This window comes from Callospermophilus lateralis, chromosome 3 (genome assembly GCF_048772815.1).
Source record: "Callospermophilus lateralis isolate mCalLat2 chromosome 3, mCalLat2.hap1, whole genome shotgun sequence".
NCBI classification, from domain to species: domain Eukaryota; kingdom Metazoa; phylum Chordata; class Mammalia; order Rodentia; family Sciuridae; genus Callospermophilus; species Callospermophilus lateralis.
The window spans coordinates 139,098,384-139,170,472 of record NC_135307.1 but is presented as its reverse complement, the minus strand read 5'-3'; the positions used below and the strand labels follow the sequence as shown (position 1 = coordinate 139,170,472).

At 43.8% G+C, this 72,089-nt stretch overlaps 1 protein-coding gene across 1 annotated transcript; it reads left to right on the top strand.

Annotated features, from left to right (window-relative positions):
• Positions 1-31,192: 31,192 nt before the first annotated feature.
• Positions 31,193-62,172, top strand: Fam174b (family with sequence similarity 174 member B). The gene is made up of 3 exons (XM_076848829.2): positions 31,193-31,532; positions 52,587-52,718; positions 61,985-62,172. Exons 1-3 carry the CDS (start codon positions 31,195-31,197, stop codon positions 61,986-61,988), a joined length of 474 nt encoding a protein of 157 aa, XP_076704944.1. The 5' UTR covers positions 31,193-31,194; the 3' UTR covers positions 61,989-62,172.
• Positions 62,173-72,089: the final 9,917 nt, after the last annotated feature.

Genomic DNA, 72,089 nt, shown 5'->3' with positions numbered 1-72,089 from the left:
TGCCCTTCTTTCTTCTCAATGACTGACACCACCCCTTTACAGTTGAATGGTACTTTAATATTTTCAAAGTGCTCTCACATCTTTCATCTCATTAGAATCCTCTAATAGACATGTGAGTTAGATAGAGCAGGCAGAACCTTGATTTAAGATGGAAAGTGAGTCACAGCAAGGTTAAGTGATTTGTCCTCCCCTGCTCAGCAAGGCAGGGACACGGTCCCAGATCTCCAGGACTTTTCCCACTTAACTGCCAACCTGTTACTGGGGACTTTAGCTTTGCTTCTTCAGCTAGGACTGGTAGAAGCAGTGTTTTACAAACTATGGGATGCAGCACAATAGTGAAATCAATTTAATGGGTGCAACCAGATTTTTACAAATGAACCACAATGGAATGGATAATACCAAAGCACATTGCACATAAGGACGCACGTTATTTAGTAAAACTTCTAATGTTTTAGATTGTGTCGTTATTTTGGTGTCCCCGGCTCTTGTTGTTGCTTGGTCCAGAACAGATTCACATTCCTTTAGATTGCTGTGGAAGCTGTGAATCCTTATCAGTTATTTCCACCTGAGCTTTAGGGAGATTAGATTCCAGTGACAGACGATTGGGAGGTGTTGCTTTTGCACGTCTGAAAATGTCTGAAAATTCAAGGCAGGGATATGTCATTTATATAAGATAGAACCTCCAATGTGCTTATAGTATTAGATTTTAAACATCCCCAAGGGAAACAAACAAACAAAGAAACAACAGCACCTAGGACTATGTATCCCTGTGGAAAGGCTGGGATCATAAGCCACTATTAGCCCGAGGCTAACACGATTTTTAAGAAAGAGTATCATTTAAGTTCTCTGGGCCCTCAACCCAACAAACACAGAGCAGAGGATTGCTCCTGAGGGTGAAGGCCAGCATGGGGAAGAGCCTGTGCTGGGCAGACGCTCCTCAAGGACTGACTGTGTCTCCTAGGGCTGAGAAAGGCACAGTTCGTGAGAAGCTGTCTCATGACCAGGGCAGTCACTAAGGGGCAGAGTTCTACAGGACAAGTCAGAACCCATCAGCACATTCCAGCTCATTCCGGGTGCAGGGAGGGTGTTAAGGATCTGCACCTAGCAGCAGGCACTGCCCAGCGGGCTCACAGGCAGCATCATGGAATATGCTGTCAAATGGTTACACATGTGAATGATGAAGTAGTCAGTTTACATGGGTCATTGAAAAGAACCAATAAAAGGGAAGCCAATCAATCAAGAAAGGTGGTTAATAAATAATAAATAAATGTTTGTGGAGCACTCTTTCTAATTCATTGCCTGTTTGAATAAATTCTCTTGCAGTTGTCCAGTGGGAGAAAATAATATATTCATAAATCATACTAAGTTGAAGGGAGAATATTCTTTTAAGGATATATATAATATATGTGTATATATAGGTGTGTATATATATGTATAATATATATTCTATCAATGATTTTTACTACTACACATGTCAGATTTTTTTTCCTTATTGGACCATACCAATGAAATGGCAATGGAAATCAATGAAAAAAAATGTGATGATTTATATTTGTTTTATATAAACGTTTCAATTGACAACTTAAAAAAAAAAAACAGTGACAATAAAGTTGACAATAGTGTTGAAATTTTATTGTTTATCTAAATCTATGAGAATATATAATTTAAGTGTATAAAAATATAGAATATGTTTACATGAAAATAAATATGTATATATGAAAAATACAGGAAGCATAAGTGTGTATATATATGTGTGTATATATATATATATATATATATGTGTGTGTGTGTGTGTGTGTGTGTGTGTATGTGTGTATGTGTGTGTGTGTGTGTGTATGTGCTCATGTGTGTGTGTTTGCACACACTGTTCAGACCCCAAACCAGCCCTGGGCTCTTACTAAAAGGTCAGCCATGATGTTGTTGGTCACATTAGCTCACATGGCCCATGGCACCAACCTCTCTGCCCTAGGTTGTATTTTCCTCACTCTGTTGGCCTCTGGCTGGTTGCCCTTCCTTGTCCTGGCTTTATTCAGGACAAGACTATGGTCATGACTAGAGAGAGTTAGGGAATGTTGAGGATAGAAATGTGAGCTCGAAAGCAATGGCAAATAAAAAGGGAGGTTTGCTGTGTAATGTACAGCTTTAGAGGGAGGAGAGACAGCAGCCTGCCGCAGCCCGGCTGGCTGGGCAAAATAACCGGGGTGGGGGGGTGACGAATAACTTGTGTACGTCGATGCAGCAGGAATGAGAGCCGTTTATTGTAGAATAAGAGCGGTATTTATACATTTTACACAGCTTATCTAATTAGCATAAAATAGATACAGCAGTCAACCAATAAGAAATCTCCACACTTAATGGCTTGCTTTTGTTACTTTACAAACCACTCCCTCTGGCATTTGGCCAGGCGCCATCTAGACTTGTTTACAGACTCTAACATTTCTCTGGCAAAATAACAGGTGCCAATCTGACTTGTTTACAGACCTTAACAGCAGCCCACATGTACATTTGCCACTAACAATGTACAAAGGTACATTTGCCACTAACCGCACACTCACATCCCCTCATTCTTTCTTAGATCTTGGGCTTACCGTAGATGGGCACCAAGTGGTGGGAACCTTCTAAAGACAGTCCAGTGGACAGCTGATGTTCACTTCTTGGGGAACAAGCCAAGAAGAGAAGAGCTTCCATGTTTTCCCAATGACCAAAAAGTTACAATGCATCTTTACTGTTAAGCTATGAAAGGTGATAAAAGATAAAAATTATTACACCATCAAAGTTATTCAGTAAAAGATTCCTTCTCCCACCTCCAACCTCTAGTCAGACGCTCAGAAAAGAGGGAGTGTGTCCTAAGAGACAAAGTCCCACATGAGTCCGTTCCATCAATGCTATAAAACCAACCCTCAGAATTGAATTGGATTATTGGCCAGTAGCACTCTAGGGACATACTGAGACATATGACAATGAAATTGAGGATCTAGTAAACTGGACTCTACAATAATCACTGCACACATTTTAGTGGTGCATGTCTGAATTTCAGAGGGTCAACCTCTGGGATACAAATTGCAGAGTTGTGTGGTGGAAGTCTAGGTAACTTCCAAATCTCTGTGTGGAGTGGAGAACTAATGGGGTTGGAAGGATTTTGTCTTCAATCTGTATTCATGTAGATCTTACTGAGAAAATCTGTTTCCCTCATTAGAGAAAGGTGGTGGTGGTAATGGGTTGGGTGAAGATCAGGGTGTGTGTTGCCACTTTAATTTTGGGGAGTCCCTTAATATCCAGATTAGGTATGGGCACATTCCATGGTCAAATTGGATAGAGGATTATGGCCACCACATGTTTCATTAAAAAAAGAGCTGGTTGCAGAGGCACATGCCTATAATCCCAGCTATTTGGGAGGCTGAGGCAGGAGAATTGCAAGTTCCAGGCCAACTTGGAGAGACCTTGTTTCAAAAATAAAAAAATAAAGAGAACTGAGGGTGAAACTCAGTGATGTTGTTGGTCACATTAGCTCACATGGCCCATGGCACCAACCTCTCTGTCCTGGGTTGTATTTTCCTCACTCTGTTGGCCTCTGGCTGGTTGCCCTTCCTTATCTGGCTTTATTCAGGACAAGACTATGGTCAAGACTAGAGAGAGTTAGGGAATGTTGAGGACAGAAATGTGGGGTCAAAAGTGCCCTTGAGTTCAATCCCCAGTACCAAAAAAAAAAAAAGCTTTGCCTCAAAGTTTTCTGTTTTTGCTCTCCTTTTCCCTACTACATTATTTGAGCTTTGTGTCTTTCTGTCACTAGCATTGTTCATCCTCCCAAACTGCATCATTACCTGGTCAATGGCATTTTTCTTACTCATTCTCTTCACATAAGGACACTATTGATGGACATAGCATGACCTTCAACCAACTTTTGTCACCATTCTTGGGTACTTAGCCACTGCACAGATGCTGATGTTGACCTCCAAAATCCTTTGTAATCAAGCCCTTTGACAAGTTATGTTGGCATTTCTAGTTTCTGAAAATTTTAAAGGATTTTTAAATTTGTTCTTTTTAGATATACATGACAGTAGAGCATATTTTGATATTATACATGCATGGAGTATAACTTTGCATTCTTGTGGTTGAACATGATGTGGAGTTACACTGGTTATGTATTCATATGTGAATGTAGGAAAGTTATGTCTGAATCATTCTACTGTTTTTCCAATTCCCATCCCTCTCCCTTCCCTTCATTCCCTTTTGTCTAATCCAATGAACCTTTATTCTTCCTTCTCCTGCCCCTTATTGTATGTTAGCATCTGCATATCAGAGAGAACATTCGGCCTTTGTTTTTTTGGGACTGGCTTACTTCACTTAGCATGATAGTCTCCAGTTCCTATAAATTCTTATCAGGTTCAACTTTCTCATTTATAACTGAGGAAACGATTCTCAGGGAGGTTAAATGACCATCTGGGGGAACATCTCTTATGTTAATACATGATATGTTATGCAGATGTCCTCTGGGACCTCTCTATGTTCTGTTGTGTGGCATCCGTGAGAGGTGGTAAAGTGCATGTGTAAATTTGTTTGCCCAACTTCCTTTCCTCTTCTTGTGGTAATGGTGACCAAAGGAAATTTTTCCCCAGAGTGCGCTGGCTTTTCAGGGGTGTCACTCAAAATGCCCCACCCAATTCTGGTAGGCACATGACTTAGGCTGGTCAGTTAGACCTTGAGTTCTCAGTAATATAGAAAGTATGGGTTCCATATTTATCTCAAAAGTGGAGCCTTTATGAGCTGTCAATCAATCCCAGTTCCCCAGGTGCCTGAAAGAGGGTCTGGTCTCACTCTTTCTTTGGCTGATGGTTCAGCTCTACACTCCATCTTCCTAGCCACTCTGTATCTTTCCTCCAGCACAATTCCCATTTTTTAAAAAATATTTTTTTAGATGTTGATAGACCTTTATTTTATTCATTTATTTATATGCGAATCGAACCCAGTGCCTCACACATGATAGGCAAGTGCTCTACACTGAGGCACAACTCCAGCCCAGCACAATTCCCATTTTGCTTAGGAGAGGCAGGTTTTGTAGCTTGCATCAAATGCAATACAATTTGTAGTGCTATCTTTTTAAAATGAAATTGTCCTTCATCATGGTGTTCAAAGATAAGATGGCAGAGTGTGGAGATAGCCCAGGTTCAGGGTGTGTGCCATGCAACCATGTTAGGTAGTTTCTGAATTCTGCCAGCATTAAGCGTCTCTAAAGTCAATGCCCCATCTGGTATTCTAAGCCTCTTTGAGTTAACATGGGATACCTGATGCATGAAAAATGCTTAATTTTCTTAACATCTGCCCTCAGCTTTCTCAGATTGACCGACCATTCTCTGCTGTACAATTCCTTTCGCTAAATTCAAATTTCTAGCTGTTATTCTGTTTGCTGCCAACCTCTTCTGGTCAGTTTGGTTAGGTAACTCAATCATTTATGGCTGAAAGCTTTCATTTGCTTGCTCAGAAGGCTTGGAATGAGGGGAGAGAAGAATGAGTTCAGAAACGGTTTGTGACAGATATTAGACCTCTGAGTTGCACGATTCTGACATTGTTCCCAACAATACAAATGTGGCCAAGTGGTCCAGATGCAGCGGAATCTAATCCCAACCTGCCAGAGGGAGGATTAATGACTCAGAATGTAGTGTGTGTCTGGTGGTACAGGAAAATCTTCTCTCCTGAGTTCCTGGATGGTTATGTCAGTTACTTTCTCTTGTCAGTGGACCTAAAGTCGATTGGATTATGTACACAGTAGCATCTGGTCAAAATAACTACAGAATCAAGAAATAAGGGTTTGGAGAAAGGACTTCATCTAGCTCCCACCTCAAAGTGGAGACCCTCAGAAGCCACTCTGACTTCTTTCTCATCTTTCTAATTGTGTTACTTAGCTTTTCCTTGCTGGGACAAAATACCTGAGAAAATGTGCATATAAGGGGAAACATTTGTTTTTACTAAGGGTTTTAGAGATTTTAGTCCATGGCTGGCTGGTTTCATTCTTTGGGGCCTGAGGTGAGGCAGAACATGATGGTGGAATGTGTGGTGAAGGAAAGCTATTAGCTCATGGCACCAGGAAGCAGAGAGAAGAAGGGGCTGGGGACAAGAATTAGTCCCAAAGGTCAAGTAGCAACTCTCTCCAACTAGGTCTTACCTACTCCAGTTTCCACCATCTCCCAATAATCCGTTCAGTTATGAATCCTTCAGTGGACTAATCCATTAGTGAAGTCAGAGACCTTGGGATCCAATCACTTCCGCAAATCGTCACCTCTGAAAGTTACTGCACAGGGGACCAATCCCTCAGTACATGTGCCTTTGGGGGACATTCCGGATCCAAACCATAACACTAACCCATGAGGGATGGGCTGAGGGTAGTTCTGGCTCTTGTCTGAGTTCAGAGGGTAAAGTCCCTGGGGAGTCTTGGGGGTCCCACAGAACTATATTGGAGGGATCAGACAAAAAAGCAAGTGCCAAGATAAGTCACCAAGAATCTGTATCGGTAGTGGCTTTTAGGTAGGAGTAGGATTCAGGTCTACCAATAATGGTGGGAAAAGTGATTCCAGACAGAAATGGATGCCAGGAAGTTATAGTGTCAGATATACTATATTAAATTGTTTTGTATGATTTTCTACATCCTTCACAAAGTTATTAAAATTTTGAAATCAGGGATCTTAGAGTAATTTGTTCTGCGCCTTCTAGCAGACTGGTGGACATGCTGAATCTACTAGATGAAGACGTGTATGGTTGGCTGGGTTTAATTCAGATAGTGAAATGTCCTTCCCTCTTCTGACCTTAATTTTGACCAAATTGCAGCCAGGAACACTGTTAATGGATTGCTTTTCACTCCAACAAATCCTATAGGATGGAGTAGGGGAACTTTTACACACTAGTGTGGACTCCAGCTTTTCTTCTTCAGTCACTGAGCAGCTGTCAGGCACTGCAGCTTGAAGTCAATTGCTGGGCCTCAGGTTTATTGGGGGAGACATAGGCAACTTCTGACTCCCAGTGAGCTGGTCACCTGGAACATGATTTTAGAATTAGAAGTTCATATATTACTTGGAAGGGACATGACAGTCATAGCTGAAAAGGCTGAGAGGAAGAAACAGTGAAAGTTTGCTTATGGGGCAGGGGAACTTGAAATGTAAATGTTTCCAGTTAGGTGGAAGAGCAAAGCTCAGCACATAAATATTTCACTTTGATGCTCATCTAAGATGCAGCTGCAACCCAGAGTTCTCTGATTCCTGGGATGAGATAGCAGGTGGTATACTTTTTAGTACTGATGTGTTCGATTTAGAAGATGGGAGATGGAAACAAGCCCAGAATGATATCCTGAAGAGTTGTGGGCTGGTGGGCAGACCCCAGCCCTCCTGAAATTGCTTTTGTGATGGACATTGTTGGTTCTCTTGTTTTAGGGCTAGGAGTTAAGGAAATGAAACTTTTTTTGCTGGAATGCAAGAATTGCTCTTATTCGAGGTCCATTTCTTCAGTATTGTCCTCTCTGGTAAGTCTCTATTGTTATCAGTGCTTAGTACTTTTAGGCAAATTAACTTATCAGAACACTTTTTATTTCTCAGTAGGGCAGGGGATTGGTAGAAAGTGGAGGGAATGGAGGGAAATGAACAGTAATTAAGAACTTCTGCTGTGCCAGGCCTTGTACCAAGAATAGTACCAACGCATCTCATTGAATCATTACAACAGATGCAATGGTTATATCAATGATACCTCATTATGGGTCAACAAAATGTCCCTCTCTTATTTCATTATTTTTATATTCTTTTATCATATTCTCCATGTCTGTTCTCCATGGCAACCATTCTGATATGTTTGGTGTATATCTTTTCTATGTGTTGCTTTGTGTGTTTATATTTTAATTTTTACGTAAATAGTGTGGTAGATCTCATCCTGTTTCATTCTTCTTTACATTTACCACTATTTAAATTTTTTTTTTAAATTAAGCAAAAAGTCAAATGTTTTCAAAAGTAGAATGGTGTCATAAACTCCAAAGTACTGTCACTCAAAGTTGAGCATAAATTTGTGGCCAATTATATTAACCTATACCCTGCCCATTTCCATTGTGTGCAGATTATTTTGAAGTGATTGCTGGAATCATGCTATTTTATCAATAAATATCTTAGTATGTACCTCTAAAATATAAGTACTCTTTATTTAAAATACATAATCATATCATATTATCATACCTAAAACTTAGAAATGATCACTTAATATCATGAACTCTTCCATTGGTGTTCAAATTTTTCTGATTTTCTCATTGTACTTTTAGATATTTGAATTAAAGTAACTAAAATTTATATATGTAATTAAATTATTATTTAATTATTTAAATTATAAATTTAATTGAATTAAAGTAACTAAGATTTATATATTGTGATTGGCTGATAAATATTTTTTATCTTGTGGATTTGCCCTCCATTCCTTTTTATCTTGCAATTTATTTGCTGAAGATCAAATAATTGATCTTTCTGGAGTTTTCCATAGGTTGGATTTTGCTGACTGTATCCCTGTAGTGATGCTTACACTCTGGCCTTCTGTATTTCCTATAAATTGGTAGTTAGATCTAGAGGCTTGATCAGATTCAAGTTAATTTTTTTTTTTTTTTTTGGGCAAGAAATACTTACTAGGTAAGGTTTTGGACTTCTGTCTAGAGGTATGTATCTGGTTGTCTCTCTCTGTGATGTTATTAACACCGATCAATCTTCCGTGAATTCACTGGGGGTTATAAAATGATGATAACCACTCCAGTCATTTCTTCTTCACTTACTAGCTGAAATACTTCTATAAGGAGGAACTTTCCCTCACCAACTCTTTAGTTTTCCTGAAGTACAGTTGGTATAGGAAAGGCAAGATAAATGCTAATTCTATACTTCACAGATTTTTCAAATTAATGAGTTAAATTCCTTCAAAGATAAATAGTTGTTTTAGTCAGCTTTTTCACCACTGTGACTTAAAGAACAGACCAGAACAATTTCAGGGGAAGAAAAGTTTATCAGAGGGCTCAGAGTTTCAGAGGTCTCAATCAGTCGGCCGGCTCCATTTCTCAGGACTCAAGGTGAGGCCATTATGGTGGAAGGGTGTGGCAGAGGGAGGCAGCTCACATGATGACTGGAAAGCAGAGGGAGAGGTCTCCACTTGCCAGATACAAATATATACCCCAAAGCCATGCCTCCAATTGCCACCTCCTCCAGCCACACCCCTCCTGCCTTCAGTTAATCTCATCAGGGATTAATTCACTGATTATGTTAAGGATATATATAACCCAGTCATTTCTCTTCCAAACCTTGCATTGTCTTACACATGAGCTTTTGGTGGACACCTCACATCCAAACCAGAACACTAGTAAAATTTAAAAATATTATAAACTCATGGGTTTAAAAAACTGATTACTTCAACCATCTTCAGTTATTATCCACATTGATTTCTAAGTTGTTCCATCTTTGGTAGATGGAAGTAACTCTAAGCTGTTTTTTTCTTCTAGTTGTTATTGAAACCACCTCATTAGTCTTTGATAGCTTCCTTGCTGCTTGTTATATCAAGATGTTCCTGGTTGATCTTGTACATTTCCTGTCCCAGACCTGGAGTGGGCCATTTCTTCAAGGGGTCCTGGTTCTGATTAGTGGGAAGTTGTGTTTGGAGACCACAGCCTGGGTGCTAGGAGCACTGTGTTTTTACACTTTATCCACAGCGTGGTGTGCATATCTAGTCTGCTTTTCCTAACTGCTGCGCCATATTGCAGAGTGTGCATTCTCTATACGTTTCAAATATGTTCCTCCAGTGATGAAGATGAAGGCAGCCTCCAACAGCCTGCCACCATAAACAACTGCAACAAGCATCCTTGGACACATCCCTTTTAGGAAGCTGTGTGAGAATGTCTTTGAAATATACATTCCAGAGTATATCCCAGAGGCTTTTCTTTTAAGGTCACTGTTATTACCCCTGTTTTATTGGGGAGGTCACCAATCAGCTGGTGTTAAGAGAAGAAAGAGGGAAGGCTCTAGAAAGTCAGATGGTACACGGGGCACAGTGGGAGTCTTAGAGACCGTACTGCCTTTGTGTCTCTTTTGAGTGGAGGCTGCGGATTCTCCTGGAGAAAGGACAGGGCAGGGGATGGATTAGCATTTTCCTTGTTCTGCCTGGCTGCTTCCACACATTTCTTCATGAGCCCTGAACTCCCAGTGCTTTAAGGCTCATGCCAGTGGGATATCTTCCACCTCTGTCGTTGTGTTTGTTGTCTGCTCTTTGAGGTTTCTTCTGCACATTGACCCAGGGCTTGACAAGTGACTCTGAGTCTTCTCCTACTTCTTGTCAGCTTTCTGGTCAACTTCATTATACATATGGATGACCTGTTCTGCACCATAGCCTCCCAGCAACTTGATCTCCTCTACGTTCACACTCTTTACTCTGTTCTACTTCAGGGGTCTGTTCCCATTGCCTCACCATAGACAGAAAGTATGGCAAGGTGAAGGCTTGGTGGCTTGGAAGAAAGCCATTACAGCTAGAATATAGACTATGGAACCCACAGGGCCCCAAATTAGGCAGAGCTCCATCCTTCCGAACTTTGTGGGTCATGTTAAAGATTTTGGCTTATGTTCTAAAAGAAATGAGAAAGAACTAGAAAGACTTAAGTGGTGCAGAGAGGGTAACATGTGTTGCTGCTGCTGACGACATGATAGAATTTGTGCACTGGAAAGAGCTCCATGGTTACTATGTAGAGAATATACTGGAACAAGAATAGACATGAGCTGGCCATCTGGGAGGCTATTTCCACAATCTAATGAGTGACAATAGTGGCTTGGAGCAGGACAGAGACAAACAGACTTGGGGAATCTTTAGGAGTAAAAATAGCCAGAACCTGTTCCTGTTCTGGGGCTGGAAGGAGAGGGAGAGGGAGCGATCAAGGACAACTCCCAGGTTTTCAACTTGCTCCACTGGCCAACCGACAGGGCCATTTCCTGGGTAGGGGATCATGGGGAGGGGCCCAGGCTTGAAGTTTGGTGGGAATTTGAACACTTTCTTGGATATATCGATTAGGAGAAGCTTTGAAACAACCCAGTGAGGACTTGCGTGGGTTAGGGGATGCTCAGGTGTGCAGCTCAGAGGGGAGGACTGGGTTGAGAGGGGGAGTTGGCCTTGATCTTTGTGCAGGTGGAAAGATGCTGTGAGTGTGGCTGAAATGACCTATGGAGAGCCATGGAGGGAGCAGGGAAGGGGTTGGGGCCCAGCTTAGAAGACACCTGCAGGCTAGTGGTCATTCTGAGGAGAATGGAAATGCAAAGGGGAGAGCCGGGCTGCCAGACAGAAAGGAGCAGAGAGAGAGGTGCCTCGGAGGCCCCAGGAGGACGTATTTCTAGAAGGGAATCTTGCTCTGTGGAGGGAAGGAGGTCAAGAAAGACCAGGAGTGAGAGTGTCTATTAAATACGGCAACAGGTCAGTCCTCAACCTAGAGTACCTCAGTGTGCTGTCACCAGGAGCCGGGTGGGTTAGAGGAGGAAGGAGGAAGTGGGGCAAGGAAGCCGTGTTGAGGGGCTTCTGGAAGGTCCTGGAAAGGGACAGGATGACTCAGTTGTATGGCATGTCCTTTTGTTCTTCCTTGTTAGCCTCCTCCTACTTCCTGCTGGGCATCTGAATGTGAGGGGTGGGGGGTTTAATAGCAGTGGCTATCTTGGGGCCAGGATGAGAAGCCCTAGAGACTTTTGTGTTAATACCCTTGAGCTGCTGAGCCAGTGTCAGCTGCTCCCCAGCTCCAGAGTTTGCTTTACTTGAGAAAAACAAAACCCCAGGTGCTGTTTGCAGTTGAAGATAGTTTGCAGCTGATACAGCATGTCACCTACACTGTTTCACTTAATCCCCTAAATTGCCTTTTGAGGTAGTATTGTAGTTTTCTATTTCACAGACAAGGAGATCAAAGCACAGAGAGGTTAAGAAAGTAGGATCTTAAGTGGCAGAACTCAGTACCCCATCCACAGTACTGGGGATTGAACTTGGTGAGACACTCTAATACTGAGCCGTATCCCTAGCCCTTTTTCTTTTTATTTTGAGACAGGATCTCACTAAGTTGCTGAGGCTGGTCTGGATCTTGGATCCTCCTGCCTCAGCCTCCAGAATAGCTGGGATCACAGACATGCACCATGTTCCTGGCTCAGAGCTGACTTTTAAAAAAAATAGTTTCCTACTCAAGGCCATATGCATAACTCCTGGGATTTACTTTATCGATAGCTATTATTGCAACTTTGTTTTTAAGGCCTTCAGCCATCTCAAAAGATCATTGGGTGGATCTTTTTTTTCAGTGAGGGAGGCATGTAGTAGGCATTTAATACATGCTTTGAAACACCTTACCTACAGATTCTTTCTGTACTTCTTCTGTTATATATTTTATGGAGATGGTAGTATGGCTTTGATAGTGAAAATAATTTCTAACACTGTAATCCCACAATTCCACATTACATGGAGGTTTAGTGATTCATAAGTAAAACATTCTTCCAGCTCAGGATCACAGGGGAAAAGTGCTGAAATCAGATAATCAGCGCTGCTGGAACAGGGAACCCAGCTCCATTTGCACAGCTGTAAACATCTTTCAGGCCGAGTGATGGACATATGCACCCAGCCATCATCTTCATTGCTGTTCTGTTAAGCGTGATGTCACTGAGGGAGATCAAGAAATCACCCAGTTCCAAGCAGAAGAGAAAGTCTGTCCAAGTCATGCAAATCTTATTTAAAATCCTCCCTGTCAGCCGTGAGGAAAGTCTCTGCAGTCACATCAAAGAACCAGAGTGGTTTGCAAAGATTTTTTTTTTTTTTATATATTACTAAGCTGTTACTATAAACATGCTTTTACCCAAATAGAGCAAAAATATGCAATTTCCTGAAAATGGGAGCTGGAAATCACACCCCCAGAAAATCCATAAGTACTGTTGATGATCCATTTGTTAGCATTTCAATGTGCATTTAAAAGGGAAAGGACCAGAGCACCAGTATGGACCCACAGTTAGCAGAGCTACTACCTGTTCTCAATCTATTTAATAAAGAAAATTGCCTATGGCAGCGGTGGCTTCTTCTTCTTCTTCTTCTGAAAAGCTTAGAATTCATTAATGCGGTTGTTTTACTTATACTTTAAGTACTGGTTTCTTTATATATCCTGAAGACTTTATAAGAAGAGGGAGAGAGGACAGAGGAGAAACACACACATACACATTCATGCTCCCTGTCTCTTGCCATGTGAAGACTTGTGCTACCTCAGAATTTTGCCAGCAAGAAAACCATTACTGAATATGGCCCCTTCACCTTGGACCTCCAGAACCATGAGCCCAAACAACACTTTTTCTTTATAAGTTCATCTAGCCTCAGGTATTTCATTATGGTACCAAAAATGGAATTTTTGTTAGGGTCTAACTGCTTCTTTGAGTTTTCATTTTCCTTGTGAGAGCTCCCATGTACATGTAAAAATTACCAAATAAAATTTGTATATGTTTCTCCTGTTAATTGAGCTTTTATCAGTTTTCTTGATATCAGAGAAATTTTTGGGTCTAGTCAGAGACTTTAAGAGGATAGAGGAGGAATTTTATCTTCCCTACAAAATTAAAAAAGTTATTATGAGAAGATGTTCCAAATCATTAGTAACATGAGAAATGCAAATTAGAACAAGATAGAACTGATAATTTAAGGCTATTAGAATGGTAAAATTAGCTGGACTTGCCACCTGTTTGTGGGGATATGTGGGGTGTAGAAAGTCATGCTCTGCTGGTAGGGGTTAGTCTGTGCAGCTGCTCTTGAGAGCAACCCGGTGGTCTTTACCAAGTTAAAGATGTGCATATCCTGTGATCCACCCATGTTGATCGTGTGTGTTGGTCTCTTTGAGAGCCATGTACAGTTGCTCCTCATCTTACCATTGGGCTATGTCCTGATAAGCCCATTGTAAGTTGAAAATGCACTGAATACACCTAGCCTCCTAAGCATCTAGGACGATGCCTGTTTTACAAGAAAGTGTTGAATGTGTCACGTGATTTACTGAATATCTGTATCCACAAACCATTGGCCACATAGTACCTTGTAGAGCATCCGTCATTTCTCCTCCAGATCCTACGATTGGCTAGCAGCTGCAGCGCTCTACCGCTGCCCAGCATAGCAAGAGCATCATACTGCGCATCATCAGCCCAGGGAAAGCTCAAAATTCAAAGTACACAGTACAGTTTCTACTGAAGGCATATTGCTTTCACATCATTTTAAAGTAAAAAAATTTTGAGTTGAACCATCATAAGTTCAAGACAGTCTGTACATGTGTATATGCGATTGTTTTTATTTACCTGGAGAATGCTGATTAATACAGATGAGAGAGGGAGAGAGGGACTTATCTTAAGGAATTGTCTCAGACGATTGTGGAAGCTGATGGTCTGTATTCTGCAGGGTGGGAAGGTAGCTGGAAATTCTGGCCAGAGTTGATGTGGCATTCTTAAGTCTGAGGTCTTTTACTCAGGCAGAATTTCTTTCTCTATGGGAGACCTCAATCTTTGCTGGTAAGGCTTTCAGCTGATTAGATGAAATTCATTCACAATAAGAGTAATCTGCTTTTTTTTATTTAAAAAAATCTTTACTGATGTATGCGTTAATCTCATCCAAAAAATTATTTGTGGTGGTATCTCTACTGGTGTTTCACCAAATCACTGAGCACCACAGCCTAGCCAAGTTGACACATAAAATGAATCATCACAATATCTGTTATAGGCTGAATTTCACCCCTCTGAAATGTACCCATTGAAGTCCAAACTGCCTGTATATCTTTATTCAGTGTGTAAGTGTATTTGGAGATAAGGTCTTTTTTTTTTTTTTTTTTTTTTGGGGTACCAGGGATTGCACCCAGGGGCACTTAACCACTGGGCCACATTCCCAGCCCTTTATTATTTGTTTATTTATTGGTTCTTTTCAGTTACACATGACAATAGGATTCATTTTGATATAATTATAAAAGCATGGAATATAATTTGTTCTAATTCAGTCTCCAGTTCCTTCCTCTTCCTCCTGTTCTCTTTCCTCTATTCTACTATCTTTCTGCTATTATAGTTTTTTTTTTTAATTAGTGTCTTATGGCTGTACGTGATTGTGAGATTCACTGTGGTATATTCATATATGTACACAGGAAAGTGAGGTCAGATTCATTCCACTGTGTTTCCTATCCTTTCCCTCTTCCCTTCCCTTCATTTTCCTTTTTCTACTCTACTGATCTTTCCTCTATTCTTTTTTAACCCACTCCCCCATATTAAATTAGCTTCTTCATATCAGAGAAAACATTTCACCTTTGACTTTTGTGAACTGGCTTATTTCATTTAGCATAATAGTCTCCAGTTCTATCCATTTACCAACAAATGCCATAAAGTCATTCTTCTTTATGGTTGAGTAATACTCCATGTGGTGTGTGTGTGTGTGTGTGTGTGTGTGTGTGTGTGTGTATCTCACATTTCCTTTATCCATTTATCTGTTTAAGGGCACCTAGGTTGGTTCCATAGCTTGGCTATTGTGAATTGTGCTGCTATAAACATTGAGGTAGCTATGTCACTGTAGTATGCTGATTTAAAGTCCTTTGGATATATATTGAGGAGTGGATAGCTGGGTCAAATGATGGTTTCATTCCTAGTGTTTGGAGGAATCTCCATACTGCAGTCCTTTTTATTTTTTATATTTGAGATAGGGTCTCACCAAGTTGCTAAGGGACTTGCTAAGTTGTTGAGGTTGTTCTCAAATCTGCAATCCTCCTGTCTCAGCCTCCCAAATCACTGGGATTACAGGTGTGCACCTCTATGACTGGCAATAAGGTCTTTAAAGAGGTAAGTTAAAGCCAAAGACTTTAGGTTGAGCCCTAGTCCAATTTGACCAATAGGACCTTATTAGAAGAGGAGACTTGGACAGACACAAAAGGAAAACTGTGTGAAGACACAGGGAGAAGGTAGTCATCAGCATGCATCAGAGAAGTGCTCAGAGAAACCAACCCTGCCAACGCCTTGACCTTGGACTCTTTGCCACCAGAATTATGGAAAACATATTTCTGTAGTTTAACCAACCCTGTCTGATATTTTGCAAGCAAATTCAATATTCTATAGAACTGAACAGGGCTGATCTTTTGTGTAGCAGTTGGAAGGAGGTGGAGAGAAAAAAGGGAAATGGGACCAGTGTTTCAGATCTCCTGGGTTCCTTGTGTCCTCAGGCATCCAGGTGGCAGGAACTCTCCAGGTGGCAGGAGGACTTTGTGTCTTGGAGTCACGTGAACCTTGGCTATATGGGAAGCCCCCTCCTGCCTACCCACCAGACTTTGGCAACTGGGGCTCAGAGGATTCTGGGGCTCCTGGGGTTCAAGGACAGTGAAAATGTTCTTTACAGAGTACAAGGTGACTTCCTTCATTGAGAGAATCAGAGCAAATGGCTTCCTCCCCATCTGGAGACTGAGCCCATGTGGGGAGGGATCAGATAAATATTTCTCACCTCTGCCCTTCCCAGCCATGATTCTGGCATCAGCCTGGACATTCTCTGACTAGCTCCATCTGCATAAACAAGCCTGCCAGATGTGCGTGTTTGAAGCCTTCAGTCATTCACACCTTATTAGAGTTAAAAATAAATAAAAATCTAGTTTACTTAATCACTGCTAGTTGAAACGTCCCCAGGAAATACATAGCTCATTTCAAAAGGCCCTGCAATGCAGTAAGTGGAATTACTTCTTTCCTGACCCCTGAAAGGCACCTGTCTCTGCTCTCTGCACAGCAACAACAAGGGCAGCCCCTGGGCTCATTGTCTCCCCAGCTTCAGCCTGTGCCCCACTGGAAAAAGTTCCCATATCCCTTTGTGTCCCCTGTGGCGAAATATTTGGAATCTGGCAAAGTTTCAGGAAGACCTTGTTTGATTGTGTTAAAACTGAAGGGTCTTCCCAGCTATTGCCCTTCTCGGACTATTCCCTGAAGTCCTTAAAAGAGCGTACTTTAGGGATACTGCTACATCGATGTTCATAGCAGCACAATTCACAATAGCTAGACTGTGGAACCAACCTAGATGCCCTTCAATAGATGAATAGATGAATGGATAAAAAAAAATGTGGCATTTATACACAATGGAGTATTACTCAGCATTAAAAAATGACAAAACCATGGAATTTGCAGGGAAATGGATGGCATTAGAGCAGATTATGCTAAGTGAAGCTAGCCAATCCCTAAAAAACAAATACCAAATGTCTTCTTTGATATAAGGAGAGCAACTAAAAACGGAGCAGGGAGGAAGAGCATGAGAAAAAGATTAACATTAAACAGGGACAAGAGGTGGGAGGGAAAGGGAGAGAGAAGGGAAATTGCATGGAAGTGGAAGGAGACCCTCATTGTTATATAAAATTACATACAAGAGGAAGTGAGGGGAAAGGGAAAAAAATTAAGGGAGAGAAATGAATTACAGTAGATGGGGTAGAGATAGAAGATGGGAGGGGAGGGGAGGGGGGATAGTAGAGGATAGGAAAGGCAGCAGAGTACAACAGACAATAGTATGGCAATATGTAAAAACGTGGATGTGTAACCGATGTGATTCTGCAATCTGTATACGGGGTAAAAATGGGAGTTCATAACCCACTTGAATCAAATGTATGAAATATGATATGTCAAGAGCTTTGTAATGTTTTGCACAACCAATTAAAACAAACAAACAAACAAACAAACAAAAATACCTGAAGGGTCTTGGAAATGAAAGCGTTTATAAACCTGTTACAAATACTAGCCAGAAAAAGGAGCAGGTCCTGGGACAAGTTCCTGCAATGATCAGCAGGGCTGGTAGTAGTTGGAGACACAGCCACTGCACAGGTGCTAAGAAGATTGTTTTTCTACTGGAAAATTGGGGAAGAAAAGCATGACCTCTCTGGATAAAAGGGGTGGGATTACTGAAAGGAGGGAGAGCTTCGGGGTAGGAAGGCAGTCCCCAAGGAGTCCCTCGTGGGCGGCCGACTGAGGGTAAGTGTCCAAGGTGGGACAAGGCCCGGATTGGAAGTGTCATCCAGGTCTGACCCCAAGTTCTGCAGGTGTTTCAACCTCTTCCTGATTTTGTATCACATGCAGTGAGAGAATTGGAAGGGACCAGAGACCTCAGGGAGATGAGGAAAGGGGCCCTGCAGAGGCAGGTGGGAGGGGAGGGGAGATGGTGGTGAGGTCACTTGGTCAAGGGTCCAATGCCATCAAGGGACAAATGAGCCTCTTCCTCTACTGACATGGAGCCCAGAAGTGTCCTCTACTCTGTACACTGTCTCTAGCCTCTGACCAAGCTGTACAGGACCCTGGAGTCTGTGTGTGTCTAATAATCCCCAGCTGATCCTGGTGGAAAGCCAGCATGGGTTTTCCAGACTAGCAGGGAATGGATGATCCAGGTCTGACAGCAGTAAGGAAGAGTATTTTTTATTATCTCTTAATTAGATATAAAATAAAACTAGGTATAAACCATTTATGCTTAGAGCTCTTAGGTACCTATAAAACCAAAGGCAAATTTCAATTAAAAGCTAAAGAAAGTACGTGGGCACACATTTTAATAAACATTATTTTGACGGGATTTATGATGAAGATGTGCCAAGAATAAATCACTATTGCAGACTTCATAATGGAAAGATGCAGCCTCAGGTCTAGTTCTGTGTCTATTCTCTATTTTGTTTTTAATAACACACATGCAAAGATCATCTCTTCTCATAAGGATGAGGCAAAATGGTATTGATAATGCCAAGGCTGTATCTGTTAAGACAGGACAATCAGATACTATATGACCCAAATTTGGCTAGTGAACAATTCCTAATTGTTGATTTCAATGAGGTGACACTTGGGAAATCTGTAGATTGCTCACGCTCACTTAAAGATATGGTTAGTATTGTAGCCTTATTAAAATCTACTTTAAATGGGATTTTTTAAAATGGGATTTTATTTTTCCATTGCCTTTGAAATGGGAAAAGCAAATACCTTAAATGTATATTCATCACTCACTGTTAATGAACTGCTGAAAACTTACAGGTTGATAGGATGCACAAGTGGCATCTGCTTCTGTAGCTAGCTTGACACTAAGCATTACATACTGGTCATTTTGAGTCAGTTTCTATTTCCTCGTGCTGTGGGAGTTTCCATTTTGGTCTTTCTATTTGCACTACTTTGAAATCGGAGTGTGTGCACTGTTTTACTTTGCAAAATACAAATATGGGTACTCCAATCTTGTAGAAGATCTCTCACCAAGGGGCAGCCAGATAAAATACAATAACATATTATAGATTATCAGCAAATCCTTGTGCAGAACTGAGAGCCCCTGAGAACATGTCTACAGACCAGAGATTGAGAAACACTGGCTAGAAAATGTAACCATCTGTTTCCTTGAAGAAGACCCAGATGAAGAGACTTCTTTTTTTTTTACTTCTCCAAAATTCCCAAAGTATCAAGCTGTGAAGACTCTGAAGGCCTGGAACCACTTAGGGTCAGGCATTAAAGTTGTTATGATCTTGCTAAGTGGTTAAGAGAAGCAACCCCACTGCTCTCAGGTGTGCTGAGAATTCTCTAATTCTTGTCCTGACGATAAACTGAAGGGGACAAAGGAAATTTTAAGCACTTATGTTGACAACAGCTAGATTAGCGATAACCATTTGGAAAGACTACAATTAAGAGGTAAAGAGTAACCAACTCAGAGCCAGAGGCAGCAGTTCTCAACCTGGTTGCCTATTAGAATCACCAGGGGAGCTATTTAAATATGGCCTGCATGGATCCATCAAGGAAGATTTGAGTTAATTGGTTTGGGGTTGGGCATCAGTGTTCGTAAAAGGACCCCAGGGGTTTCTAATGTGTAACCAAGGTGGCCCACCACTGTCCTAGGAAAAGCCTTTTGGTATAATTACATTTAAGGCCACCTGAATTAATCTGTTTGGGGCGGGAAGGGAACCAACATTTATTGAATGCATTGTGCTAACCCTTTAATGAATAGAAATAGCAGTTAACATTTATGGAAAGCTGGCTATACGCCAGGTATTGTTAACCATTTCACCTGAATTCAATCTTCACCACATCCTACTTAATGGAAATGACTTCCATTTTACAAGTGAGGAAATAGGCTTAGTGACAACCAGAAATTTGCTTTAAATCATTTCAACATAAATAAATATAAAATTGAAAATTTCCCAGGGTTGTATAAGAAGGGGACAGGATCTGAACTATGATCTTTAGCCTTTTTTTTTTTTTCACTGTGTGCTAGCTCAATTAATGCATTCAACAAATATTTACTGAGCATAGGCCTTCGGTGTGCCCGAGACTCAGTATTGTCGTGGTGAAGGTGATCAAGGCAGAATTTCTGCCCTCCAGTCTGATCAGAAAGACAGCCAATTCCAAAACAAGGTGATCAATACTATTAGGGTTGCCCCCTTTGTCCAGGACTCTCCTGCCTTTAGCATTGCAAGTCTTACACTCCTGGAAACTTCATCCTGAATGATTTGGAACAGCTGGCCACCTTAGCTGTCCCAGAGGAATGCATGTGGGCTGGGCTGAGTTTGCCCCGGGGTGGTGCCTATAGTGGAGGAGAGATCACGGAAAGCTTCATAAATTAGCTCACCTCTTCTTTGTAGAATGATTAAGAGTTCTTTAGGCAAACAATGGAGGCGGAGCATTCCTCATAGAAGAACCAGGGAACAGCTGAGGCAAAGACTTGGAAGGGAGGTACAGAAAGTAATTTAGTGAAGTTAGATTTGGGGGTAGATGGGGACTGGAGGTAGATGAAACTGGGATCATACTAAGACATTTGGACTCTGGAGGCAAAGAGTTTAAACCCTTTAGGAGTTTTCTAAGTAAGAGAGTCCGATGCTTATTTTTTCATTGAAAAATATAACTCTTGTTAGACAGTAAGAGAATGATTATCTTAGCAATTTTTGTGTAGCTGTAATAATACCTCAGACTGGATAATAAACAGAAAGGCTCTGGCCTCCGGAGAGATCAGCTCTCTGTTTCCAAAATGGCACACGTCGCTGGGCCTCACATGGCAGAAGATGGAAGGGCAAGAGGGAAGAACTCCCTCCCCCAAGGCCTTTAGAATGGCACTAATCCATTCACAAGGGCTCCCCACTTACAACCTGAACATGTCCCCAAAGGCCCCACCTCCCAACATTATCCTATTGGAGATTAAGTTTTCAACATGTGAAAATTTTTTATTTTGAAGCACCTATTCATACCCATAGGGGATTCACATAAGGGGAGCAGGCTGGGAGAATAGTTAGGATATTATAACACAGGTGAGACCCAAGGACAGGAGAGAATGACAGCAATAATAATAACAGAATCTAATGTTTATGGAGTAAATGGACAGTCATGTTGCTAAGCTCTCGGGTGTGTCATCTCATTGTAGCCTCATAACAAACTCTTGAGTTAGATGCTATTTTACGCCTCTGATACAGAGGAGGAAACTGAGGCTCAGTAAGTTAATTTAAAGTGGCACTGAATGTAAATGACAAGGTCAAAGTCCCCAGCTCTTGCTCTGTGACTTTAAACATGCATGGTCAACTTCCACATAGGTGATATAAACTAAAGCAGAAGGTACTTATTCATTCAATCCAGCAACATTTATTGAACATTTCCTATGTGCCAAGCACATTTTTGGTTGATGAAGATACATCAAAAAATAAAACACCAACTTTCTGATTCAGTGGATGTTGCATTGCTGTGCACGTTGGAAGATGGATAAACAAATAAGCAGCATGCCTTACTTGTGGATGAAGTTGGACTCTATTGGTTAGTGATAGGGAATGAGGAGGAGGAGAAGGGCAGCAAGATCTCAGATTTCTGGCTCCAACAATGGGAGTGGAGTGACCAACAGAGACAGGAAGCTCTGGACACAGAACAGGCTTCTTCAAGGAGAGACAAGGAGCCCAGTTTTAGACATGTTGAGTTTGAGGTTCTTGTGGTCAGGAGTGCTTGCAGATGGTCATGGGGCAAATAGAAAATCACTTAAAGCTGGGATCATGGCTGAGGATCAAGGAGCTGGGGCAGAGGGAGAGAGGACTCTGTAGGAGGGGGATGGAGGGGCAGAGGGGAGGATGGAACACACAGGGCAAGTGGTCTTAGCCATCAAGGGAGCAGCGAGTACCAAGGCAGGAAGCCCCAGCATCCTCAAGTGCCCAGAGAGGATGCTCAGGAAGGGAGCAGACAGTGACTGCTAATAATAATAACAGAATCTAATGTTTAAGGAGTAAATGTACAGTCACGCTGCTAAGCTCTTAGTGTGAGGAAGGAGACACATAAAGTTGGGGCACGTTTTCTTTCAAAGCAATGAGAGGTTAGAATGAAAAGTTTTTTTAGCAGAGGTTTGGAGACATAGGAGGAGATAGGTAATCCTTGGAGCAAAGCCCTGGAGATGGGGAGGGTAGAATCCAGAGCAAAGGAGCTGAGGGGTCAGGATGGTGTAACCCTGAGATTGGAAGGGAACAAGAAAAGATGTAAGTCAAGATGTTCAGGAATGCAGAGCAGTGCTTTTTTGGGAAGTGGGTGACACTTGTGGGATAGAAGGGCCAGAGGGGGTGCTGGGGTGAGTTGATAGAGGGATGCAGCTTTGGAATCCACCCTGTGGGCAACAGGAGAAAGACCCACCCACCTGGGGTCAGCTGGAAACTTTCCTGCGTCCCCATCCTTCAAAGGCCCAAGTTCTGCCTGGGAACGAAAACACGAGTTTGTGTGAATATGAAATCTAATTTGGGCCTTCGCTGCAAGGGCTGTTGATGCTGGTTGGGGAGTCGCAGCGGGGACAGGTACGGAGGGGATGTTTCTGGACATGGGGGTGAATCCACTTGGAACTGCATGCAGAGACAACAGCTGCTGTTTTTTCAAGCAGGTTGGGGGTCTGCTGCGCAATCAGTGTTAATTTTACCAATGGCCATCTGGAAGATGAACTGCCCCCTCTTCATCCTCTGCTTTTCTGGGGATAGAAGACTTAAACCTGTTTACTTCTGCCCAGCTGGTCTTCGCCTCTCAATCGGATGCAACTTTGATGTGAAAAGAAAAAATGCTGAACTGCAAAAGGAGCCGTGGACAGATGGTGCGCCCCTAGCTCAGAGGTTGGGGCCCCCTCTCGGCGTTATGCACCTCGGGACTTTGTGTCCTGTTGAAATCCAGGGAAGAGTTTCTCTGTGGGTGGCACTGGTTGCTGCGGCTCCCTTGGCTGGGACAGCTCTGTCAGCCAATATTATGTCATCACGGGCTTTCTGCAGCATTCCTCAGGGACACTTGAGAAACTGATAGAAACATTTCTCTTTGGCAGCAGCCTGCTATTTCCATGGCTTGACAATGCTAACCAGATGTGAAGTAGGCCAGCAGAAAAGAGGACCGCCCTGGGGGACAGAGGTCCTGACGCATGCTTTGGTCTGACTCTGGGCAAGTCAGATAACCTCATTGAGGCTGTTTCCTAACCTTCAAAACGGAACCTTGATGTGTGAGGTTCGATGATGGTTCAGGGTTGTGAGCATGAGTGTTAAAGAACTGTGCCTATCTTTGAGTTCTTTTGATAATGTCCTTTGGAGGACATATTTTAAAAACAAATGAAGCTGGGTGTGGGGCACGTGCCTCTAATGCCAGTGGCTCGGGAGGCTCAAGCAGGAGGATCTAAAGTTCAAAGCCAGTCTCAGCAATTTAACAAGGCCCTGAGCAACTTAGTAAGAATCTGTCTCAAAATAAAAAATAAAAAGGTCTGGGGCTGTGGATTAGTGGTTAGGTGCCTCTAGGTTCGATCTCTGGTAAAAAGCAAAACAAACAAACAAAAAACCCCCAACAAAACAAAACAAAACAACAAAACAACAACAACAACAAAACAACAACAAAAAACACAAAACCCAAATGAAACAGATCTTAAATATAATGCTATTAATTTTGCATAGGTCTAATCATATATTGTTTGCACTCTGAGAGATCTACTAACTTGATAGTGACAAACCATTGAAATAGTATTAAACTTACAAGGCTCAATACTCCAATCACATGAAAGGACACAATTACCATTCTCTTTCCTATCCCTTTCCCAGGGATCCCTCTGCTTTGGTAGGGTGACCAACTACTCCTGCATGGGACTTTCTGCTCCATCATGAAAAGGCCCTAGTCCTGAGAAACTCCTTAATCCCCAGGAAACTGGATGGTCACCCTCTGCCAACCAATATTATGAGTTTGTTTTTTGTCTGTTTGAAAATATTTTGACAAGAGCAATCTTAGTATTTGAAAAATCACCACAGAGAACAAAATAAAGATCTCTCATATATAAAAGTCCATGATGTTGGGTGGGAATGGGAGCTCCTACCATGGAGTCCCAGATCTTAACACCTATCATCATTGTTTTCTCCATAATTCTTTTCATCATAGTAATTTCCAGCTTCCAGAATTGCTCTCTTTCCACTCTACAAAGGGAAGCTCCCTGTCAGGCTTGGGAAATAGACTTGCATGGATGCCGACAATCTGTGACCTCATTTCCCAGATTGAGCCGTGGTGGACCATAGACTCCATTATCCTTTTGTTTATAATTTATTTTGGGGGAGTTAAAAAAAGCATCTGTGTACTTGAGACATGGATTTTGTAAATATGCCTGTTTGCCAAATTATCTTTTAGTTTTCCTTGAGTGAATTTACAGCTTTAGGAAAGCCCGGTTTCAGAGAAAGCTTATCATGTGCCAACTGACAAGGAGATTGGAAGGCCTTTCCAGGCCGAAAATAGACCAGGAATGAGGTGTATTTTAGCTTCAGGACTTTCACAAACTGTCTGGCAAATGAACACATTATTATTTTATGAATAAGGCACTGACGTTTCTTTTAAACATTCTAGCTTCAGGCTATCTTACGTTCATGCAAAAAAACGATAAATTATTTATAAAAAGAGGCATGAATATCATATGATAATACTCCCATTTCTAGCAGGGAGTAAAATGAGCTGCAGCTGGTGCTGCCAGCACCATAGGCGAGGTGACTGCCTCTGGTCATCTCTGTCAACCTTTTCCCCAAACTTATATTAAGAAGAAGATGATTCTTATAGTTATTAATTCTCAGCAATAAAATGGTTAAGATTAAAATATTTACTCCATGTAAAAACTTTGCAAAAGTAGGACCATATATTATAGAGGTGAGAAAATTCTGATAAGGAAAAGAAGAGAATTCAAATGTCCCTTGATCACAGGGATAATTGCTATTAATATTGTTGGTACATTTCCTGCCAATTTTTTCCTCTTGTGTCCTCTGACTTTAAGTCAACTGTTAATCCCAGAGAATGGAGAATGTCCGTCTTCCAGAGGATTATGTTGTTTGCTTAAAATTCATTTCCTCTAGTCTAAACTGGCCAATATGACCAAAAATAAGCAAGAAATGTCTTATAGTGGTTTCTGCTCTGAATTTGAAGGCAGAAGTGCACGAACCTTGAAGGTTGCAGAAACAATTTACAGTTCAGTGTCTTCTGTCGTGTCACAGATCTTTCTTTATTGCTCTGATATCTTATTAATAATTAACATTTGCTGAGCACTTACTATTTCTTAGGTATTGTGCTAAGTATGTTACAAGTATTAGTCCTGGACCTACTCCCATGAGATCCGTCTCCTTAGCATCTCCAACTTATAAGTGAGGAAAATGAGGCATAAGGAGTTCAATCAAGGTCACATAAATAGTAAATGCTGTATCAGAATTAAATCACTCCTCTTGTATCTATTGTGTCTGTATAAATATATACGTTCATATATTATATGTATGAATGCACATCTCCCCCGTTGTTTGGTCTGAATTATTTCTGAAGACTTTTCCTCTATGTTTGAAATGGTCAGTTACCATTTTTTTGGCTACCCTATAATACACATTTTTTATTTTTTGGTACTGGGATTGAACTCAGGGATGCTTAACCACTGAGCCACATTCCTGGTCCTTTTTTATTTTGATACAGGGTCTTGCTGAGTTGCTTGAGGCCTCGCTAAGTTGATATGGTTGGCTTCGAATCCTTCTTCTTCAGCCTCCCAAGTCACTGGGATTACAGGTGTGTGCCACCACACCCAGCCAGGTGTCCTTATTTTTGGGACTCCTCCATTGGTATGAGCCATGGTGCAGGAGGATCCTGCCTCCCATATGAAAGATGAAGGGGGTGGATATGCCTTCTCCCCCTCCTGGAACAGATAGGGCAATAATATGTCACTTAGGCTAGCCAGTCAGATGCTGCAGCCCTGGGCTTGGAATTTAAACCAGTGATGCAGTCTTCATGTTGGTGAACTGCAGTCTGGAAATCACTCTTCTAGTGGCAGTGGCATCTACTGTGCAGTGACATTAAAAGGCAGCTGTGATGGTGATGCCTTCAGGACATCTGCTGGACAGTGCTGCTCCCTAACAAGACTTTTCTTGCATTTGCATTTTGGCTTTGGCTTCACACTCCAGCCAGACATGGTTCTATTTTCTGAGAGTCATAGCTGAGGTGGCATCCATGTCTCCCCCTTCCCCAACAGAATCTTCTCTCTCTCCATAATTTTTTCTTAGATGTCCACTTTAACCTCAATCCCAAAGTAGGTCTCGTTCAGTCAGTGCCTGATATCCCCCAGGTGGCTAGAATTCAAGAGGGACCAGTCAGAGTATGAAGGGGCTTTCTATTCCACATTGGAAAAAGTAATTTTCTCTTCCATTTGCTCAAGGTCTGGAGCTTCCCTATCTGGATGTACTTCCTTTATGAAAGAAAAGAGATGTCCTTTTGTATTTATGTCAGTTAAAGTGGAGTCTTTTTAATTTATAAGGCAATTTAAAACCATCAAATATTTAACAGTTCATTAAAAATAATAGTTTATTAATAAATGTAATAAACACCAATATATTATAAAATAACAAAAATTAGTAATTAATTAAAATGATGTTTATTAACATCAACAACATATTTTTTTTATGAAAGATAACTAGTTTTCTAAAAAAAAAAGAAAAATCAGAAGGGTGTCTGACTTTTTTATTTTTCCTGTGAAGTGCCTTTAACATCTGGCTTAATAGAAAATAACTTGATCCTCATATTTGCTTTTGCATTCAATCTGTTGTGATTTGTGATTTTGAAACCAGAGTAAAAAGAAAATTCAGTCTCCCCCAGATACATAGTCAAAAAAGGAAGGAAATTTTTTTTTCTTTTTTTCTTTTTGTCCTGGGGATCAAACCCAGGGACACTTATCACTGAGATTCATTCCCAGTCTTTTTATTTTATTTTATTTTTAAAATTTGAGTCATGATCTTGCTAAGTTGCTAAGGCTGGCTTCAAGCTTGTGATTCTCCTAGCTCAGCTTTTCAAGCCTCTAGGACTACAGAAGTGTGCCACTGTGCCCAGCTAAGGGAGGAAAAGTTTAATAGCCTTTTACCTAGGTGTGGACCTTCTTCTTTGTGACTATACCAAAACTCCAAATTGGTAGTTTCTTAAAGATGAGTTCCCATGTGAAAATTTAACCATAGCAATAAGTGTTTTATACCTCGTTTCATCAACATTCTTTGTCTGTCTTGCACTTGGTTGGATTTTCATTTGTGAATAATTGTATAACTTTGTGCATTGGCCATTTGGAAAAATATGTTTGCTGATTTATGCAGATCTTCCAAATTTTGACATATTTCGTTATAAAATATAAAAACTCCATACTTTTAAAATAGCACCGCCAAACTCATCAGAAAAGTTTTGAACTATTGGGAAACTGTCAAGCTTATGATAGAAAGCATCCTAATTGACAAGTTTCCTGCAAATTCTAATTTTTGCTTGAAGGTTTGAATTTGATCATTGGCTGCAATACTGTCAATTGGTATCCTTGAAGTGACAGGCTCATTTTGTTCATTTTTTGAGAAAATGCCTGCCAAAATTGGGTCTGAAGTTGGTCAGCTATTCTTTTGATTAAAAAAGCTGTTCTATGAAAAATGTGGCCAGTTAAGTTTGCAGCTCTACGAATTGCTTACTTGCTTTTTCTTGAGCCAAACACTAGAATTCAGTGTGCAACAGAAGTTGCACTTTTCATCACAAATGATATCAAAACGTTCTGTTCTCAAGGGTCAAGATCTAATAATTGTACAGGCACCTCAAGGGAATTATAAAGCAAAAATGGCTTTTTTCCCCCCAATAGAGCATGACTGTAAAGAATACAATTGGTAGGAATAAGTGTGGCTTGCTTTGATTCATGCTGTCACTATCAGTTTTCCTCACCATTGCTTTTGCAGCATCAATGCCAAGATCAACACAGGGAAAAAAGGCAAAGTACATCTTAGCATCATTATGGGATTAGTTTTAGCTTTGAAGTTTCCAAAGACTACACTTTGAGAGCTTCTGCTTTAGTTTATAGTACTTCTAGAAACAAACTAACATGCATCCAACCTATTCTCTTTTCTTGAAATCAAATCAATTTTCCATTGTCAGTTACCAACATTCTAAGTTTAAAAGGTCATAATTCATGATTCTTTGAATCAAAATGTTTAAGCAACTCTCATATAGGGCAATTCATAAATAAGCAATGATTAGGAAGAATTAAAGATTCTAAAGTTTGACTTTACTAAAAAGTCTAACATTTATGCTTTCTATATTCTTGGTGTGGTCAATGTTAAATAATCAAACAAGTATTCATCAGCCAAAGAATTATGGCAAGAAGGAAAAGAACACTGATTATTTTCTTCCTTCTTCTGGATGCTCTCAGTGACCTTATTGTCGTAGGTTTTATTATATTTATTTTATTTTGCAGTACTTGGAATTAAACCAAGGAGTGCTTTATCATGAAGCTACACCACATACCTTTTTATTTTTTGAGATAGGATCTTGATAAGTTGCTGAGGTTGGCCTTGAATTTGGGATCTCCTGCCTTACTCTTCCTGAGTTCCTGCGATTACAGACATGCACCACCACGCCCACTATTTCAGATTTTAAAAATTGGCATTCATTTGAGGCCAGCCTTGGCAATTTAATGAGACCCTCAGCAACTTAGTGAGACCCTATCTCTAAATTAAAAAGAGAGAGGAAAAAAAAGATGGTAATCAGTCTAGTGGAAGAATACCCTGGGTTCAATCCCCATTCCATCTCTCCCACCCCCAAAACTGGTATTTAGTGGTTAAGTTCTTGGCAGAGGCCACTCAGTGGTCAAACGTCTCATCCTGGTTGACAGGTTCCAAAACTGAGAACTATTTGCTCTACCACACAGGATTTTTTTTTTTCTAGCACTGGGCATCATACCCAGGGCATTATGCATGGTAGGCAAGTGCTCTACGACTGAGACACATCCCCAGCCCCAGGAATTTCTGATAAGTACAAAAATACAAGGCTGCGGCATCTGAGGAATGTCACAGAGAGTGGGGCTGCAAAGTCATGGACACCAAAGGCAGTTCTTTAAGGAATTTCCTTTATATATTCTATCATGAAATGATAATGTTGACTCTTGAGTAATGCAAAAATTTTAAACTACCACAAAGTGTATTTGAGAGTTGGAAGAGACCTTAATCATGTGGTCTACCCATATGCCTCACTACTGGAGTGTGCTTGCATATTCAATAAGCATTTCCAATAGTAGTTCCTGGATGATGACTTCTGAAAAACTGATTGTTGTTCATCCCTTCCCCCAAATCAAAATGTATTGCATTGTATGTGGCAGGCAGTTTTTCAGATGGCTCCAATGATCCCTACATCCTTATATTCACACCATTGGGTAACCCTCTTGAGTGGATAAACCTGTGACCAGCATCTGATCAAGAGAAGAGGGCAAAGGTGTGGGAACGTTGCTTCTCTTGACTGACTAGATTTCATAAAATCGTGACTTTTGATTTGTTAGTAGACTCTCTCCATTTCCAGCTTGGCTTGAACACTTGAATGATACAAGTTGTTGTGTTGGAAAAGCCCACGTATTAAGGGGCTAAGGGCAGCCTGTGGCCAACAGCCTGTGGGATCGTAGGTTCCAGTAAACAGTCTGGGAGGAACTGAATCTGGCCAGCAAAAGCTGATGGAGCTTGGAAGCAGATCCTTCCCCAGTTGAGCCTTCAGAGGAGACCTTGTCTGGGCTGACACCTTGATTGTAGCTTTGTGAAATCTCTGCAAGAAATCTGTGCTCAGCTTCCTGTTCCACAGACTGAGATAATAAATGTGTGTTGTTTTAAGCACCTAAGTGTTGGGGTAATTTATTTTGATAATTTGTTATGGAGCAATAGACAATGCATACACTATTATACTCATAACTCACTTTCTTTAGCCAGACCAGAAATTATCTTTTTAAGGTCAATGGATCCTTGCTATGTGTGTTTAGCTGTTAACCACTGGAAAGCTTCCTCTAGGATTCAGATAACAGAATACCTTAGAACGAAAGGGGCACCACTGTTCCAGGTAACCACTCTGAGCCTTCCCTCAATCCTCACCCTCAGGCCTTCTTCTAGAGCCTCCAAAATTAGCTTTCTCCACCTGAGTATCATTTAGTTTACATACCAGAGGCAGCAGGCCATTGATTTCTTGAAGTCCCCAATTTACATCAGTCTGGTAAGGAGGTGTTAATTCTCCCAAATGCTGTTCCATAGCAAAGGGGCAAAAGCAAAAATTCACATCCCAATCCAGTTCATAAGCAGATGTACAAAAATGCCTGACAAAAAAATGTAGGGAAGAAACACTTTTTGAGAAAATAAAGGAAATTGGGGGAGATGTTGAAATACACTGCATAGAGCATCAGACAGACAGCCCATTTCACTATGGGGGCTTCAGAGTGATGCGTAAAAAGAGGGTTTACCTCCAGGTCTCACAGTCTTTGGTTCTTAGTCTGAAATAATCTGGGTTGCCATGAACTGGCTCTCAAGTGCTGAAATGGACTATCAAATGAAGCTAACAGAATACCTGTTTCTAAAGGGAGTTGCGGGAATTAAATGAAATAAAACCCGTGAAATGTGCAGCATAAGGCTTACACGACAGTGAGCCCATTACTTCTCCACGGGGTCCCTAGTCCAGGGGGACCCGGGCCATCAACAGATGGAGCGCAGCCCCGACCCGGCCGATGGCCTGCCCCGCCCACGCGGGGCCGCAGCCCGTCGAATGACTCCGTGCAACGTGTTGGTGGCGGCGGCGCGGGCTCTTCCGGGCTCCGCAGCTTCCTGCCCAGCACCGCGCAGTCGCCTCCGCCGCGGGAGCCCGGGCACAGGCCTTGCGTTGGTGCGGACCCGGGGTAGCTGCGCGCCCCGAGCCGCCCGTCCACACTATGCGCGCCGCTCCGCCGCCCGCTCGGTTGCTGCTGCCGCTGCTGTTGCTTGCGCTTCTGGCCGCGCCCGCCGCCCGCGCCCGCAGAGCCGAGTCCGCCCCCGCGCCGCAGCCAGACCCCGAGCGCCAGGAGCGGCCGCCGCCCGGACCCGGGCCCGGGAACTCCACCCGGCCTGGGGTTGGGGCAGCGGGTGGAGGCAGCTCCAACAGCAGCGGCGATGCCTTGGTGACCCGCATCTCCACCCTTCTCCGCGACCTGCCCACCCTGAAGGCTGCTGTGATCGTGGCGTGCGCCTTCAGCGCCCTCCTCATCGCCTGCCTGCTGCTGCGCGTCTTCAGGTGGGTCCAGCCGCTCTCTTCATTTTCCATGGGCCGAGCGGGTGGCATCCCCCAACCTGCTGCCACCGCGCCTGCCCGAGCCGCGCGCACAGGTGCTCGATGCCGCCCCATCTCGTCATCTTGGTGTGCTCCCGCCAGCCAGGGACCTCTCTTCCCTGCCTGGGCAGGGTGGGTTCGGTTTGTTGGGTGCCCTCATCTGTTTTTTCGTGGCGAACATTTTAGAAATTTTCTCTCCTTTCTTTTAGAATAGTGGATTCCATTTGTTAATTCTGCTAATGCTTAGTACTAACAACAGTGCTCTGAATTCTGACAGCAGCCTGAAGAGTTTATTTTTATACCTGTTTCATAAATGAGGAAAACATTTTCAGAGGAAAGGAGGCTTACCCGAGTAACTCAGTGGTGGAGGTAGAATTTGAACTTGTGTCCTTTTAACTTCAATCTTGCTGCCCCTTCTGTAAATTTCATCTGTAGATTCTTCATGCCCAATGCACTTTCTTCTTTTTCTGCTGAAGAAAGAAACAGTTTGTTGCACGGGGCATCTTCAGAATGCCTGTTGGAGGCCTGCTTTACACGTAGGGTTGGTGCTGGATTTCAGGATGCTTGGTGCCCCTTGGTGGTCTTATTGTCTGTCCATTACTGGAGGATTCGGAAGCTCTTTACGCCCCTGACTAAGCTTTTCCAGTCAACATTCTCAGGGGGATGATGGATCTTGAGAGGCTTTTGTAGGTTGCTCAAGGTCAAGAAGGAAGAATCTGGGAGATTAAGAAGTGCATGGGATAGTGAGGTGGACATTTCCCCCTAATCCCTAAGAAATCCTGTTTTTGTAGGAAATGAACTAAATACGTCCTGTTGCTCAGGTTGCTCCCCACACCCGGAAATCTGTGTGTGTCATTTATTCCCTGCCCGTTGCCTCAAACACTGGGCCTTTGGTATTTGATAGCCATGGAGGGTTTGGGGCCAGGGGTCTGCTCTTCTAATTAGCATTTTCAGTGTAGAAGCAGAAAGCAAACCTGGGAAAGGCAGAGCTGGGAGCTAGGATTTTTCTTCTGAGTCTGATTAAAAGTCAGTGGTCTGAGAAAATGGAGAGTGGGGAACAGGGATACACATTGATGCGCTGCCTTGGGTCAGGCCATGTTGTCCTTGCTATGCTGGTCTCCTTGCTGTTTTCTGGATTCACTCCACCCTTCTCATTGCCCTCCCACCACTGCTTGCAAACTGCAGTGGCTCATTTTGGCCACCATCTAGGCATGGAACTACCTAAGCATGGCATTTGGAGTGCTTACATATTGGCCCCAGCTTACCCTTTAGCCAGCCCTTCTGAGCCTGTCTCTCATCCCTTGCTCCTTTCCTGTTGCTCCATGGTGCTGGCTTGTGCTTTCCTATTTCTGGCCTGAAGCCTACACGTGGTCACTGATACCAAGCTTCCGTTCTCCTTCCTCTGTATAGTTTTCCTGAACAATCAAAAGAGGCTGTTGCTTTCCTTCCCGCCCCCCCCCCCACTGGGGATTGAACCCAGGGGTGCTTAACCACTGAGCTACATCCTTAGCCCTTTTTATTTTATTTTATTTATTTTGAGACAGTGTCTTGCTAAGTTGCTGAGGCTGGCTTTGAACTTGTGAACCTCTTGCCTCGGCCTCCCAAATTGGTGAAATTAAAGGCATGCACCACCAAGCCAAGCTTGTCTTTTACTATTCTGTCCTCCCCAACCCTATTCTTGGGCATTCTTCAATACAGCCTTTATCCTGCCATGCTGGGTTGCTGTGTTTAGGGCCCAGCTCCCAAACTCAGCAGAAAGCACTGAGGGGTGGGGATGCCCAGTTCATGTTAGTGTCTCCGTGTTTGATTTGGGCATGCCACTGAGGCACATTATCATTTAGTGACTTCCTAATTGATCAGTTGGAGTAAGCTAATGCCCAAGCGGTTTTGAGTCTGGAGGTTTGAAACATTTAGTTTAAAACAGGCTGAGCCCACAAGACTGTGTATTTTTTAGAAGGTATTTGAACTATTTTTCCCGTCTGCTCTTTATTATCCAGGAGTCGGGGAGAAAAGGAGGCAGCATGAGGCCAGATGTGAGGGGATGGAGCCTCCTGTTTGAGCAGCTTAGAAACTGTTAAAATTAGAAGTGTGGAAGAGCTGTGATCACAAGAGACGCTGACTATGGTCATGATCTGCCTCTGCCTGGTAAAGCGTTGTTGTTTGGGTGGATAGCTGCCACCCACCCTGGATTCCAATTTAGACCAGAGCTTGTAACATTTTAATAGCTGGGAAGAACTTTGATGTACCCAAGTGCTCCTTTGCAGATGAGGAAGTTGCAGTCCAAAGGATAGAACAAGTCATCACCAGAATCTAGAACCATCTACAAGTCTGTCTGGCCAAGCTAGGGTCAACTCTTGGTGGTGTGTTCTGTGGCTGCTCCCCCTTCCCTGTTCCTCTGTAGGCTTGGTTCATCAGGCTTGCCAGATGCCTGCTCTGCTGGCCCGTGTCCTTACCTGTTTGTTCTCCAACTTCTTAGCATGCAGGCACTGAGTTCTGACCATCCCACCACCCATGTCTCCCTGAGACCATCTCACTTCTGCCCATATCACCTTCCCCAAATGAAGCGTCCCTACATGCTGTGCCTTCTGCCTGGGTTACATCCTTCCCTTTTGTCTCCTTAGTCAAGAGATATCCCGTAGGCTGGGGTTCCTGACTCCATCCTCCACTCTCGCTAGCCCATCCTCCCTCTTTTGCTGGCATGTTGGTATCAGATACGATGTTAGGGTCTAAGAATTAAGAGCATGGTAAGTAGGAGGGCACACTAATATCTACTAAAGGAATTCCCATGCATGCACCAGAAACCCCATTCCCAGGTATACACCAGCCACCCCCGTTTCCCCCATATACAAACACATAGATGCTGGGGCAATGCTGGCTCTTTGTGACAAAGGTGCTGTCTCCTTTTCAAGCCCCCATTTTGGCTCTGCCCAGTTCCCCTCTGCTTACTGCTTCTGCCCTGATGGACTCCCAGGGGTTCTCCAAGGGGACCATGTGGCCTGAGTGTCTTGTCCTATTCAGAATCTTGCCTGGAATCCTCTCTACCACCAGTATGCTAGCATGCTGTTTTCCTTCCTGTGTTTCCTTGTCTGAGCCTCCTCAGGGCCCTCTGAGCTCCTAATGCACACCTCATTTTTAAATTTTCTCCTGGGAGCCCAGAGGGTTGCTAAAGTTTCCCTCTGATTTACCAGGCTGAGGGCTCCTGAGAGCAGGGCTGGCCTTAATCTTCTGTGTCTCTCTAACACCTGGTGTGGTTCCAGCCACAGGCTGGCATTTAATAAAGATATTTTTAGCGAAAGAATGTTGAACTCCCAACTATTTTCCATTGATGATGTAGAATAGGATGTCTACCATGAATAGATGAATGGCTGATATGGGACACCTGTGAGATGGGACTTTGGGTGATGCCCATTCATTATCCTCACGGCATAGATGGAGGGGGAAGAGTGTAGCATTATTTCTTATAAAGTGGCAGTCCTAGCCTATTTGTCTGTTTTCCCTGAAGGAGTCACTTTGTCAGACTACAGAAAAAACATGGATCCAAGAAAACTATTAAAATTAGGAGCAAAGAATATATATTGTAGTGAAAAATATATAAATCTTTAATCAGACAATTCCATTGCTAAAGTGGACACTGCAACACATATTCTTTGCTTCTAATGCTACTGATTAGAAGAGGAAACCAAGATGAATGTGCATCTTGGCATTTTCAGAGCAGTTCTGTTTGATAGTGAAAAGGTTTAAATAATCTTCGTATCTACCATTTAGCATTGATTCAGTAAATGATGATACTCTTGTTTTAACAGCTGTTAAAAATAGTGTCACTGATATAATATTGGCTGTATATTTTTGAGTAAAACAGGTTACAAAACATCCTGGGCAATATGAGCTCATTTCGTAAATAAATTATAAATATGTACATATACAGATATGCAAAGAAATCTGTTAGTATATGTGCATGTATGGAAATGTGGGTGATTCTTCCTTTATAATGTATTTATCATTCATGACACATTTCTGCATTGTCTGCAACATGTAGCTTGATTTCCTTCCCTGTGTACACACTTAACTTGCCTGCATCCTTGGACATGTCCTGTTGAGGATTTGGGGTATATGAGAGCATCTAGTGTATATACCTGGGAATGGAGTTTCTGGTGCATGTCTGGGAATTCCTTTAATAGATACTAGTGTGCCCTCCTACTTAACATACTCTTAGTTCTTAGACCCTCATATCATATCTGATATTAGTATTACCTCACTTTCTGATGCTCTTCCATCAGATGAGTATAATTTGGATCTCATTACTCTGTCTTAGCTGGGCACCTCTGGTGCACCCTTGTGCTCCCAAGGCTCTGGGAGGCTGAGGCAGGAGCAAGTTTGAGGCCAGCCTAGGCAACTTAGCAAGACCCTGTCTCCAAATAAAATATATAGAAAAAAGGGCTGGGGCTGTAGTTCAGTGGTAGAATGCCCTAGTTCTGCAAAACAAACAAACAAACAAACAAACATTCCTCTGTTTTCTATTTCTTTATTTCTATTCATGGTAGAATCCTATTCTACCATTAATCTTAATCTTATTTCCCTGTCTGCAGAATCATTTCTACCTTTTAAGATGGGGGATCAAACTGGAAGGAGGGAAAGGTGGTCTGGAGGTAGTTTACCCTCTGACGGAATCCCCTGTGTTTACTGCTTGGTACCCTAGGGAGAGCTGATGGGATGTCAACAAAGATGCTGTGTATTGGAGCAGAAAATTGGGATTTCTCCTAATTTTTTTAAATACTGGAAAACATTTGGTGGGGTTGCACAGATGCGGGGCTGTCGCCTGTAGGCCAGTGACTGCTGTTATCAGGCCTTTCTCCCCAGGAGTTTCCTTAGAACACTTTACTCTTTGAGTTCTGGGATGGGATGTGGGTGTGTGTGTGTGTGTGTGGGGGTCAAATCCCACTTCACCCTCTGGTGTCTTCTAAATGGGGTTGGGGGAAGCCGGGGAAAGTTTGCCATGTTGAACCACAGCTTTCCTTTTCCAGTTTTGGTGGTCACTCATGTTCGCTGTGCAGGCCCCATTTCTTCCACATCTCCCTGGGTTGCACACCCAGCCACTTCTTATTTCCAAATATCTCTAAAATCATCTTATCTGAAAGGAAGATTCATTTTGGTGCTTCTCCAGGGATCAGGAGGATGAATTCTGGTAATCTGACATTGCCCGGCTGCTGGTGGCAAAGGCGCCTGAAGACATTGATACCACAGAGGCTTGATCTGCTGAGCCGGTTCTTAGAGAAGTTTCTTACTTACCTTGGGTTCCCCAGGTTTTCTGTGATATGTTTTCATTTGTGATAATAAGAAAAGTCATTTAATATAAAAGTTTAGTACCTCTAGCATTTAGGGGAAGTGGTCATTTTGGATTTTTGGGATGATTCTAGTTATTGGTCATTAGTATGTCAATGTAATTTGAATGGATTAGAGCTTTGGATGGAGCTAGAAGATTCAGCCTCTCCTTCTGAGTTTGAGAGAGAATGTGGGACTTGTTGATCATCAGTAGGTCATTTCTGAGTGTTGACCAAGGCTTTGAGTTGAAGGAGAAAACTGTAGAAATGGTACATACTCATCTTCTTTCACTTTCAATTTTATATAAACACAGTGAAGAAATGTTAATCTGATTCAGGAAAAATCCAGATTTTTTTTTTTTTTTTTTTTTTTTTTAAAGAATAGAAAGTGTGCCTTTGATTTACTTCTCTAAATGATCATGGCACATGGAAGGAAAAAGTTTCCCTAACTGGGGAGGATTTTTGCCCCAAGTGTCATTTGGCTATGCCCAGAGAACTTTCTGATTGGCAGGACTGGGGGTGGTGGGGTAGGGGGAAGATTACTATTGGTATCTACTGAGTAGAGGCCAGGATGCTGTTCAGCATCCTACAGTGTACAGGACAATCCCCAAAGAATTACAGCCACAAACATCAAGGGTTTGGGGGTTGAGAAACTCTTGGATCCTGGCTTTAAGACCTTCTAGTTGTCGGATGTGAGCAGTTTTTTGAACCTTACTGGACATCCGTTTCCTATCATTAATTACAGTATAAGCTTCCAAGGACTGTTGGGACATTTAGAATAAGATTGTGTTGGGGCTGAGGTTGTGGCTCAGTGGTAGAGTGCTTACCTAGCAAGCACCCTGGGTTCGATCCTCAGTATCACATAAAAAAAAAAAAAAAAAATAAAGGTATTGTGTCCAACTACAACTAAAAAAATAAATTAAAAAATAAAAAGATGGTGTCAATCAAGTCCCTGGCTCTCCTTTAAGCAGCCAAGTGTCCTATTGTATTTAAAAATATGATTCTGAAAACAGATGTGATTCTTACCAAACCTTTTAATCTTCTGCTCATAAGTAAGGATCAGCCATATGACCAAAAGAATCAGACAGGTGCCTCTGCCTCTTAGGCTTTTTCAAATGAGATCCATGAACTTCAGCCTTGTGAGCCTCTTGACTCTTCAGCTCCCTGATGAAGAACGTGTCTCATGACGGCCCTTATTAGCAGGCTGGTGAGGACCTGGCACCTGCCACTGAATCCTTCTATCAAATTGAAAAGGGAGAAAAACCCCTCTTTAATTTATCCCTGAGCCCTCTGGCTTACAGGGCTTGGCCATAGTCTCATGCTCATGTATTCTTTTCATTCGAGGGTCTTTGCGAACACAGGCCCTTTCTTGTAACACCAGGCACATCTAGGAGTAAGTGGGGGTGGGAGGGCCTGTGGAGGGGCCTCAGTGTCAGTGTCCACAGAGCATCCTGCAGGATCTATCAGGGGCGATTGTCTGCTTCAGGATTTGAGCAGAGAAGGCTTCCTGGGTTATACTGGGTACTTCAGTATTGTGACTGATGTTTGGCTCTAACCATTTTCAAGGGAAGTTCTGGAAGCATGCATTTAGAATTATTTTGTTATGGTTCCACTTAAAAAAAGATCTCTACTTAATCTAAGGGCAGTCTTCCAGGAAACTAGCCTTGATATTTATTTTCCTGGAGGTGCAGGGAAGAGGAAACCCATTCTTGCTGGCAGGTATGGCTTAAGAGAATGGTTGTTCCAGCCATGGGGCTCTGGGGTCCTATAACCTCTTAGGTGTGGGCTTTCTTCATATTCAGAGCTCCTCAAACTCACCCCCACCCCCACATTGTACAGATGAGGAAACTGAGGCCCAGAAGTGGGGATGGTTTGTTAAGGTCACCCAGGGGTTTGCAAGAAGAGTGTCAGCACCTAGGAGAAATCATGGTTGAGTGGGCAGGGTTCTTCCTAATGAACACAGGGAGCTGTGCTGGATGGGGAGCCCATCAGAGGCCCAGAAGTGTCCAGTTCAGTCTGGGAGGGAGGATGATGCCCTTGAATGGCTCTTCTTGGCACAAGAGAAGCCATTCCCATTCAGAAGGGGAGGCATGCATCAAAAACAACACTTGATAAACAGAAAGCATGCCACAGACTTGGGCCAGGGACAGATGGTGTGGGAAGGCACTGTCGGGGTAGAGGATGTTCTAGGCCTGGATGGGGGAAGTGGGTTTTGCTAGGAGTAGACTTTGCAGAAGTGATCACTTGGAGATCATCATGATGACATTAATAATAATAGCAACCAATATTCACTAAGCCCTCACAGTACGAGACTCTGTGCTGAGCATTTTTTTTCCTGGCTCCTGTGAAGGGTGGTCTCTTAGGGTCCCCATTTTTCAGTTGAGTGACCCAAGGCACAGAGTGATGAAGTGTCTTGGTCATGGCCACACGGTTGGGGAAGGGGAGGGGACTGACTCTCCCTTCCTCTGTTGCAGCAGATTCTGGAGGATGCCAGTTCCAGCCAGAGTATTTGGTGCTTTGGAGGGAGCTAGTGGGGGATTTGAATACAAGAGTGAAATAACCAAAGGGCTGCATTAGAAATGCTGTTCCAGTTTAGGTCTTCATAAATATTTGCTGAGCAAGTGGATAGACAGTGACATGGCTCTGATGGGGGTGAAGTATGGTTGGGGACTGGGGACACCCGGGAAAGGTGTCGGAGGAACCAGTCAGGAGGGCTGGAGGCCGGGAGGCCCAAATGGATGAAGAGGAGGAGAAGAAAGAGGAAAGTGTCCTGTGAGTTGAAAGGCCTGGAGAAGGGGGCTTTGTGAAGGGGGTGGCAGGCAGAAGGAAGACTTGATGAAGAAGAAGATGAAGTGCAGGGAAGATCTGTGTGGATGCAGCTGGACGTCCGGGCTTGGCAGCATCTGCTGAGAAGTGGTGGTGCTTGCAGGAGTGAGTGGTGAGGACTGATAGTGCCATGCCTCCCTTGCCATGGGCAGGGATGTGGACCCTAAAGGGCCATTTATGATGTGTATTTCAAAGCACAGTGACCTCAGAGCTTCCGGTTGCCCTGGATCCAACAAAAGGTCCCTCTTGGTCATTGGACTGCAGTCCTTAAACCAACGAAGCTGTCCTCAGAGGCTGCCTTCTTTGCTTTAAATTTTGCTTCTCTCACCTGGCACTTCATGTAAAAACCAGATGGACCCAGCCCTGTGCAAACACACCCGACAACTGGAGGAACAGGACTTGGGGCACTGGTTGTGGCTGTCCTTCATATGGCTCTTCAAACAGGTCAAACCCAGGGCGTGCTGGCTTTGTCTGGGAGGATGAGAGTTGATCCATCCCTCAGGGATTGAGAGCGGGAAGGAGCAACAGGATGGGGAGCAGATGGAAGTGAAACACGGGAGTGTAATGAAAAAGAGCCCCAGGGCTTGAAGTTGAGCTCCGTGGGGTCAGCTGGCTCAGGATGTACAATCCTCTAGGAAGCAGAAACTCCTGGCAACACAGTGTTGTGTGCTGCATGCCACGTTGGGGTCTGTCACAGGGGCACCACTTTGTTATTCCTGAGGCCAGGGGGAGGGGAAGCATCTGGGTTATGTAAATAATGGCCAGTGTCTGCTGATCACGGTTACTGCTGGGGAAGAGAGATAAGGGAGACCTGGGTTGAATGCGTATCACTACATCTGTCTGGGCTCATGAGATTTCAGCTGAATTATTAAATATCGCTCATACTTATGACCAAATAAACATTGGCCCGGAAACTGAGTCAGAATTTGTAAACGGATGGCCCATGAGTTGGAAAATATGACCCACAGACATGTTCTTGTGTTTTGTTTTGATCAGCACAGTGATCACAAAAACTGAGATAGTTGAGAATACTTAAAAATTGGGAATCTTCCCATAAAAATCTGGAGCTCCTGCTTCTTTTGAAAGATGGGGTACTTGGAAGTACCGGGCCTCTGGTTCATGGGGCAGCAAGGGACAGGGGCTGCATAGTTGCTGCCCCCTCTAGGCTGGGCATGGTGTCACTCTTCAGGCTTCCTTGACTTGAAGGCAGAGCGTTGGTCACCAGTTGTCATTGTGTTTGTACCTGTGTTTATTTCACACCAGTTCTGCTTCATGGGTTTTCTGCATCTACAGGGCACTGGTGCATTTCAGTCGTGGACCTAGTACTCTGAGTCATTGTGCTTGAGTGTGTACTGGGTGCTGGGACAGAGGGGTCACAGAGGGGAGGGAAAGAGCAGCTCCAGGACAGGAGTAAGGAGTGGTTACATCTGGAAGGTTCTCTAGCTTCATGTTCCAGAGGGCTCAGTGGGGTCAGGGCAGAGCTGGGCTGTGGGAGTCTTGAAGTAACTCACTGTGCTGGAGGGAAATGCTTTGTGTCACGTGATGCTGCATTTGTCTGAAGATGCCCATCCCAGTGGAGCAGGCGAGATTTCTCTCACACTGGTGTTTGCCTGTCTCAGTGGCCTGTTGAATCTGCATTCAAGGGAAAGTGTTGGGTGGAGCTCAGGCGACTATACGCCCAGGGCAGGGAGGGAGGGAAAGCGAGCGTGTCTTGGCGGTAGGTGGTGGCAGGTTTGCCACTGAGACCCTGGCTAACCCATGGACGCTCTGGGGGCCTCTGGCACCTTCTTTTGGAAGCCAGGGCTGGAAAGCAGGTTTTGGGGTCCTCTTCTTCCTTTCGTCAAGTAGTTGGTTTTCTTGGGGGTGGCACAGTTATTTCTTATGTTCTGAGGAGGTGGTGCAGAGTAGAACTCAGGGGTCAAAGACGAAACAGGCCTGTGCTCAGAATGCTGGGTGCCACCACTTGGCGTTGAAGCTCACCTGTTATGTCACCCTGTCCCCAGTGTGCACTCACAGCAGCTGCTTGCTTCAGTCTCCCTCCCCCATGTTCATTTTCATTGTCTTTTACTACGTTTTTTAAATGTTAGAGGTCAAATGTGCTGCTGTGTCGAGTAGGGTGGTTTCAACAGAACTCGGGGCTGGGAACTATAGAGCCATTTGAGGGGGCTTCAACGTGGAACAGTTAGGTGAATGAACAGCCTTCGTTTCTGGGTTTGGGTTCTGAAGTGATCAGGTAAGTGGAGCGCAGCCACACTGAGGAAGCCACAGGCAGCCCCTGGGTGAGCCCTGGGAGCAGGTTCCCTGCCAGGAGGGCCGGTCACAACTTGGTCCACTTTGAAATTAATTTTAATTACTTTCTTTGAATTTTAATTTATTTATTTATAATTTTAATTTATTTATTTCCTGTTTTAAAAACAGATAATATATTCATGTGGTTCAGAATGCACAGAGAACAAAAGAGCACAGAGGGAGAAATCTCCTTCATTTCTTTTCTTTTTGATACTGGAAATTGAACCCAGGGGTGTTTTACCACTGAGTCATTTTTATTTTTAAATTTTGAGACAGGGGTTTCATTAAGTTGCTTAGGTCTTGCTAAGTTGCTGAAGCTGGCCTTGAACCTAGATCCTCCTGCCTCAGCCTTCCAAGTTGCTGGGAATATAGGCATATGCCGTCACTCTGCTCTTGAAAAATCTCCTTTTTGCCCTTGTCCCTCATCTTCCTAATTTTCTTCACTGGATGCTATCAATGTCCTGTGAATCTTTCCAGAGATATTTTTATAAATATAGAAACAAAGAATGTAATGTACACACACATACAGTGTACACACTCACACGGTTTTCCCTATTTTGTAACAACTTTATTGAGATGTAATTTACAAACCATATAGTTCACCATTTAAAGTGTCCAGCTCAATGGTTTTAGTATGTTCACAGAGTTCTGTTTTCAGTCACTCAAATCAATTTTAGAATATGTTCATCACTCCAAGCTGAAACCCTGACCTCATTGATGGTCGCTCTCCATGTACCTCCTCCCAGCTCTAGGCATCCACTTACCTATGGATAGACTGTCTATGGATAGCTCTGGTGGACTTTTCATGGGAACAGAATCATGCAATATGTGGTCTCTTCTGATGGCTTATTTTATTTAGCATATAGTAGTGTTCCTTTGAGTGGATATATCACCCTTTGTCCGTTCATCAGTTGGGAGATATTTTGAGTTATTTCTACTTTTTGACTATTATGAATAATTCTGCTCTCACCATTTTGTGTACAAGATTTTGTGTGGATTGTTTTTCTTGCTCTTGGATATATATATGTAGGAGTGCTGGGTCATATGGTAACTATGTTTAACTTTTTAAAAGAGCTGCCAAACCGTTTTTTTTTTTTTTAAATGATCACACTATTTTGCATCTTATGAAGGTTACAGTTTAGTTGGTTGTTGTCTTTTTGATTATAGCCACCCTGGTGGGTGTGAAGTGATATCTCATTGTGGTTTTGATTTGCATTACACGGATGACTAATGCTATTGACCTTCTTTGCATGTGTTTATTGGCCATTTATATATACTCTTGAGAAGACTGTTAAGATTCTTTGTGTATTTTTAAACTAAAGTTGTCTTTTTTATTGAGGTCTAAAAGTTCTTTATATATTCTAAATGCAAGTACATTTATTAGATATAAGATTTTCAAATATTTTCTCCCATTCTCTAGGTTATCTTTTCACTTGCTCGATTGTGTTCTTTGAAGCACAAAAGTTTTTAATTTTGATGAGGTCTGGTTTATCTACTTTTCTTTTTCTGCTTTAGCTTCTGGTATTCTATTTAAGAAGCCATTGCCTAATCCAAGGTCACAAAAGTTTGTGCTTTGTTTGCTTCTATGAGTTTTATAGTTTTAGCTCTTATATAGGTCTTTCATATTTACATACCTACATAGAAATTCCATTTTTAGGTAATTTTTATATATGATGTGATTTTAATTCTTTAATATTGTGTATAGAGCAGTCCAACTTCACTTTTTTGCATGTAGAAATCTTCCCTATCTTTAAAAAAATCTTTTGTCTTTTACACGTACACTGTACTATACTACTTATCTTGCTTTATAGAAATATATATCTTGTGTATCTGAGAGATTGGGTATAAAGCTACTTCATTTGTTCATATGGCTCTTTGTGATCATTATATGGATGTATCATAATTTATTTAACACATCTCCTATTAATGGGTCATTTCCCAAAGGTGGAAACCTAGATTTAGAAAGGTGCTAAAACTCTTCATAACTGATGGATATTGCTAAACTGGTCTCTGAACATAACACTTTACTTTTCCATAAGCAATTAACTAGAGAAATTGTTTCCTCACTTGCTTACTAACAGTGTTTTCAGACATTTTGATTTTTACTAAATTTGTGGGTGAAGAGTGGAATCTCTGTGAAGGCTGGATTTGCAGTCCTCATATTGAGTGTGTTTTCATAGTAAAGTATGTTTTCATAGTAAAGAATGCAGAGCCATTTGCATTTATTTCTCTGTGTGAACTACCTGGTTTATATCCCTTGCCAATTTTTCAGTAAGATTATTGATTTTTTTTAATTTGTAGAGATATACATATTAAGTAGGTTAGTCTTTTTATCTATAATGTGAGCTGGAAATATTTCCCCCAGTTTATCATTTGTCTTAAAATTTTTTTAATATTTATTTTTTAGTTATAGGTGGACACAATATCTTTATTTTTATGTGGTGCTGAGGATCGAACCCAGTGCATCATGCATACTAGGCGAGTTTGAGTGCTCTACCTCTGAGCCGAGCCACAGCCCTGTCTTAACTTTATAATTTTTATGTGTTTGAGTTAGTCATTGTTTTCTTTTTAAGGTTTTTGGGTTTCTCCCAGGTTTTCTTCTAGTACTTTTATGGTTTTATTTTCTACCCTTAATTCTGATCCATTTAAGGTGTGAAACATGGGTGGTAATTGAATGGTAACCTTTTACCCACCCATTTGGATGGAGTGCCCCGTTTATTCTATCCTAGATTCCAGGATGTCTTCGTGTCAATTTCTGGACTTTGTTTTCTGCTGCAGTATCTCTTTGTTAGTGGGCCAGCACCACTGAGTTCCATTATTGTGGTTTGCGGTGTGTTTTACTATCTAGCTCTGGCTCTTCTATTATTGCTGCTCTGTTCCCCCTGTGCTTTGGAATCAGCTTGTCTAACCTGATAGTATTTTGTTGTATTTCATTAAACATGAGACTGAGTCACAGTATGCCCTCCTTTCGTGGGCATAAACTTCTTTTGGTTGCTTTGAGTCAGCAGGTGCTGGCTGGCAATCAAGGGAACTTGTTTGTACTTCTAGCTGCCTGGGAAAAATCTGCTGAGTGCCTACTCTTTTTTTAGGTGTTGGGACACCCAAAGTCAGGTGAGCTTCCTCCCCACTGCTGGAGTGTGAAGAGCTTGGTTTTGGGGTGCGGCAGACCTGGGTTTGTGTCCTGCTAACTGAGGCAGGTCACTTAGCGTCTCCTGGCCTCAGTTTCTGGAAGCCTCCCTCCCTGCCTCACTAACTGGAGACTGTGGTGAGATCATGTGTGCACTGTTTGATGCTAAAAGTTGTTTCATCATGGTGGCTGTTGTTACTGTCACTCCAATGGAGCAGATGGTGCAGGAGGACCAGGTGTGCTTAGAGTGTGGACTGTGCCCCACAGCAGGGATGGGGCCGGTGTTTGGAGATTCCAGGAGTTGCAACAAGGAGAAAACTCAGCCTGGTTGGGGTGTTCTGGGAAGACTTCAGGAGAACTAGGAATGCTTATGGCCCTTGGAGTAGATAGGGAGGAGGGTCCTGAAGATCTATCTCCAGAACCCCTGCCACACCTGGTAAGAAGTAGAAATGCAAAGAAATGAGGGCTGAGAAGGAATGATTTGCTCAGAGGGACACAGACAAGGGAGCTGCTCAGCTGCGGCCCCAACCTTATTCTCTGGTCTCCCTGTCTGCATTGCCAACTGCCACACTCCAAATTGAACTGACCCATGAGGGCTCAGTCTTATTTTGTTTTTATTTGTGGGGGAGGGTGGGAAAAGAAGGCCCCTCTGCAGTTCTGTTTGCTGGGCTCTGGGGCTCCCGGGGACTCTGGGGCTCCCTCCCTCAGCCTCCTTGTTTGTCTAAGTGGGGTGCATGAGTGCTCATTGGAAACTCATTTCTGACCAGCTGTTGAAAGGTCCTTTCAGTAAACAAACCCTGTGGCTTTGGGATTACATTTCAGAGCAAAAGAATTCTAAACATCTCCTTTCTCTTGTTAGAAGTGTGCATTTGGGTTTGAATGAAAGATGAAATGGGCATTTATTTAGTCGAGACCACCAATGTCTGTCTCTTCATTGAAGTAGTGGGGTTCCAGAAAAGAAAAGTTGTGGCAAAGGCTCCCCGTAACTCTTGGTACCCCCACTATGGGGGGACTGGCGAGCAATATCTTTTCTGGTTTTTGATTCTGAATCTCCTTTTTTCTCTGCCATGCTTGGCAGATTTTTGGGGCTGCTTTCTTTATTGTCCTACCCCAACCCCACTCCCACACTCCATCCTGTAACAGGCCCTGTCAGTAGGATTTTGGGTCTGTGAACCCAAGTCTGACTCTGCACCTGGGCTCTTTTTAGAACCAGGTGCCTGTCTTTAAGCCTCATGTGTCCCTGAGTAAGAGGGAGCTACGGCTCCCTTGGCTTAGCTGCTTACTGTCTCTGAGAGACGCAGGTGACCTCAGATTCTTCGTGGCTGTGTGGTCTTTGCTTTATCCCAGGCTCCTGTGCTTGTCAACAGTCCTGTGAGTTGGAGCCACCCGGATGTTTGCTTTCTGAAAAAACCTGGCCACAGGTAGCCGTAAGCAGAAAATGTCATGCGATTGTCACCAGTGTACGGTTCTTTGTTTCTACAAGGGGATGAGTCCTAGGGTTTAAAAGGGTTTGAGAAAATGAGAAAATTATACTGATGTGTGGAAGGCTTATTATTAAAATATTTAAAAAAATCCCAAGATAGTGTTTATTATTATAGTGGTGGTTTCGCTTCATGCTGTGCCTCCCTTTGAGAATCCTTGGCAGTTAAATTCTTTAGGTTGTGTGTGACAGAAAATCTGGCCTGGAATTACTCTGGTGAAAAAAAAAGAGCTTTGTAGTTTTCAAAGAAGGCTGGCTTCATAGCAGATTTAGGATTTGGTCTCTCTCCCTCTCTCTCTTACAGGTTGGCTCTGTTTTCCATTCCTAGGAGGTAGAAAGATGGCTTACACTATTTAACTATCAAGGCTAAGGGTGCGGCACCCACCTGTCCCTCTTCCAGCCTTCCTAGGGAACGGTGGTTGTCTCTGATTGGTCACGCCTGCCTCCCCTCCCTCTTGCTATTGGTTGGCTCAGGGGTTGCTGCCATGCACTGATTGGCTCAGGCTTAATTCCTGTGTCCACTCGTGGAGCTGGGGGTGTGGCCAGGCATGGAGGATCCAGATGCCAGGAAGAGGGAGGTAATGGATGCTGGGGAACTAACTGCAGAACAGCATGTGTCCTCAGGGAGTCCCTCTTGGGAAGGGTTGGAAGTGTGCCTAGATTGATGTGAAATAGGAATGAATGTGTGAGTTGTGTTAAGTGACATGTTCCAGAAAGTGTAAGGAGGGCAAGGTGTTTTTTGATGTTAAAAGTCAAGTGGTGGCAAAGTCTGGTCGGGGTGTGGAGTGGGGCTCTCTGTTGGGAGTGAGTGGCAAGTGGCAAGGGAGAACTGGCGCCTTGTTTATTGGCGAGTGCAGGGTGTCAAGGTGACCTGCTGGGGCAGCCTTTGGTCCTCCCAGGGATAACATGTGCATCCTATGCCCTGCAGTTTTCCTGAATTGTTTGCATAGACTGTACTTTTAAGCTCTGTACTTTCCTCTCTTCATGACATATTTCAAACTGTGAGAGGTTGGGAAACACTTTCACTTAGCTGTGTGGGGAAGGAGGTGGCCAGTGCCAGTCAGGACCTTTCGGTGACTGTTCTGCCTGTCTTCAAACCCAGCTCTACCTCTGAGCAGCCGTGTGGCTTTGGGCAAATTGACCTCTCTGGTCCTTAGTTTCCTTAGCTGTATGACAGAGATAATAGTGACATGTCCCCTGTGGGATTATGTAGAAGCTGTGAATGTGAACATACTTGTAATTGCTTAGCCACAACCCAAGAAGAGCTCAACTCTTTTAGAGAATGAATGTAAGAAGGTGCAGGTGTAGTCTGTTTTCTGTTGTTGCTAGAGCATACCAAAGACTGGGTAGGTTATAAAGAAAAGAGGTTTATTTTGGCTCACAGTCTAGTCCCAAGTTGAAGGGCTATGTCTGGTGATAAGTGGTGCAGGACATCACACAGCAAGAGACAGGGAACACGTGTGTGTGTGTGTGTGTGTGTGTGTGTGTGTTTCTGTTTGTGTCTGTGTGTGGGGGTGGTCTCTCTCCCTCTTAAAAAAACCACCAGTATGCAATCCAGGGCTCCACCTGACGACATCAATCCTAACAGTTTTCCAAAGGCCTCTTCTCTAAACACTCGAGTTAGATTCATTTTTCCATCCTCTCAGTACCTCCCAATGGGGATTAAACTCCACAGTGACTTTCAGAGGGATCAGATCTTATTCAGCTCCACAGCGAGCTTGCAGTAGGGTCCACGCTTAGAGGAGACAGAAGGGGACGTGGCAGGGTCATTCCAACCCTAAGGGCTCTGTTTTCTATTTTCTTGTGCTCTCTCTCTCTCTGAGGCAGGGTGCCACTGTTTTCTGACCCCAGGACAGTCGGGCTTGGGGGTCTGCAGGTCTCTGAGAAAGTGTATCCACCCTGTTCATGTTTCCCTGCTTCCCATGGACCCCTGACTGGTAAAGGAAGGGTCCTCCTTCTGCTGTGAGGATGTGTGATTCCCCCACCCCTCCATTCCCGTGTGGCAGTTCCCCCCGACTCGTCAGCAGAGGCCCTTGCCAATGCACACGTGTGCCTTTGCTGAGGACTAAGTGTCTTTAAACTCACGAGTCTCAGTTTTCCCTTATTAACACAGTCAGAGTGAAACAGCAGAAATTGCTCTTCTTTTGTAAAGCGTGTTGTGTCTCAGAGAGTTGACGGAAATGTAATTTCTCTGGCTCATTATGTCAAAACTGGCGTTTGAAGCACGCACGAGGGCTCTTGCTAATGGCCCTTTGTATTAGTGAGGGCTCTCCAGAGAAACAGAACCAATAGGATGGGGTGGGTGTGTGTGTGTGTGTGTGTGTGTGTGTGTGTGTGTGTGTGTGTATGAGAGAGAGACAGATAGGGCAGGGGGAAGATGAATTTATTATGGGAAAGAGGCTTGCGACATTATGAAGGCTGATGAGTTCCTGCAGTGTGGATATTCAGGAGCCCAGGGCATAAGCTCCAGTCTAGATGCAGGCAGGCTTGAGACCCAGACACAACTGAAGTTTCAGCAGAATCCAAAGTCAGGATAAGAACCAGTGTCCATTTCTCCTTACTCCTGGAGGGAGGGTCAGCCTTTTGTTCTATGGTGGTCTTCTACTGATTGGGTGAGGGAGGACATTTGGCTTTATTCAGTCTGTTGGTCCAGAAACACTGTCACAGACATGCACAGGATAATGTGTGACCACATGTCTGGGTTCCGTGTAGCCCCATCAAATTCACATGTAATGTTCCTTCACACTAGTAGTGTCATCTTGGGGTTCAATAGTATTTTTTGAGATTGGCTGGAATGGTTGGTGCTAAAGCCACCCTAGGTCTTGAAGCTGCTGTTGTTTTCTAGCGTCTCTCATGGGTAAATGTTCAAGTGCCACGTTTTAGCTCATAATTTTCTCACTACAAGAACTTGTTATAAACAATCAGGAAGAAGGAAAGCCAGTTTCCACATGCGGAGGTACACTCTCATGAAGCAGGGCTGAAGCAAGAGCCTCCAGAACCTTCTCCCAGGGTCAGCAGTCAGTCCTGCCCCAGTGCCATTGACAAACCAAGGTGTCAAGTTCCAAGTATATAGTGAGGTTGACAAACGGGCTTCTGCATTTTCAAGGCCTCATGATACCTGAAAAAGAATTCCATGTAGAGCCTTGGCTCCTCAGCCTGAAGCCATCTGGGTGTGGTCCCTTTGAAGGTACACAGAGGGCTTTGTCAAGTCCTTGGGCTCATTGACATCTCCTTTTCTGGACATTCTGGATGACACTAAAGACATGTGAATGTGCTCTTGTCTCTGGTTGTATGTTGGGCCAGACATGAGTCGGGGTGATCATGGTGGGGAGCCTTGTCCCTCTGCAATGCTAAGCACTCCTTCTAAACAGCTGCAAATCATCCAGGTGGAGCTTTAGAGCTCTCTTCCTGAGAAAGGGGTGGTGTGTGGCTCTGTGTAAATTGGGAGTTGACCCTTGTCTTGAGGCCTTGGGGAGGGGTAGTTCTTCTTGGGCCTTTGCTTGGATTGCTTGTGCCATTCAGAGTCATTTCTGAGCTTAAATTCCCTCTATCCAGTAACAGGGGTGGAATTGGTCAGGGATTATAAATTAAAGTAGAATGCAAAGATTTATTTTATTCCTTTGTTTGGGGGTGGAGAGACTAGGCAATCTATTGATGCAGGGAGGGTTGGACCAACAGCATCTGTAAGGTTAGCCTTTGTGCTTTTGCACAAAGCCTGCTTTGACCACTCCAGGGTCACTGGTGAGGTAACTGGCCATGTTCCTTTGGCCTCTTACCACCAGACCTGGCATTGCACCATTCTTCATCCTGTGTTTGGAATCCAGGTAGACTCACACCTGTGCCTGTGTGTGTACCTGCAAGGACCTGCAGAGACATTGTTTTATAACTTGGCTTGAGATCATCAGATTTTATAGCTGAGTTATCCTCTTTCCCAAAGTGTTACCTCTTTTCTCTATGCAAAGTATGTCAAGGAGCAGGTGCTATATACAGGTCAAATAGGCTGTATATAGTACTAAAATTTGTTATGTGAGTGAGTGACACTTTGGTAAATCTCATTTTTGGTAACTCAACAGTAGGTAAGACAAGAGCAAGCTGCTGTTGTTAAGAACTTTCTTGAAAACCTGAAGGTGAAGTTCTGCTTTCATTTGTTTTGCCAACTTGTTGAAGAGTTTCTCTGTGCTGATGATTCCACAGAGAGCTCACCATGTCATTGACGTGGTCTCTGTGGGAATAACTTCTGGTCTGCCAAGAGAATGTGTAGGAGACATCATTCTTCAGTGCACTTGGGACCTTTGAGTTTGGTAGGTTTCTCATGGACAGTGTCAAATGTTCTTGTGAAGGAGGGACAGCAGAGAATAAACAAAAATTGGGAAGAGGTTCAAGGTAGTGCAGGAATAAGTGCAAAGAACATCGGTTGTCATGATGGCATTATAAACTTTCCAGCCATTTCCTAAGAAATATTACAGCCTTCATGCAGAGAGTCCTTGTCAGCCCTCTCCCTGTGGCTGAGGGTGACCCTCTGCCATCCCAAAGGGAAGGGTGTAGCGTTCTAACAACTGTCCTCATAAATCCTCACCGTGGAAAGATTATCAACTCATTCACACAAGCCCTTGCCAAATGAGAGAGGATTGAGCATTTTTTACTTCTGTTTGGTACCAACAGCTTTTGCCAAGAACTTCCTGCACTCAGCCTTGTTAAGCTCATCCTCTCCCCTGGTCCTCCCTCGCTTGCGAGGAAGACTATTTTATTTTTTAATTTTATTTTTTATTTAATTGATTTTATTTTTTAAATATACAACAGTGAAATGCATTACAATTATTATTACACATATAGAGCACAGTTTTTCATATCTTTGAATATAAAGTATGTTCACACCAATTCATGTCTTTATACATGTACTTTTTTTGCATTACAATTTTTATTACGCATATATACCATAATTTTTCATATCTCTTTTTGTATAAAAAGTAGGTCGACACTCAATTTGTGTCTTCATACATGTACTTTAGATAATGATGTCCATCACATTCCACCATCCTTGTTAATCCCTGCCTCCTCCCTTTCCCTCCCACCCCTCTGTCTTATCTAGAGTTCATCTATTCCTCCTGTGCACCCCCCTCCCTACCCCACTATGATTCATCCTCCTTATATCAGAGAAAACATTTGGCATTTGTTTTTTTTGGGATTGGTTAACTTCACTTAGCATTATCTTCTCCAACGCCATCCATTTACCCGTAGATACCATGATTTTATTCTCTTTTATTGATGAGTAAAATTCCATTGTGTATAAATGCCACATTTTTTTTTTATCCACTCATCCACTGAAGGGCATCTCGGTTGGCTCCACAGTTTAACTATTCTGAATTGTGCTGCAGTAAATATTGGTGTGGCTGTGTCCCTGTGGTATGCTGTTTTTAAGTCGTTTGGGTATAGTCCGAGAGGAAGTCTATTTTATTATAGTTTTATTTCTGATGAAACTGAGGCTTAGGGGGATTGGTTGACTTGCCCCTGATTACACAAGCAGAGTGTGGCTGAGCCAAGGACAACACTAGCCACTGCCAGCCAGGCTGTGCTGGATCCTTCCTCATGGAATGTTGTGTTCATCATAGATTTTTTTTCTTTGTTTGGCATGAATTTTGCATTCAGGTATCAGATATCTGAATTCAGATATCATCTTGGTTACTGAGTTGCTGGTGCTCAGGGCAGGTGTCTCTGCTTCACAAGTGAGGACCATACCACACCTTGTAGTGAGATCAGTAACTTGCTTGAGGTCCTGTGGCTGCTGGGGTCTTACAGGTCTCCTCAGAGCCAGGCTGGAGGCAGCCACAAGATGCACCTTCAGTCAGGGTCATTGTGCCCTCACATGGGTGGAAGGAACCCAGCTTGGCATGGGCTGCCATGTCTGTGTCCAGCCTCTGAGGCTTGGGCTTGGTGGCCTCTGTCCTAGCCCTGTTCTCATGAGTGTGCTTCTCTTCCAGGTCAGGAAAGAGGTTAAAGAAGACCCGCAAGTATGACATCATCACCACTCCAGCTGAGCGGGTAGAAATGGCCCCTCTGAATGAAGAGGACGATGAGGACGAGGATTCCACAGTATTTGACATCAAATACAGGTGCGGGATGGGGACAGAGCTGTCTTCCTGGGCACCTTTGAAAGCACGGGAGCCTGGGCATGTTGTGAATGTGCTCTCTTCTCTGGTTGTATGTTGAGCCTTGAGTCATTCTGCTTCTGGGTGGGGGGACCTGTGCTGATCCTTTCCCAGGACACACAGCACCCATAGACCCAGCTGACAGGGAAATGCTTACCTCTTGCTTTTTCCAAATGAGAATGCTAAGTCAGTTTTAGGGGAGGAAAAGGTGGGTCAGACTTCAGACAAGGAACTGGTCATGCCCCTGGCTGGAGGAGGTCTGAGCCAAGCAGCTGCATGCATCACACACTGTGCACCCAAACAGACGTTCCGTTTCAGCATTGTGCAAGCCAACAGTCAAGGATATGGGTGGGTGGGATTCTTGATTGAATGGAACTTTCCCATGATCTCCAAAGACAGGTGAGTTTCCTAAAGGTGGTCTGTAGGAAAGTCAGATGACTTCGTGACATCACAACTGCAGTGTGGGTGTTCTTATCCTTTTGGGATGTACTTTGAGTATGTGAGATTCTCAGTGAAAGAGCCAGAGGGCTTGGAGGCTCAGAGTTGGAGGAGAAGTTGCTTGTATAAGGTCCCTGGTAGTAGGAAAAGTGGAATAGAAATCCAGGCTGGGTCCTAGTCTGACCTCCCCCATTCCATGGCCTCTCCATGCCTGGGGTGGCAAGCCTTCTACACCTACTGTCATTGGTTTCTCTTCAGACATCTTTTTGGTCCTTCTATATAAATCAGTTTTCAGATTCAACAAAAACAAAGTGTTTGGAATTTTAATCGGAACTTCATCGACTCTGTAGTCAGCCAGTTTATGTTGGCTCTTCCAATCCATGAACATGGAATAACTTTCCATTTATTCAGGTATTTAAAAAAAATGTCTGCAGTAATTTTAAAAATTTACTCACAAAATCTTTAATAAATTTGTTAGATATGTTTGTAGATGTGTTTTACTCATACACACACACACACACACATATAGATGACTTCATATATATATGACCTTAAAATACTATTTTATTTATACTCATGTCTGAAAAAAATGTCTGGATTATCATATTTACATATATCTGGTTTTGGAAATAGCATTTGTTAGTTGATCACATCTAAATTTTATAAAAAACAATCAAACATTAAAATTGGTTGGTTATGGATAGCAGACTGGGGACAAACCCATGAGCTACAGTTTTCATTTTAAGTAAAGAATAACATCTTTTGAAAAGAATCAAATCAATTAGTAACATTCATCCGTACTGCAAAATTATATATATATATATATATATATATATATATATGTATGTTTATTAGTGATTTTATTGCCAAGTCATTTTATCTGTCTCACACTCAGTGCAAAGAAACAAAATATAATGTGAAGAAAACCATGTCCTCATCATTATTCATAATAGAAAGGATCTGCCTCTACCTGCAGGCCTGGGTGTATTGTATAATATGGAGCACTTACTGGTCTTTGTGGATCAATGTAATACTGTATTGATTCTAAGCCATGGAACAGAGTCACATCCATATTTGTTGACTGAACTGATTCCATGGAAACCATAAACTGAACCATTTTTATGCTATCTTCACATCTCACTACATAAGAAAAGACTCCAAATAAGGTGATACAATAATCAATCTGTTCAGAAATTCTACCTATAGACTCTTTCTTTAATAAACGTAGAGAAATGACCCTTTCTTGAGGGCATGGATACAGGTGCAGTTACAGGCAATGATGGATTAAAACTGTGTCTGGTATAAATAAAGATAAGATACTCATTGAAACTACTGTCATGTTAAGAAACTTAAACAATGTGTCACAGTTCTTAAAATGATGGTAAAAGTTCCACTGCTGGACTAACGATTAGTCCTGTATTGGCATTGTCACTGGCTATGAAATTTACCACCAGAGGTAAATGATTAAATTGAACCACTTGGTCAGCATTTAAGTTACAGCAAATATTTTTTTAAATTAATTTTTATCTATATGTGACAGCAGAATGCATTACAATTCTTTTTACACATAGAGAGCATAATTTTCATATTTCTGGTTGTATAAAAGGATGTTCACACCAATTTGTGTCTTCATACCAGTACTTTGGATAATAATGTCCATCACATTTCACCATTACTTCTAAACCCCTGCCTCCTCCCTTCCCCTCCAACCCCTTTGCCCTATCTAGAGTTCTTCTGTTCCTCCCATGCTCCCTTTCTCTACCCCACTATGAATAGCCTCCTTATGTCAGAGAAAACATTTGGCATTTGGTTTTCTGGGATTGGCTATCTTCATTTAGCATTATCTTCTTTAACTCCATTCATTTCCTTGCAAATGCCATGATTTTATTCTCTTTTATTGCTGAATAATATTCCATTGTGTATATATGTCACATTTTTAATCCATTCATCTATTGAAGGGCATCTAGGTTGGTTCCACAGCTTAGCTATTGTGAATTGTGTTGCTATAAACATTGATGTGGCTTTGTCCCTGTAGTATGCTGTTTTTAAGTCCTTTGAGTATAGACTGAGGAGAGGGATAACTGGGTCAAATGGTGATTCCATTCCCAATTTTCCAAGAAATCTCCAGACTGCTTTCCATATTGGCTGCACCAATTTGCAGTCCCACCAGCAGTGTATGAGTGTGCCTTTTTCTCCACATCCTTGCCTACTACACTTATTGTTGTTTGTCTTCATAATAGTTGCCATCCTGACTGGAGAGAGAAGAAATTTTAGATTACAATTATCTTATATCAGACAAAAGTGCCAAAAACATGCATTGGAGAAAAGATAGCCTCTTCAACAAATGGTGCTGGCAAAACTGGAAATCCATATGAAACAAAATGAAATTAAACCTCTGTATCCCACCATGCACAAAACTCAACTCAAAATGGATTAAGGACTTAGGAATACAACCAGAGACCCTGTGTCTAATAGAAGAAAAAGTAGGCCCTAATCTCCATTATGTAGGATTTGGCCCCAACTTCCTTAATAAGACTCCTTTGGTGCAAGAATTAAAATCAAGAATCAATAAATAGGATGGAATCAAACTAGAAAGTTTCTTCTCAGCAAAAGAAACAATCTGTGAGGTGAATAGAGAGCCTACATCTTGGGAGCAAATCTTTACCCCTCATACATCAGATAGAACACTAATCTCTAGGGTTTATAAAGAACTCAAAAAACTAAACACCAGAAAAATAAATAACCCAATCAATAAATGGGCCAAGGACCTGAAAGACACTTCTCAGAAGATGATATACAATCAATCAACAAATATATGAAAAAATGTTCATCATCTCTAGCAATTAAGAGAAATACAAATCAAAATAGCAAATACTTTTGTATTTTGAAAGCCCAAGTTTACTCCTCAGCCTGTTGTAAGGAGCAAAAGTCAGTGAGAAACCAGTTCTGCAGGCATACTCTAGAGTGTTTTCACCACCACCTGAATTATAGACACTCCATCTCTTTCTGATACAGCAGTGGCACGGGCCCTTCAGCATTGGGTCATTTTTGATACGGGAATTGTGTTACCTCCCTAAGCACCTTCATATCTCTCCTCTGCTCCTATTCTAGGAAGAAACTCAGGACCCAGCAAATACATTTGTATTAATCGCCTAACCCAGGCTGTTGGCCATAATTAACCCTCCTATCTCCCAGGCTCAATCTCCATGCCTGGGTTTCTGCTCCTGGGGCTGCAGTCTTCTCTGCTGTCACTTTGAGGACAGCATCAAAAACATCTTCCTTCATAAGCTGCCACTCTTGATTAGTGACTTCATCAGGAGTAACTTTCTAAAAATATTGTTTTTAAAACTTGTTCATAGCAGTTGTTTTTTTTTTTTTCAAAATATAGCAACTTGCCAAACTCTTATTAATTCTAGTAATATAAATATAGATTATTTTGGGTTTTTAAGAGTTGTGAGGGTCTCCTAGGCCCTTTTGCCCTCTCCCTAGTCCTTAACCATTTTTTCTTTTTTTACTCTTTTTTCTATCTTGTTTTCTAAGTCAATGTTAAATAAAAGTGGTGATAACAGGCACCTTATCTTATTCTTGATCTTAAAGGGTATGCTTTCAATATTTGACCACTAAAAGTTATAGGGTTTGTTATAGGGTTTCTGTGGCTCTCCCTTCCCCCACCCCCAGGAGGTTTCCCTCTATTCCTAGGGTCTCAAAGGTGGATTTTATTCAGTGTTTTTTTTTTTTTTTCTTGCTTCATGGAGGCTATCTTTTTTCCTTTAATCTGTTAAGGTGGTGAATTAATATTCATTAACATTCTTTTCTTTTTTTTTTTCTTGGTACTAGAGATTGAACTCAGGGGCACTCAATCACTGAGCCACATCACCAGCTCTATTGTTTATTTAGAGACAGGGTCTCACTGAGTTGCTGAGTGCCTTGCTTTTGCTGAGGCTGGTTAGAACTCACAATCCTCCTGCCTCAGACTCCTGAGCTGCTGGGATTACAGGCATGTGCCACCGTACCCGGCTGATATTAACTTTCTAATATTCAATCAGCTTAGCATTCCTGAGATAAAATGAGTTTGATCATGTTATCTTTTCATATGCATTGCTCCACTCAGTTGGCTAATATTTTGTTTAGAGCTTTCTTGTCTCTCTTAATGACTTAGATCTAGGCTGTCATTTTCCTATTTTGTAACAGCCCCATAGGACTTAAGTTTTCCTCGTGTCATAAAGTGAGTAGAGACATGGTTCCTTATTTTCCACTTCTCTGTATCAGTTTGTGTAAGATTGGAATGACTTGTTTCCTAAATGCTTAATATAGCATGCTAAAACTGGCTGGGACTGATGCTTGCTTTGTGCATAGAGTTTGAAAAACACCAATGTTCAGTTCTTCGAATAGTTACAGTACTGTTTAATCTGTTTCTTCTTGGTTCAGTTATCCTGAGTTGTCGTTTTCAGGAATTTTGTCCATTTTGTCCAAGTTTTCCAGTGTGTCTAATGAAGTTACTCCCAACATCCTTTTATTATCATCTTGTAAATCTTGGAAACATGGGACATGCAGGTGGTCCCCTTTCTTAATTCTTATTTTTGCCTTTTCTCCTTTTTTTTTTTTTTTTTTTTTTTTCTGGATGTCCTGCAGTGAGTTTATAAATCCACACAAAGAACTAAAGTTTGGCTCCTTTGATTCTATCATGGTTTTCCATTTCCAGTTGATATCTGCATCTCTTCCTTACGCTTTCTCTGGGTGTGTTCTGTTCTCTTTTAACTTCTTTCATTCAATATTTGACCTGTGTGGCTACCTCCCGTGGACACTCACTGTCAATTTCAGGCTCTACCCTCCTCCCTGCTTATCCTGCAGAACTGAACTTTGGGTGGATCCTGTTAGAAGTTTGGGCTGTTTGTGGTTGAGATAAAAAAAATCAGGATGTGAACAAACTTGAAGCCAATTCACCAAGTCCGCCCCAAGTCATCAGGCCCTAAGACAATGGACCAAGTAACAAAGACTGGGCAGTAGTAGCTTTTCTTTTTTGCAGGTGTAATGTCCATTACAGAAACTACAGGTAAGAAATGGGGAAATGAAATGACCTATGATCTCATTGCTTAACGGTAACCACTAGAGTGTGTGTGAGTACCCATCTGTGGATTGCTGAACAGTAACCACTAAGTTTGTGTGTGAGTACTCATGTGGATTTTCTTTCCTGTTGAAATAGGACCACGTTGCAGTGGCTGTTTGGGAACACTTCTATGGCAACATTTTGCTAACAGCTTTTCAGGTTAACAAGTAGGAAAGAACAAAGGCTTTAAGGCTGGTTTCCTGTTGGGTGTAGTGTTTTTAAGCTCTCCTGTCTGCACATTGATAATGTCGTGGCTCAACCAAAAGAAAATCTTTTTTTGGTTCTTTCTAGGAAACAGACTGCATTTAATTCAGATGTGACTGGATCATGACTGTGTTATTTTATGATCAAGTGGAAAGAGTAAAATCATGTTTTTTAGTGCCAAGGTAGTAAGGTGATAACCCGCCTATTTGTACTGCACGTGTAATTTTCTGATAACGTCTCGTCACCTGGAGCCTCTGCATTATCAGTAAGGCCTTTTTTCCCCCCTCCAAGTTTTTAGCCAGGTGGGAAATGCAGAGGAAGAGAAGATGGGCAGAGGGAGGCTTCTGTTGACAGCACTCTCTTTATGCTCCGTGTACCTGGGGTGTCGTCATCCATGAGATGAGACCTCCAGCCACTCTGGCCAGATAGGGGTAGGAGAGTCTTTAGAAATGACTTTCCAACTCTGCACTTAAAAAGACTAATTAGGAGGGGGAAGCGATTGCTAAATGGAGTACAGAGAACCCTGGGGTTTTGAAATGGTTCCATATTTCAAGAGTTGTTTGGATTTCTCTTGTGTGTGTTTGGGGCACGGTTGGCCTAGCCTGCACTTGTGGTGGATGCTTTGGGCCTCTGCACATCCCTGGTTCATTACAGGAGACTTTCGACACACCCCCTAGGCATCTCCCAAGGCAAGGCAAATGCTGGCTCTTCCTCTCGCTTGTGTTTCGGGCAGCTGGGCGGCTGTGACCAACTCAGCCCAAAGATGTGCTGCGGAGAGAACCCACTGCTCCTGCCAGCCTTGCCTCCCTGCCAAGAGGCAGGTCTCTGTCCCCAGTTCTTAAGTGTGGAAATGATGTCCCAGGGGGGTGTGGACAGTATAAACTGCCCACCCTCTTGGGGATAGAACTTGCTGCAATGGTGTAATTAGAAACCCATGAGATTTCTGCTGTAATGCTGGGACGGTGTCTGACATCTCATTTTGGGAACAAAGGACATTCCATGCTGTTCCCAGCAAGAGGTCCCTGCAGGGTAGGCAAGGAGTGGGAGAAAACAGACCTACTTGCTCCTCCTAGGCTGAGGCTGTCCAGGCTCTCATTGCAGTTGCTAGATACTTTCAGGGTGGTGACTTCTTGCAGCTGCTTCTGCTTCTTAAGGGGCCCTACTTGGCTGGGCTTGGAAGGCCCTTCTACTCACCCAGGCCCTGGGCGTTTAGTTCTGTTGTGGACAGAGAATCATGAAGTGCTCATGATGGGTGGTGGGGCTCCCCTCTGCTCCATTGCTCTGGTACAAGGGGTATAAACTGCAACCAGGATGGAGTGAAGGCCCAAGACCAGGTAGAGAGTCTGGGTGTGCTCTTGGGGCCCTGGTAAGCTGCAGAGTTGCCTCTCAGTGTGGAGTCACTCCCCCACTCCCCTGCCCACAGGAGGGAACAGGTGGCTGCTGTAAAAAGCCAGCCTGCACCGTGTGGACATGGCGGCTCAGCCTGTATACTTTCCTTCCCCTGGTCTGTTGGATCCCTTGGTGGCTAACATGAGGATGCCCATATCTGTGTTTTTCTTTAAGGTTTTTAATTAAGACAACTTTCAAACTTAGTGCAAAAATACAAATAGTATGGGGAGGACACCTTGTAACTTTCACTGAGATTTTTCCGTTTTTGACGTTTCTTCTCACCTTATGATTGCCCTTTGTGGGTGTGAACATACAATTTTTTTTCCCCTGAGTCATTTGAGGGTGTATCATGGCCCTTTCCCACAAACATCAGGATTAACACATCATGAACTGGAAATATAAGTAAAAAATGCATTTAATGCACCTAACCTAGCAAACCTCATAGCCCAGCAACACAGTTCTCTGGAGTGCTGCTTGTTTGCCCCATGCCCATGTGGCCGGCTGGGAGCTGTGGCTTGTTGCTGCTGCATTGGGAGAGGGTTTCCCAGCCTGGGAAGAGTTCACAATTCAATGTGTGGTTTCTACTGAATGTGTGTCACTTGTGCCTCATTGTAAAGTTGAAGAATCATAAGTCTAACTCGTGTAAATTGGGGACTGTGTGCATGAATTTCCTAGAAACAGGATATCCAGTACTCAGGAGGCTGAGGCAGGAGAATCACCAAGTTTGAGGCCAACCTGGGAAACCTAGTCTCAAAATAAAATAATTAACAAAAGCTGGGGATTTAGCTTGAGGTTGTAGAACAGGCATTCTATCCCCGGTAAAACACACACACACACACACACACACACACACACACACACACACAAAGGATATCCATATCTTTCAGTAAATCACTACCTGATGTGGTAATATTTGGGAGCATGAAATTACAAAAAGACATCCATTTTATAAATTTTATTAAGCCTTCGTTTTTACATGTATGATTATATATTACCTGTAATCCAAGCATTGACAGATGATGGTTGCAACTGTAACTGGTCAGCTTTTTCCTCCCGAGTTCCTTTAGATGATATTTTGAATAGATTTTTTGAGTTTTTAAACTTTTTAAATATTCCTTTCAAAAATATTTCTTGTATTCATTACATTGTCTAACCCTACTTTGGTGTTGGAGATTAAAGGTGAGCAAACTTGGACGTGGATCTTGCCTATATGATCTGTTATTCTAAGCAAGAAACAGATACTGATCAGGTACTTACACAATTGAGGATCAGCAAACTACAGCCCATGGGCCAAATTTAGGCCACTACCTGTTTTGTACAAGTGTGTTAGCTTTCCATCACTATAACAAAATACCAGAGGTAATCAACTTAAAAATTGAAAAGTTTTGTTTTAGCTCACAGTGTGGAGGTTTCAGTCCGTGATCAGTTGGCCCTGTTGCTTTGGTCCTGTGGTGAGGCAGCACATCATGGCAGGAGCACGTAGTGGAGCAAAACTGCTCACCTCATCAGTGAACAAGGAAATAGAAGATAGGAAGTGACCATGATCCCATAAATCCATTTGGGAACATGCCCCCAGTGACCTGGTGGTCTCCCACTAGTTCTGCCACCTCCTGGTAGTGCCAGCTTGGGGACCAAGCATTTAACACACAGACCTTTAGGGGGACAGTCCAGATCCAGGATATATCAACAGCTTATGAGCCAAGAATGATTTCTATATTTTAATGGAGGAAATCATCAAAAGAAGAGCAACATTCCATGACACATGAATGTTACATGCAGTTCAGATTTCAGTGTCCACAAATAAAGTTTTATTAGAATACAGCCATGCCCAGACATTCTGTCTGGTTGCTTTTCCACCAACGGCAGCAGGGCTGAACAGTTGCCACAGAGCCTGCCTAACCTGAAAACTCTTGAACTTTTACAGAAATAGTTTGCTGACCCGTGGTGTAAACACCTGGAGAAGGGCTGGGAGGGGAGGAGAGTAGGCAGTGCAGTTCAAGGGATGGAGACTGTTGGGGAGTGATGGCGGGGTGGGGGGAGGGTTTGGTGCTCTGCCAGAAGGCGCTGATTCTCCATCCTCCTTTTCTTTCAGGTAAAACCTGTTTCCCAGGGGGTTGCATACCGTGGAAAGTTGTTCAGCTGCAGCCTGGGCTGTGAAGGATCTGGAGCAGTCTCGCGTCCACGGTGTTCAAATCAAAACAAACAACATTCACGAAACTCTGGCTCCGTCATGTGTGTCCAGTGTCCATTCAGAGTGTCACCATCAAGCTTGTTTCCAAACCAAAACACGGGAGGAGTTGTCTCTGCTACTTTCTGGGTGCCCTTTTAAAATGTCACCCCTTCTCCTGCCTCCCTTTGGTTTTTTTTTTTTTTTTGCCTTGCTAAAGCAAAGGGTAGAAACATGTTGAAAAATATTTTTAAAGCAACTGTTGACAATAGTGGAACTATAATTAGGAGGATCGAGTATCTAAGAACAGCCTGAAGAGTCTTCAGCTGTACACTTAGAATTCCTGCCACTCTGCTCTCCTGGATCTCTACTCTAGACATCAGGCCCTTCGGCAATCTTTTTGGCTTGGTGGGGGCTCAGGCCTTATTTTGGTGAGGGCTGTATGAAATTTCAGGTGGGGAGTGCTGAGACTGGTTGGCCCCTACTGGAAGTGAACCAGTATTGGCTCCTGTCCCTACCACCGCACACCTTTATTAAAGGGGATCAGCAGAAATAGGCCTGGCTAGTTCACAAAGAATTTAGAATTTCAATTATCAGGGAAAACAAAGTATGTGCCTGTGTGTGTGGACATGTGTGTGAATACATATAAAATAATTTCTCCTCTCAAGGGAACAGAAAGCACTGGGCAGCTTTGGGTTGGTAACTTTTTTTTTTTTTAATGCTTTTGTGTGTGTGTTGTGTGTTTGTTACGATTCTACATTGTTTGTCTTAGAAATATAATTAAAAATCACTGTGGTAATTTAAATCAATGGTGATTTGGCTGGGTCAAGTGAAGGACATGATTAGGGACTCTACTGGCCCTGAAGTCGGTCTAGACTGGGAACCTCCTGGATCCAGGAGTTTACTCATAAGGACCCCCTCCCTTAGGTGTGGGTAGGGTCTGAGGCAGGCCGCTTCCCTGGGAGCCTGTGAGGTAACTTTACCCAGAGATACCCTGTGGAACAGGACCTTGGGAGACCTCTCAGACTGACAGAGGCCTCCCATTTTGCTCTCCTCCCCTATTGATGCAGCCAGTGCGTTTCTATTTCAAGCCTACTAGCAGTGCCTTTGGGACCCTGGGGTTCCATTCTGTCTCAAAAGGTGTTTTTAATTTTTTACCCTTCTTTTCCTTTCTGGCACTGCCCCAGGGTTTGTTATGTTTGCCTGTCTATGGTCCTGTTCCGTCGGCCGGGATAAAAACTCCCACCTTCCCCTCCTCAGGCTCTTTGGTTTCCTGAGAAGGGCTCTCTTGGTGGGAGGAGATGGGCAGGGGCTTCCGTGGTCCTGAGGCCCACCTGGGTGTGGGTGCTGTGTGACCCTCGCTGTTAGCAGGCATGCTGATGGCACAAAGGGAGCCCTGGAAGCCCAGGCCAAGTGTAGCCCTGTGGCTGGTGCTGCTGGGCTGTCCACTGTGGTGCAGCCCACATGTTGGTGCCTGCTGGGCCTGGCCCTGTGGCTTCACCTCCTTTGTTGACTCTTCTCCCCTGGACTCTGTTTGTCAGAGGGGTGGGGCTGGAAGCAGAACAGCTGTGGCTGCGCTCTCTCCCCGCTCCATGGTGGTGTGCTCACGACCAGAGCAGTGACATGAGGAAGCCAGGACACCTCGCAGCTGTGCGCCTTCTCAGCCTTTGAACGGGAAATGCCCAGCTCTCATCTGCAGAGTCTTATGACTACAGCTCAATCGTCCAGAAAAGCTGGATTCTTCCGCCTTATGTCTAAACCCCGCGCCGCCTTGTGCTCACCACTGGTCCCGGCTGGAGGGGACACCGACAGTGACTTTCTAAATCCTCGGTGGAACTTCAGCACTACAGGCGCTTAAAATAAAGACCTTTTAGACATGAACCCGTGTGCATTGGGTCTGGATATTTCCTCAGGTGGGGGCTGGCGAGGTTCTTTCCTGTGATTAGGAGTGTGGGTGCAAGGTTGTGGAGGAGGGAGGGCTGGCTCTAATTTTCCAGGTGGTTGTCATGAGCCACATCCTGCATTGTTACCTGCAGGAGGTCCCGGGGTCCTGGTGATTTGGAAAAAGGCTTGGGAATGAAATGGTGTTACACACACATGTGTGGGCTCATTTGATCATTTCCTGGAAACCGGCTATAGGTTAGGAGATACTGCCCCCCATTGTGTTTGGAAACTCTTGGGATATCTGCAGAGGACACAGAACTAATCATGTTAAAAAAAAAAAAGTTAGCTTATCATTTCCTCACACCTGGGTCAGCATAAGCTTTTTATGAGTGTGAATGGGATGCATGCATCCAGGCTGGGTTAACCCCCAAGTGAGTAACAGCCAGAAAAGAAAGCTCACTTTGTTTTCCCCTCCTATTCTAACGTGTCACCCTTGGACAGGACCAAAAAGCTGAAGGGTATGGTCTACTTGACTTCTCTGCCCTTTCTTTCTCTTTTGCCATAACTGTGACTGGAGTTCTCTGGGATAGCTCTTTATCCAAGCAGGATTGTGTTGGAGGCAAGCACTGGATGGTGGATCTCCCATCATCTCAGCTCCCTCCACTGAGCCCCTTCCTGGGATACACCCTCATTGTGTTTGGAAACTCGGGGGGTAGAGTTAAGTTTGCTTTGGTGCAAATGAATGACTTAATTCTCTGTGTGTGTGTGTGTGTGTGTGTGTGTGTGTGTGCAGTTCTAGGGATCTGGATGTGTCCACTCCTACACCACCAGTGTAGGAAAAGGATCTGTCCCCATGAGGCCTTCTGGCTGTTCCTACCGACAGGTGGGAATCAGTGCTTACCACCCTCCAGCCCAGCAGTGCCAGAATTTCTTGTGGCTTTTATTCATCAGAGAATTCAAGAACACTTGCTGTGGACTCAGTGTACAGTATACAACATACAACTTTTGAAAACAGGGTTAATTTTCCATTATTATTGGGAACCAAATAGATGTGAACTTTCCAGATGGTTGTCATGAGCCACATCCTGCATTGCTACCTGAGTCTTTGGTCCACAAAGTATCTGGGTGTGATACTCTTTGTAAAGTGCCTCAAAATTGCTTTTATTTCTTATATGAGGTTTAGTGGGTTAGCTTAGTAAACTCCATATTCCTTTCCCTCCAACACCCCCTCCAGTACTGGGAATCGAACCTAGAAGCATTCTACCTCTGAGCTATACTACCAGTCCCTTTTTTTTTTTTAATTTTTTTTTTTTTAATTTTGAGACAGGGCTTCACTAAGTTGCCCAGACTAGCCTTGAACTTGCAATCCTCCTGCCTCAGCCTTCTGAGTAGTTGGGATTAGAGACATGTGCCTAGCTTGAGGGGATGGGTTTCTGGATGAGCCAAGTCTACGTGGATGGGAACACAATAAGCTCATATGTATCTGTTGGCAAAGCAGGTAGCCCACAGTCTCCAACTTAAATATTTAAATGGATCATCTGGCATGGGCACTGTGAGCAGGTGTCATGCTGTGAGTGTTTTGAATGCATTAGCCTCAGAGCCTGCAAAATTCTGCAAGAAAATCAGCTGGGCAGGACCAAGGATCAGGATGCAGGCAGGCCTCTATGTGATTCTTGGCCTTGCTGCTCGTGGTCTCTGCCATGTTAGCCTTACCCTCCCCCACATATAATATGGGAGAAACCATATTCCATTGGTTATTGTGATCATTAAAAGGTATAATTTAGCCAAGAATGTGCTGCAGCTATCTGGCATGGGGACACCCGGGAATGGTCACCATTAATGATATAGAGTTCCTCTTATGTGCCAGGAACCTTTGCATATAATTCAGTTCTTCAGTGAGTCCTTGGGTAGGTGTTATCCCTGGAATAGACTTGAGCATTTGGTGACCATTTACGCAGGCCCAGGGCTGTTCCATTCAGCCACTTTCCCTCCCTAGCTCCCCAAAAGGAAACGGATCCATTTGCCTAGCACTTCAACACCCTCTGAGTCCTACTGACAATGTGGTGAGATGGGTGAATGCCTTCATTTTCTATGTGCAGGAATGAGTCTGGGAAGGTCAGTCACTCTGCAGGGTCACATAATTCATGAGGGGAAGGTCTTGAATCAGGAATCTCCTGCCCTTTTCCAGTTCATTTATGTGAAGGGAAGAGGTGGGATACTTTCCTTTTGAGACTCTAAAAGTTTACACTTGGGATGGTGAAATGCCTGAGCTGTGGCTCAAGGAGACTTAACAAAGAGGTGCCAACTCAGCTGTGTCCCCTCCTGGTGGGAAAAGGAATCTGTAGGGCAAAGGGGCTATTGTCCCCTGGAGCCCATGCCTTTCCCTTTTTAGATTTCACCTAGGCATCCAGGATTCTGGAACGCTTTCTGCCCAAATGTGACTGGAATCTGATTGGGGTGTGTGCTGGGGAACATAGCACACCCGGTATATCAGTCTGCTTCTGTTGCTGTGACAAAATACCCGAGAAAATTAACTCAAAGGAGGAAAGTTTGATTTTGGCTCATGGTTTCAGAGGTTTCAGTCCATGATCACTTGGCTCTGGGGTTTCTGAGCTTATAGCAAGGCAGAGCACCACAGTGGAGAGGGTGTGGTGGGGCAAAGCTGTTACCTCGTGGCAGCTACGAAGTGGAAAGAGTCACAGAATACAGGGACAAGATAGAGCCTTCAAGGGCATGCCCCAAAGGACCTACCACCTCCAGCTAGGCCCTACCTCCTAAGCTTCCACCACCTCCAATAGCCCATTAGATAGGTTATGAAGCAGGCAATGAATTCAGATTCATCCACTGGGGAGGGCAGAGCCCTCATGATCCAATCACTTCCCAAGGGCCCCACCTCTGAACACTGCTGCCCTAGGTACCAAGCCTTCAACACATGAGCCTTTGGGGGACATTCCAAATCCAAATCAGAGCACTTGGTCTCTCTCTGTATCTGGCTCTCATCCCTGAAGAGCCCATCCAGAACACGGTGAGGTGAGGTCACGATTTGCCAAAATGGAGTCAGTTTGCAGGGATTGTGCACGTCTCCTCTCTCTTTTTAAATCAGTGATGTCGAGATGAGCTTTGGGATGCCCCCTGGTCCACGATGGCACGTTTTTCTTTGTAATGATTGTTTTCCCACACTGTGAGATTTTGAGACCATTGTTGATTCAGCCGGGCTTGACATCAATCCCCAGAATCTGATCTTTTCCCTCTCCCTCCCTGTCCCCCCCGAGGTCTTGGTGAGTGTGCGTATACTCTTCTCTCCTTTAGCTGGAATCAGGGCCCATGGAAAATAATTACTGGAAACGTTCCGGAATAGAAAGTGAAGGATAGCAGAGTTGTATAAGTACCACATAAAGCAACTAATGAAATGGAATAATCTCGTTTTCATTTGGCAGCTCTGCCAGGTGCAGGGTGTGCTGCGGTGCAGACCAGCCTCCTTTTTTACACCATTCACTTCGTGCTGGTGTCCCTTCGCTGAGACCCTAAAATTCTCAGCTTCTCACAGCTTTGGGAGGCGGGGAGAGCACCCATGGTGCATGCTCAGGGCATGAGCTATCATTTTGTTACACATCCAGCAGAGAATTGCGGCCCGGATGCTGGTGCCTGCTGGGCTTCCAAGGTGACTGGGGCTGGCACACTCCTGGCTTTCAGGCCGTTGGGGTAGGAGGGAGATAAGGTCTGTACAGAGCCCCATCATGGCCCACACTTCTGCTTCTCTGAGGCATCTGCATCCTGGCAACTGAGAGCAACAGCTGCAATTTACGGTGCTTTTATGGTGTTCCAGGGGTCAGGGTAAGAACTCTATATGTGCTGTAAAGAGACTCATTTGCATACTAAGCTGAAGCTTGGACTCTGAAGCCGGATTCCCTGGGTGTGAATCCAGGTTCTAACATTTACCACCTGTGTGACCTTAGGCAAATCTCTTAACCTCTGTGATTCCCCTCTCCTCATCTGTGACAGGAGAATCAGTAGTATTACCTTTCATCCGGGTATTGTGAACTAGATGTGTTAATGTCTTTTGAGTAGTTTTGACACTGCCAGGCGCTCAGCACTAATGTGTTTGTTAATGTATACAGCAGCGCTGCAAAGTAGCTTCTGTGTCACCATTTCTACTTTGAGAGTGAGGAAGCCAAGACTTTGATCATGACCTTGCCCAGATCCCTGGCTAGCAGTGGTCTGCCTGCTGCTGAAGGACTGAGCGTTGTTCATGGTGCCACATTGCCGGCCAGCGCTAGGACTCTGTCCAAGGTGAGGGGCCAGGTATGTAGAGGAAGGAGGAAGGCTGACCCAGCCAGGCCCACCAGGCCATTCTAGGTGGACAGAGAGAGTGCTGGCTTTCCAGAGAAGTGTGAGCGAGGCCCCTGGGGTCTGAATGGGTTCCTTAGAAGATCTCAGATACTGGGTAGAGTGTCCTTCCCTCCTCCGCATTCCTTCCACGTACTCCACCCCTGCGATCATTCAGTGTGAACCGTGGAGAAGGATGAAGCCTGCCTGAGTGCTGAACTCAGGCTGCTGTGGCCCATCATCTCTGCATGATCATGAAGGGTCTGCTCCCTGCCACACCATGTAGCTCTGACTCTGTGCTCTCCCGGGACAGAGAACAGCAGTGACCATGCTTGTGACATGGAATGAACCCCACAAAAAGCAGCTGCTGCCCATGGGCAGCCTGTCAGATGAAGGCTCCAAGGGCAGATTAAGCCAAGGCTCCTTGCTCGTGACAAGCCTGCCAACACTGCCCCCTGCCCTCCCCGCTGTGCCCCGGTTTCCCCCCAATTACTGCAGTCTCTAGAGACCCTGATGTGCCAGTCTCCCTGAGCCCTGTCTCTCAACAGCCATTGTGGGAGCTTTGGATTCAATTTTATTTGCTCCCAGGCATCTATCCAGTCATGCCAGCACCGCTGTCATAAACTCCATTCTATATTAGAGTTTTGTGTTTAAAGCTTTTGCATTTTTTTCTCTAAGATACTAACCGTTATCCTTGGGACTAGGTCCTAGAGCCTAGAAAGGTCCAACCTGCAATTTGTGCCTGAGGACTGAGCCCTGCTGGGCAGGACGGCACCAGGGCATTTGTCATGTGGGTGGTGGTTGTGGAGACGACCCAGACACCCTCGACTTCCATGTCCACACTCTACACCTGGGCAAACTCGAGGTCAGAGTTTATGTGAATTCCAACCATTTCAACCACAGGAGGGGAAAAAAAATCCCCTCTGAGCCTGGGCCATCTGTCCCCGGAGCCCTAAGCAAGACTGGTGCCACATGTCTACACCTGTACTTCACAGCTTCCCCACCGACTCACAGGAGGATGCCCAATGTGGGTTGGGTTGGCATTCTTACCCCCGTCCAGATTGGGAGGGGTGAGGCTGCTGCATGCACAGCAGAGAATGGATTTGGAGGTGCCTATCAAAAACAAAACAAAACAAAAAAGACCCTTGGATTCACACTGCAACACTTCTGAGCAGAAGAACCATAAGCTCAAGAGTTACCAAGATTTCCAGGGGTCTGATAGCCTTGAGCTTTTTAGGGGAGCCAGGAAACACTGTGGAGGGTGGTGACACCAACTGGTTGGTCAAGCCACTGCAGCTTCTGTTGTGGGGCTTCAGCTGTAGGGCTTCAGCTGCAATTCTCAGTCAGGGCCCTCTGGGACTGCGGGGTGGAGGCTACAGTGGTGGGTGTCCCATGGCGGGCATGCTGGGTGTGAGAGGTATCAGGGGTTCCAGCAAGAGGGGTGAGGCCCAGGGAATCCAATATCCAGCCCATGGATGTCCTTGGGAGGCCCCCTGTGGGGACCTCTGTGAAAGTCACTGAGGCTAAGCCCACATGGTATATAAAGACTCACAAGGAATCACCACAAGAACCTGCGTAGAGGGTTCCACGTGCTGACCCCACACACGTGCAGCCTGAGATTCTGCATTTCCAACAAGTTCCCAGGAGACGCCATTGCTCCCAGTTCAGGGGCTCTGTCTTGAGAAGTAAGGCGTTTAGGTTTCCCTTTCTCTAGCATCCCCATTTCAACAGCATCCCTTGGCTGTGTGGATTCTATCCCTGAGGGTATGGGCCACAGCCCAGTAATCATGCCCATCCCCCCTCACTCTCAGAAACCATGATGCCTCCTATATCAAAATCACGGTGGCCAGACGTGGATGTCCTGGCTGGAGGGTCACACATGTGACTCCAAATACCATCCCAGATACCTGAGGCCAGAAGGCTTGGATGAAGACATGACCTGCCCTGGAGGGGACTGGGGACGCGAATGGGGTGACAGACTCCTGCCCATGCTCTGGAAGCCACCTCCCTGTTTGGAGGAACAGAATTTCCTGACATCTGAGGAAGGGTCAGCTAGACTGGTAGGAGGGCAGGCCGCACCCCCAGAGATATCTGATGAGCAGAAAAGACTTCAAAAAGTACTACAGAGTTACCTTTCCTTCTTAGAAACCTATAGGCAAAAGAATCCTGAATCAGAACGAGAGGGTCTAGTCCTTGAGGAAGACCCAATGTTCCCTGTAGGACCCACCTGGCCTTGCTGGTCTGGCGGAGGTAATCTTGCCTTCCCAGGAAGATCCCAGAGAAGAGAGGCCACCGCTGGGTTTCCCAGCAACCAGTGCAGCACGAACAGCCAGATCCTAGGGTGTGTGGGGGATTAAAATAGAAAAAGGTGCTTCTGGGCTCCAGGACTTGCTGTGTGAGACAGCAAGTTAGAGAAGGACTAATTATAGGGCCGTAGGCCAAATCATCACTGTCTGTCCAGGGGAATTGTGAATTGTGGAAAAAAGGAACACAGAAAAGCATTTGGAAACTAGCCAGGCAGGACACAAATTGGTCTGAGGAAGAAATAGGTGCAGCGGAGACAAAGAAACGTAATGGGAATACGTAACGGCAATACGTGCAAAGTGACAGGAGCAAACTTTGGAAGCAGAGGTGAAGAACCATGAGACAGCGCGAGAGGACAGAGGATGGCAAACAGGTGCCGGGAGGGTTTAAATGCCAGAGGAGTTTCAGGTTTTTGCCCATGGGGCACATCAAATGCCTAACAGATGCTTTCATAGGTGGTGGTCTGAGTGGTTTGGGCGGAAAAGGCAGCTGGGTAGCTGGGTAGCCCAAAGGCTGTGTGGATCCTGAGCAGGTTCACCAGGATAGCAGGGTGGTCCCCAGCAACAGCCAGCAAAGGCCCCGGGCCAGGTTGGAGCTGCCAGGCTCCCTTTGCAGATGCCGTGAAGTCAGGGGTGCTGAATGGCTGCACAGTGGGCATTTTGGGGTGATGCATTTCTCTGCCCAATGAGAAACAGATGCCTCTCTTATCCCCAAGCAAACCTGTGCGCCGCCTCTGTACACAGCAGAGGACAGAGGAGGTTTGCATCTGAGAAGAGCAGTGTGAAGGTGGAGGGACAACCTCCCACCTCTCCCCACATGAGCTCATCTGGCAGATTTTCTTCCCAGACCCTAAGCTCCCTGATTCTCTTGGAGGATGGTCTCCTGCCCCCCACTTCTCCCAGTGCCCCTCTGTCCTCTCCTCTTTCACCCTCCCTCACTGGCCACCTGCCCTCCTTCAGCCGATAAACTTTCAATGGCTCCCCAGTGCCAACAGATTAAAAGTCCAAACTCTTTAACTTAGCTTAGGGGTCTTTTTGAAGCCAGCACCTGGCTCCTCTAGTTCCCGGCACAGTCCTTTTGTTTCTTCCCATCCAGTCTCAACTGTTTCTTAACATACTATGTATCTTCTTTGACCTGCATGGACCTCTAGGTCAACAGCCAGTTCCATTTCTACTTTTTGAGTGACAATGTGGCCCCACCTGGGACCAGGCTCCCTTGAGCTTTATGATCTAGGAAACTCAGCCGCAGTTCCACTTTCTAAGCATCCTGAAAGGCCCAAGGGCTTGGGAAGCTCTCTGGGCCTCTGGTTTCTGCCTTCTGTACATCTGTTCTGTTTACCACGTTGTGCCAAGTATAAGATACAGTCAGAACTCAGTCACATGAAATATTTGGGGATCAAGTCTTGACTTTATGGAGGAGCTGGAGTGGACCACCATTGTGAATGGCTGACACGCACATGCTCACAAGGACTCCTGAGGCATTCTTGTTTTTAAATATTATTCTTGTCCCCTTGTCA

Bases quoted from the DNA above. Each gene is read 5' to 3' on its own strand.
- Fam174b (XM_076848829.2), top strand. From the start codon at position 31,195: ATGCGCGCCGCTCCGCCGCCCGCTCGGTTGCTGCTGCCGCTGCTGTTG. The intron at 31,533-52,586 runs GTGGGTCCAGCC...CTTCTCTTCCAG, and splicing joins CTGCTGCTGCGCGTCTTCAG to GTCAGGAAAGAGGTTAAAGA.